Source organism: Lactuca serriola, chromosome 1 (assembly GCF_051521515.1).
Source record: "Lactuca serriola cultivar US96UC23 chromosome 1, Lser_US96UC23_V15, whole genome shotgun sequence".
NCBI classification, from domain to species: Eukaryota; Viridiplantae; Streptophyta; class Magnoliopsida; order Asterales; family Asteraceae; genus Lactuca; species Lactuca serriola.
Window position 1 is genome coordinate 115,342,747 of NC_136408.1, and position 72,089 is coordinate 115,414,835.

Genomic DNA, 72,089 nt, shown 5'->3' on the forward strand with positions numbered 1-72,089 from the left:
ATTCGTTAGTGGAGCGTTTGTGGTTAACCAGCACACTAACTTGGACTAATAACAGTGGCAAAGGGTAGCTCGATGTTTGTCCTAGATCAATGGAGTGTGTGTGGTTAACCGGCACATTGGTTAGGTGATAAATGACATCAAAAGTACCAAGCTAATTTGCATGGTTATTCACACCTTGTTTGTGATCCTCGACATCCCAGTCACAAACTTGAAGGGCACAATCGAGATTTAAACATGTCATTGAAAAGTTCAATGAATCTCAAAGGATCTAGGAATTTCTATTCATTTAAAACTTAATAATCAATTTCATTTTTCATGATGGAAATTGGTAAATCGTCAGCTACCTACCTTCAAATATTTTGCAATTGGATTACATCCCTCTCCGAATTGTAAAATATTTTGTTGGGTCCTAACCTTAATATTTCATGTTGGGTGTTATATTAAGGACTTAAATCGACTAACGTGAATTTCTCCCATTATAGATGTCTAGGTTAGACAATTATGGTCTTCCCGAATCTTATGGGAAAAGCTTTCCTCATAAAGATGATATTCAACAAGACAATCAAGGTGAAAGATTAATCCCTTCTTTCTGCTATAGTGGAACTTCACTTCCTCCACCTTCTCCAATAATTCTCCCTAACCCACAAGTTCAAAGACTTGAAATTTTTCAAGGTCACTCAAGCCCTATTCGCAAGCAAACACCAAGATGGAAGGTCTATATGTGCACATGTCTTGGAGATGAAGTCACACATTGACAGGTTGGGAATGTTAGGAGTCGGTGTCTCAAGGAAGTTGGCTATTGAGTGGGTTCTTCAATCACTTCCTAAGTCGTATAGTATGTTCATTAAGGACTACTATATGACAGATCACGACATGACCCTTAACGATCTTTCCTATTTGCTTGTTGTTGCTGAATCAGCAATGATTTGGCGCACTGGTAAAGTAAAATTGATTGGAAGATCTACTCCCCAAACTTCCATGGACATTGACTATGGAAACATTGGAGGTCCAGAAAAGCTTTCTCTTCCCAATGGAAAGGGATTAGCCATGGTCAAGTCAATTGACCAAATGGTAAAGAGAAAGGCTCAGTCTGAGATAGTACCGTGTACCATTACAAAAGAGTCCATATGTTTCTATTGCCAAGAGAAGGGGCACTGGTTGCGAAGCTGTCATATTTACCTGAAAGATCGCAAAGATGGTAAAGTAAAAAAAATTGACTCTACTTCAGGTAAAATCCATTATCTAACTCAATTAAGTTCCTATTTGGAGATTCTTAATACATGATGTAATGTAATTACATTTTGATGTTTTGTAGAATCAAAAAAATGGAAGGAAACTTGAAGGAAGAGTAAGTTGATTCTGATCGTGGATTTTCAGCTGCTGCTTAAAGTTATGATAGATTGCTTAGGAATAGATAACATTGTTTTCATATTTATTTGCATAATAAGGATAATTTTTCCGCAGTTTTTATAAATAAAGAAATTTTTTGAAATTTATCTTATTTTAAGTTTCCTTACAATGGAATTTATGAAAAGTTGTTGCTTATATGCTTCCATTGACAACAATATTGGAAAATGGATTTGATTTTTCGTATGTGGTAGTGTCAAAATTAACAAAATAAGGAAAGATTCTCATCACCCAAGTTTCACTTGGATATCAACTTGGAATCATGGAATAACTTGTATTGTGTGATGAATGAGAACCTTTGTCTTTGGGAGGACTAATTCCTTATTCACATGTGTATGTGAGTCAAGTGAAGACTAGGGGATCATGTACACTTGGTTGTGCGCTGATCAAGTCAACCACAAAGAACGATAAGACTATTCGTTATGAATTACTAAAGTTTAGTAAATATGGTTATACTTACAAGATTAATTATAATTCTGAGCCATTAGAAAAGTTTCAATGTAAGGTAGAACGAATAAGAAAATTCAAATTAGGCAGAAAGATAAAGTTTCTACAATCTAAAAAGAAAGGAGAGTACTTGAGTATTGTGTTTTATGATTATCTTAGTGATTATGAAACCATATCACAATTGATTCTCTAAGGACATCTTAGTGCATTTTATATGGCTAAGAAGAGGAATCGTGAATTGTTGAAATGGTCAAATCAAAAGGTGAATCATACTTCATTTCAAAATCAAGTCTTAGAGTCATACTCCAGGATTGTAACTTCAGTAAAATAATCTTAAGAATGGTTTATAACACTTATCAAGTGTAGAGTGAAATGTTCTCTACTATTGTTCATTTGAAATTGGTAAGTTGTGATGTTTTGGATAAAACAAAGACCAACTAAGACCAATTGTCAGAAGTTGATAAGAAACTACACTAACTCTTGAATATTTGTTTGTCAAGTAATGTTGCTTGACAAAGAGAATCTTATATGTCAAGAGGTCAGTAGGAGTCTTAAAGATCTTGAAGAGTTTCAAAAACTAATCAGGAGTAAACCTATTGTTATTCACTAGCACACGACTTGAGGTTTGTAACCTATCATTTTGACATATTATTGTTTCGGTGCCCATTCCAGTTAAAGTTGATTATGCATGTGAGTTCTATGAGTTCTTAGTTGTTTGCATAACAACTTGGAGGCAGTGGTAGGCCCTTGTGCTGCCAGGTGGCAAGAAATTAAGATAGAACAAGTTCAGTCCATATGAGTTTGGATTTGTCAGTAACCTTGTCTTGTGATTATGGTTATGACAAATTCACATGGATAGGAACACATATACCATGAAATCTAAGTTTCACAAGGTTTCTCTCAAATTAATGAAAATGATTGTGAGTAAACGCTTTCACCAAGTAGATATTAAACAGTTAGCAATTGTGATGTTTGCATTCCCAATTTCGATTATCATTTCAACATCCCTCTTCATAGTTCGAATTGTGAGAAATGGAAAAAACCTGAATATTTGAGACTTATTGTATTAAGTTCTAAAATTGTTTAGACACATAAGTGAGCTATCTAAGGAAAGGTGTATGAGTTTGAGAAGCCTAGATAAAGTCTTATCGAAGCATCTCGTATCAGAAATTTGAACCTTGGTAAGAAAGTCATTAAGTATTGATTTTCTTGAAGTCCAGCTGATTTCTAAGTACATGTCAAAGCTAGTAGGAGCATAAGTGTTATGGTAATAAGAATGTAAGTATTATGCTAGTGGGAGCACAATGATTTATAGAAAGCAAAAGTTTCAATTTGAAAAGATGCAGGGTTTCAAAGGTTGTTTTGCTATAATTAAGGGAGAGGAATTCATACTTAATTTCAAATCTAAAAGTTTAGATTGATATTTTAATTATATTTAGTCAAGGATATATATGAATGTTATGTTGACAAGATTTGACATAAGGAAATTCTAAATATGGAAATGTTAAAGCAAGAGACTGGTAAAGTATCATGTCTTTATGTAAGGCATTATGTATCCTATCCCATATGCTTCAGGTATAGGATCGATTACATATGCTATAACATTAATCTATTCTAATTTTCCAAATGCCTAGGGCATTAAGAGGGAAAAGGGACTAGAACGGGATATGACTAAAATGGTTAAGCAATTGTCAAGGGCAAGCTTAGGTTTACCAAAGATTGGTTTCTTATGGATAGTTGGAAGTATATTCTGAATTTTTGGAAGGACCATATTGACATACTCTGAAAAGAGTTAACTCTCGTTCAGAACTGATAGTCAAAATGGGAATATGGAAATGTTTCCATAAGTGGAAGTGATTCTTTAAATCTGTGTTAGATTAGGAAACTTAATGCAAGAAGGATGTTCGAAGGAATGCACTTTGAATGTGAGACATCGTTTCCATGGAATTTCCCTCCATTGGAATACTTTTTAGTGTATGTTGCCAAGTCTCTATGACTTTTGTGCATAGTCATTACAAGAGGATCATTCCATTTAAGTTTATAATCTAATAGAACACCGTAAATGACAAGAATTTGGTATTCTTACATTTACGGTAAGGCTTTGGGATTCTGAAACGAGCATCATTGAAATGTTGTCTATTGATCTATTTCACAAAGAGAGGACCGTAGGCAAACGTAGTGTGCATGCTTGGAGCATGGCATAATCATTGTTTTAATTCAAGTATTAAGTTGATTAATCGAAACATTATACAATGAATAATGTGTAATCAATATGGTGATTAAATAAAATGTGTTTTATTTATATTCATAACTTCTGAGACCATATTGGATTCGATTATTCTAGTGTTTCACTTTGCATGTTTTGACTTCCCGAATAACTAGGTTATTCAAACTATCCACAGTCGATCATACTTTGGAAATAGGTATTCAGGCAAGACTATCATCAATCTGACTTGTAGATTTTATGATGTGTTTAGACATAGCATAAGTTTTCTACAACATTCATGAGTACTCATAAGGTCTGAGTATTGGATTAGGCCCATGCTCATCTGAATCACTTCATGGATTTTATTAGGAGTGATTGTGAGATGATAATATCTTATATTCTTGAAACCAAGACATGTGAGTTGTAGTTTACAAGTCGGTTGCACATTGACATATGTAAACACGCCAGTAACTTGTGTTATAAAATATATTATTGTGTGTGATTTGATGAGTAAGTACAAGTAAGCATTTGAATCGAAGTTTATCCATTCCTTTTAGCCTTAGAGGGATAAGAGCGATATATGTGGGCCCCTCGATGATTTACTGATGACAAACCTAAATGCTTGTCCAGATCTGGACTGAATTGATTTTCTCAATTAATCAATCGTCATAAACTGGAAATCAGGAAACAACAGATGGACTAAGAGAATGATTATAATCCATGTCTCAGTCTATATTATATCTTGTACAATGGAGGAATATATGATCCCTTATCTAATAGACGTGTCATTGACTAGGGCAGAGTTCGACATCGACTTTTAAGAGCTACGATTGCTAGTCGGGTTGTGGAGTCGTACTTTCAATAATAGTTATTAGACTTATCCAAGTGGTAGATTGTTGGATTAGGTGTCTAAGCCCATCACTACAATTGGTGTGTACTTGACCTCAGAGTAGTATAGTCCATTTCGGGTTGCATATCACCAGGACAAGTTGTTAGGATGGACTTTTGAGAAAATGTTATTTAAGATTTATTAATATATTATAAGTTCCAATATATTAATATGAAATTATATGATTTAATTAGTATTGATCAAGAATTAATTTGTAATAATCTTAGTGATCAAAAGTGACTAATTAAATCAATGGGGACCAATTGTGTAAATTAGTCATATATATATATATATATATATATATATATATATATATATATATATATATATATAGGGCTGATGATACATGATGGACTAAGTGTTGGGTTTTTATCACTATAACACTCATATGGTGCACATGCAACTCTAAATGCTTTGGATCAATGTTTTCTCTAATTATAATGCATTTTGTTTTCCAAAGCATTCTCTCCATCTAGCATACAATTGAAGCTATATAAGATAAAACTTTGGTTTGGATGCTTACCTCTTGAGTAGCGTAGAGTTCTCGACCTTTAAAGCTTGAGCACCTCAAGTGTGATGCCTCTAATGGTTCATAAACACCAATATGCAAGAGGAGGCTTTAAGTGAATAAGTTACTTGACTCCAAAGAGTGTGTAGCTGATTTTGGATTATGGGTATTTATTTATAATGTGGCAACTGCTAGGGTTACACTTTGTAAACCCTAATGCTCCATGACTTTTTCACATTCTTATGCTCCATTGGTTAACCTCCATGGATTATATTATTGGTTTAGCCCAACTATATAGTCATGGATCATTAGCCCACATTACAAGAATCATTTATTTACATAATTAATCCCCGTATATTTAATTTGTCTCTTTTGATCACAAAATTAATTCCAAAATAATTCTTGATCAATAGTAATTAAATAATATTAATATATTAAACTTGTAATATATTAATAAATCATAAATAACCTTATTCTCAAAAATCCGTCCTATCAAATTGCACTAGTGAAGGCAACCCAAAAGGACCATGCTACTATCGGTTCAAGTACATCCCAGTTATAGTTATGGGCTTAGACACCAAATCCAACAGTCTCCCACCTGGATAAGTCTAATAACTATAGCTGCCAATGTAACCTCAAGATCCGACTTAGCAATCGTAAGCTTTTAAAAGTTGTTCTCAACTCTGACCCAGTCAGTGACGCATCCTTTAGATAAGGGATCATATAATCCTATGTTCTCAAGATATCAGCCAGACAAATACACGGAACAATGTCATACTTATTGTCTAGCAGTTTTTTTTTTCTGATTTTCGAGTCGTCTGACAAAGAACATAACTGAACACATCAATTTAGTTCTTACCGGGCCCGACACATAAGTCAAAACAGAATAATCAAGGGGCCCAAGATATCGCTTTTAATCTTCTTAGGATAAGAGGGAACATATAAACTTCGATATTATATGCTTGTACTAACTACTCAATAAATCATGCAAAACGACATATTTTATAACATCAAGTTACTGATGTTTTTTCGTGCCACCAATGCATAACCAACTTGTAGTAAACTCATATATCTTGGTTTGAAGACTTATATGATATTATCTTATCATGATCACTTGAGATAAATTCAATGAAGTGATTCAAGTGAGCGCGGGTTGATCCAATACTCCAAATCTTATTTTAGAAGTAGCCATGAATTGTGCGGGAAACCTGTTGAAATGCCTAAGTCCTTAGACAAATCTGCAAGCCAAATCATGACATTCTTCTTTCATACCTACTTCCAAAGTATGATTGACTTTGGAAAGTTTCAATAAATCTTATTATTTTGGAAGTCAAAACATGCAAAGTGAAACAATAGTAAAAGATTTACACAAGACAATAATTTTACTTATAAATATAAACCCTTTTATTCATCATGAAATTTCAATTACAATTTAGCTATTCCACGTTTCAGTTTATCTAATCACTAAAACTAATATCATCCTTTAGCCCAATGCCCCTTGCATGTTGCAAGTGCTTAACCCTAGTCAATCTCTTTGCAAGGGGATCTGTTGGGTTGTCCTCTGACGATATCCTCTTCACCACGAGGTGCCCTTCTTCTACTTGATGTCTTATGAAGTGGTACTTTTTGTCGATATTCCTGGATCTTCCATGATCTCTCGGTTCCTTGGTTAAGGCAACCGCCCCTTCATTATAGCAGAAAATATCCACAGGCTCCCTTATGGAAGGAATAACTCCAAGGTCTTCGATGAAGTTTTTCAACCATATCGCCTCCTTCGATGCTTCAGTTCTACTATGTACTCTGATTCACACATTAAATCAGCTACCGTCTCCTGCTTGGAACTTTTCCATGTCATTGCTCCACCATTCAAGGTAAACACTCAGCCCGACGTAGAGCGGAAATTATCTATGTGGGTATCAAAGCTAGCGTCACTATAACATATCACTCTCAAGTTATCACTCCCACCAAGGGTTGGGACCCAGTCCTTAGTCCTCCGCAGGTACTTAAGAATGTTCTTAACCGTAGTCCAATGAGCTTTACCAGGGTTCCCTTGATATCTGTTAACCATGCTCAAAGCAAAGACTACATCAGGGCGAGCACAAGTCATAGCATACACGCTCGAACCAACTGCGAAAGCATATGGTACATGACTCATTTCTATTATCTCAGCCTCTATACTCGGACTCTGAGCCTTACTCAGTTGGTATTGCTTTGGATAGGTAAGTCACCTTTCTTGGAATTCTCCATGCTGAAACATTTCAACACCCTGTCCAAGTACATACTTTGACTAAGTCCTATTAGACTTCTAATTCTATTTCTAAAAATTCTTATCCCTAGGATATAGGCAGCTTCTCTGAGGTACTTCATAGCGAACCACTTCCCAAGCCAGGACTTAACCTCCTTCAAGGTAGGGATGTCATTTCCTATGAGTAGTTTGTCATCTACATACAACACTGGAAAGCTCACTATACTCCCATTAGCTTTGACATATACATAGGACTCATCTTCTCTTCTCAAAATCCGAACTCTTTTACTTTTTGATCAAAACAAAGGTTCCATCTACGAGATGCTTGTTTAAATCCATAAATCTATTTCTCAAGCTTACACACTCTATTAGGGTACTTTGCATTGACAAAACCCTATGGCTGACTAATATAAACATTTTTAACCAACTTTCCATTAAGGAAAGCGGTTTTGATATCCATTTTCCATATTTCATAGTTATAAAATGCAGGAATGGACAACATAACCCTTATAGATTTAATCTTCGCTACTGGTGAGAAGGTCTCATCATTGTCAACTCCCAGAGTTTGAGTAAAGCCCTTTGCAACCAGCCGCGCCTTATATGTGTGTTCATTCCCATCGATGTTAGTCTTCTTCTTGAAGATCCATTTGCACCTGACTGTCTACCGACCCGGTACATTTTCAACCAAGTTCCAAACTTGATTGACATATATGGACTGAATATCGATGTCTATAGCCTCTTTCCGTTTAGCAGACTCATGGCCTGCCATGGCTTCCTTGTAGTTTTTTGGTTCATCCACATTTACCAGTATGCTATCACTGATAATTGTATCACCTTATGCAGTAATATGGAAACCATAAAATTTAGGTGGAACTCTAACTCTACTAGAACACCTCATAGGTATGGACTAGTCAATTGGCTCAACCGGAGTTTCCTCCAAGGGTTGAGTGCTAGTGTTTGAGGTTCCTTCACCCCTTGAATCTTGAAGCTCTTCAAGGGAAATTTCCCTCCCACTGTCCCCTTGACATATGAGTTCTCTCTCACGAAAGATTCTTCTCCTCACGACGTAAACAACATTGTCACTCGGTCTATAGAAGAGATACCCAAGGGACTTTTGCGGGTAGCTGATGAAAATAGATCGCTCACTCCTAGTTTTGATCTTTTCATGAGTCTCGCATCTTATGAAAGCATCACAACCCCAAACCTTGATGTGGTATAATGTGGGAACCTTCCCAGTCCACATCTCATGAGGTGTTTTGGAAACCTTTTTGGTAGGGACTGGATTTTGGATATGGGAGGCAGTCTCTAAGGCATACCCCCAGAATGAGATAGGTAATGAAGCTCAACTCATCATGTAACGAACCATATCTAGGAATGTTCTATTGTGCCTCTTAGACACACCATTAAGCTATGGTGTCCTAGGTAGCATTAATTATGAAACAATTCCTCATTCCTTAAGATAGTCAAGGAGCTCGATACTAATATACTCTCCTCCTCGATCGAATTACAACATCTTTATCTTCCTACCCAATTGATTCTCCACTTCTTGCTTAAATTTTTTGAACTTTTCGAAGGTTTTTGACTTATGCTTGATTAATTAGACATAGCCATATCTACTGTAATCATCAGTAAAAGTCACATAGAAGCGATTAGAATCCCTTGTGGTGGTTTTCAATGTTCCACACACATTACTGTGTATGAGATCCAACAGACCTTCACCCCTTTCACAAGTACCAGTGAATGGTGACTTGGTCATCTTTCCAAGTAAACAAGATTCGCAAGTGTCATCCGACTTAAAGTCGAATGACTCCAAAACTCCATCCTTTTAGAGTTGGGCTATGTGCTTCTTCTTGACATGTCCAAGATGACAATGCCACAAGCATGCTTTATCCAAATTATTGGAAGAATCAATGTGTAACAAACACATTATATCCTAAGTTATCTACAACATTCATAGTTTCATACACACCATTACAAGGTAATGCTTCAAAATAAAATACACCATTGTAATAACCATTAATTGTACCAACTTCATTATTAAACGAAAAAGTAAAACCTTGTTTGTACAAACTATGAAAGGAAATCATATTTCTCTCCATATTGGCCAAGTAACAACAATTATTCAAATCTAAATTTAAACCATTACTAAGCAATAAAGAATAAACTCCAATCTTGGTTACAGGCGACATTTTCCTGTTTCCCATGATTAAGTTTGTACAAACCATTACTATGCACTTCTTGTTGACATGTCCAAGATGATAATGCCACAAGCATGCTTTATGCAAATCATTGGAAGAATCAATTTGTAACACATTATTTCCTAAGTTATCAACAACATTCACAGTTTCTCGCCATATCGGCTGAGTAACAACAATTATTCAGTTCTAAATTTAAACAATTATCCAATCTTGGTTACATGCAACATTTTACTATTTCCCATGATTATGTTTATCTTTCCGTGCTCCACATCCCTACTTCTTTTTAGTCCCAAAAAATTATAACAAATATGAAATCCACAACTTGTATCAAGGACCCAAGAATTAGCATGTGATGATTTTTTAGATTGAATAGTGTAAATACCTACAAAGGAGGGGTTGATCTTCCCATCCTTTATGGCCTGCAAGTACTTTGGGCAGCTTCATTTCCAGTGCCCTTTTTCATGGGAGTGGAAGCACACTACATCCTTCGGATTAGAGGAATCAGCGGAACTAGCTTTGGTCCCACTAGAAGAGGATCCATCAAGAGACTTTCCTTTGCGACTCTTGGAGGGAGCCTTCCTATTCTTTCCCTTTCCATGCCCGATAGCCAGAATAGGGCAAAAGTAGTAGTAGGAGTAGACACAACCGATTTTCCTTTCAGGTTGCTTTCAACAATCCTTAAAAGTCCTTGAAGCTAGCTAAGAGTGACCTCCTCCTTGTTCATATGATAGGTCATACGAAACTAATCATAACAATGAGGTAAAGAGTGTAGAATAATATATATGGCCAACTCTTCATCAAAATTGACATTCAATTTAAGAAAGTGGTCCACAAATCTCTGCATATTTTGGAAGTGGGTCGTGATGGGTTCACCATCCTTTATTTTGGTTGTGATCATGAAGGCAATGATATCATACCTCTCCTACCGAGCACTTTGATGGTATCTTTCCATCACATCACGATACATTTCATAAGGATAGTAGTCCTCATAGGACTTCTGTAGCGCTGCAATCATGGTTGCAATCATAAGACAATATACCTTTGTCGCATCCCTCTTATGAGTAGTGTAAGTCCACAAATCATGATCTAACCAGTGATCAAACACTAGATCAAGCTAAGATCAATAAGCACAAGAAGGAGTAGAAGCAAGAAAGTTCCAAAATCCACACGTTTATATGTGCCCGTAAACGTCAGGTACAAAGGAACACACATATACAACCGAACACCACTCTGACAAGACTGACACCTATTTATAGGAATAGTTGACGGCAAACGGGTTCACGGCCGCAAACATGTGTACGACCACATACACCATGTGAACCGAAAACAACATATTTACGGTTCATCGATATGCAAACACCCCAAATACATAAACACAAAATAAAAAGACTCATATAGATGAATGCCTAGCTCAAACCAATAAAAGATGACCTGACAGTCTCCCCCTTGGTTTGAGGCTAGCATAAATTCAGTCTTTCTCGATGACCAGCACGTCAGATCTTCCCAGTGCACCCAACCACATCTTCTTCTCAATGATCTCCGCAATCATGCTTGTGAACTCCTTAGCAGCAGTCATGCTTGCAATCATAAGGCACGATACCTTTGTCGCATCCCTCTCATGAGTAGTGTAGGTCCACTAATCTGGATACAACCATTGATCAAACACAAGATCAAGCTAAGATTAATAAGCACAAGAAGGAGTAGAAGCAAGAAAGTTCCAAAATGCACACGTTTATATATGGCCGTAAAAGTTCAGGTAAAAAGGAACACACACATACAACCGAACACCACTCTGACAAGACTGGCACGTATATAAAGGAATAGTGGACCCCAAACGGGTTCACGGCCGCAAACATGTGTACGACCGCAAACACCATGTGAACCGAAAACTACATGTTTTCGGTTCATCCAAACGCAAATACCCTAAATATATAAACACAAACTAACTAGACGTATATAGATGGATGCCTAGCTCAAACCAACAAAATATGACCTAACAAGTAGTGTGTTCAGCGATTTGTTCAGGAGTGGTATGAGTTACATCAATCTTCTTAAGCTCCTTATCCAGGAAATATTCTTTGTCCTCATAGAGAATAGCCATTCTGATGTGTCAAATCCAATCATTAAAGTTCGAGCCATCAAAAATGATACTCCCAAATTGGTTCATGGGGGAGAAAGAGCCTGCACGAATTGGTGTAGAAGCATTGTTTGGGATAGACATCTAAAAAGAAGAAGAACAAAGTTTAGATTAGATGATAATCATTAATATTACACTCAATATGACATATTAAGGCTAGGACCCAACACAAAATTCTACAACTACGAAGACGGATGTCGTAATCCAATTGTAAAATATTTGAATGTTGGTAAATGACAATTTACCAATTTCCACCATGAAAAACTAAATAGATTACTAAGTTTTAATTGGTTTGAAATTCCAAGATCTTTAAGATTCATTGAAGTTTTCAAGGGCTTGTTTAAATCTCAGGGTGCCTTTAAGTTTGTGACTGGGACGTCGAGGATCACAAATAAGGTGTGAATAACCATGCAAATTAGCTTGGTGCACCCAATGTTACAGATCACTTAACAAAGGTGTAAATTGCAATTTCATGGATTAGCACCATTTTCACATTTTTCCTAACGTAACTAAGATTGAGAATTTAATAAAAGTTTAGTTAATTTATCATGGATTAGCACCATTTTCACATTTTTCCCAACCTACCCGTTCGGCTAATGAGCCTCCACCAGTCAAGGAAGCGTTGGGTGAGAGTGGACACCTATTAAACCACCATTTTATAGGCAGTAACCTTATACCCCTGTTATAGACCGGCTTCGTGAATGGGGCCTACTAACGGTAATTAAAGTATAAGGGTTGAATTTTAAGTTCTAAAACTCTATGGTTTGGAATTAAAGTTTCATTTAATGATACTTTGCAAATTCCAAAACTTGCGGGCAAGTATTGAAACTTGTCAAAACTCTTCACATTCATAAGCTATGAGTTTAATTTGATTTTAATGAAGAGGCCTTTCATTTTCCATAATTTGAGCACAAGTTATGGAGGACATTAAACATCATTTAAATCATTTTTCAAACAACTAAATTATCACATAATTCATGATCTAACTAAACTCATAATCAAGACAATTTCAAATCAACAGTTTTAAAAGAAACTTTGATTATCATATAAAAGAACAATTATTTTAAAAACTTTGACAATTATCTTGTGGTTGGATGAGTACGAGCACTACCATATCATAAAAAACATTTTCAATGATCCAAAATAATTTGTGGTAGTGTTCCTAATCCAAACCAGGCCAAGAAACTCGAAACTCTGCAAACAGGGTTTTCAACTCGTCGAGTGCATAAACTGACTCGCTGAGTTGCCCTGTTTACTGACACGACTCGCCGAGTCTGTTCATGTACTCGGCGAGTTCACCACTAAGAGGAAAAAAATTCAACTTTTTCATCTTTGAAAAGCAAGTAAGCATCAAATATAATAGAAAACAATCCTAGGCACTGACACCACTGTTGGGCTTTAAGCACTATCACACCTATGGTGCACATGCAACCCTAAATGCTTTGTATCTATGTTTTCTCTAATTATACCTGCATTTTATTTTCCAAATCATTCACCTTATCTATGTAACATCCCGTTATTTTGTACTTGTAAAGTTAACCCTAGGTAACCAAAGTCAAATTTGGGTCAACTAAATCAATATAATGCTTATTCTATGTTAAATGAGTTAGAATAATGTTTTATAAGTGTTTACACCTTGTATTCAAGGTGTTATATGTTTATTAGGTGAAAACAAGAAGTTCGAAAACCATTCTCTCTTTCCCTTCGGACAGCAGCCTCGCGGCCGTGATCAGCATCAGCCGTGAACGAGGGTCGCAAAACCTTTGACCGTGAATGCCTTGCTGGCCGCAATCTGGGATCTCAGCCACCAACACCTTCAGACCGTAAAAGAGGTTCATGGACGTGAACCCTTTCGGACCGTGAACTAGCTTAGGATCATCAAGTGTTCTTCATTCATCAAGAACTCCGGCCATAAACACCTCATTGGGCCGTGAACCCTTCATCTGGGCCGTGAACACTTCAAGTGTTCTTGGACTGTGAACCCATCAAGGGCAGCGAACCTCTCTTGTGTGGTTGTGATCATCTTTCAGCTCTACATTTTCAATTATAACACTTTATTGTAAGTGTTTGCTAGTTCCTAAGGATGTTTCCCTTACATATTAGCTTTTATAGGCCCAAATTTCATACATATATTTGTTAATATATGCTAAATAGGATCTATTTGAGCTCGGGACTTCACTTGGCATACCAACCATCCTATATCAATATTTCATCCCATTCATTCACACTAAGATGAGTCGATATCACCGTATTTTCATAATTTTTACAGTTTTAAAGGGGGGGGGGAATACAAGTCTAACACGTGTTACAAAAAATGGTTTCAAAATATCTCACCAAAATGGATTTCAATTATCATTAATCCAATGGTGTCAAATTGTGTTAAAATGACATCAAGTCATCAAAAGTATGTCAAAATGTTAAACTCTTTAAATAATTTTATAAAATTATATTTTTCCCCAAAATCATATATATATATATATATATATATATATATATATATATATATATATATATATATATATATATATATATATATATATATAAGATTTAAAGGGTTTAGGACTGATAACTCGCTTTATTTTCCTTTCCGTATTTGGATGTTGTCTTAGATTATCGGTTATTTGTCCGACCGTCGTTTAAATTTAGTTATATATATTTTATATATGTATATAAATGTAAAGGTTATTTCATTAAGTTTCATTACCCTTTGTAACATGTTGAGTAAGGGGTTGCATTAATGAACTTTTTGTATCAATTCAGGAAGTACATATAAATTATAATAGGTATAATTTATGATTCATAGAACATTAATTCACGATTCAAGTATACTAGAGTACACTATTTCACAAGAACAAGGGTTTGATTCAAAACTAATCAAGGGTATACATCTTTCAAATACATGTTAAGCATACTAGTTCTGGAATATACTATGCATCATTTATTTCAAAATGATTGGGTTTTCATTTCTATTGTACACGTAACGTCCATATGCTTTATATGATTCAATAGATTCAGGTTGTTTATTCATTTAAACAACATAGTTAAAGTCCTGACATTATAACAAAAATCTCCAGTCGGGGATTGAAACAAGTGTGTATAGATCTATATAGGAATTGACAACCCCGCACTCAGACTACTAGCTACAGTCGTGCATACACGTCTACGAGTGACAGTTGTTATCAAAAGTTTTGACACCTTCAAAGCGTTGTTTTGGGCCATCTAGTCTCGTTATGGTTATAATAACTCATTAATACGGTTAGTGTATAATTAACTAAACATGAGTACCTTTTGAAAGTACTAGTTTACAAGATACAATTTACAATATTACATTAGAGTATACAATAACAGCTGGTAAATCCAGGCACACTCATTTTTACAGATTTTACAAAGGAATACAAACACAAAATCTTGGTTTAGAAACAGAACGGTTTTATGAGATTAAAACTACTTTTCATATACTACAGAAAATATAGCATTTTCGGGAACAATTACATATTGAAAGAATATAAAACATACTTTCAAACATAAATACTTATGCAGTCACTCAACTTTATGTGGATACTCTCTTTTCAAATTACTTTTATTCTCAGGGAATCAGTTGACAGGTACTCCCCGAGCTTTTGAGAAGATGGAGTTGTTTTCAGACATATCTTATATCTCTTGATATAACTAGTTTTAGTGCCAATATACTATGATTGAACACATGTTAAAACGTATACTTATTAATGCAATTGTTTTTCGTACTTTGATTACTATAATGAACGTGTTCTGATACTAAAAATGAAGTCATCCACCCCCAGACGTTTCCGCTGTCTGGTTTGGGGGTGTGACAGATTGGTATCAGAGCATTGTTTATAGTGAACTTAGTATATCAATTCATAAAAGATAGACAAACTATAAATGCATTGGGGATGAGAGCTCTGACTACAAGTATAATTTTAAAATTTAAGTATTTTTACAAGAAGTATACTAACACTCATACATACAAGAACAATATCACAGTCATAGCAACTCAAAATTATTTGAATGTTGGACATTGCAGTCCAACCTGGGCAGTTATGTAAGCATATATGGGATCAATATAGCCTGATCAACTATATTGGTTTGAGATATGACTAACATGTGTTTGGGAGTGATGGTAGTGTTGCAACATGTCTAAAACTTACCAACTATACATATACAGAAGAACTCTATAACATAACATAAAGTTAAAATACTATAGGAGTATTTTAGGCACTATATACCAAGAACAAACATGTGAAAACAAATGAACTATTGTTGGTAGAGCTATAAATATTAAGTGTATATTGAAGTTACATATAATTAAAGTTTTATAGAGTTAGAATATGTGATCTAGCTTTATTTCATGTTCCTTGTTTGGTTGTGGACTTAGAGCAGGATCAGTTAATCGAAGGTCTATTATACCAAGTTATATATAATTAGTGTACACTTTATAGTTATAGAAGTACCCAATACCAGTCATGTCATACATAATTCTTTATCTGTTAACTATAAGTTTCTCTCATAGAAACTTGTATTAGCAATCCATCATTACTAATTATATTCTATATTCCTTATATCCTTATTCTCTCTTAGATAAAAATGGTTTGATTCCATCTATCCGGAGACCCGTACTTTCCCAACCATGGAAATGGAGGATGGCTCGAAGATGAGCCATAATAGAATCCTGAAATTCCCTTATATGACAACTTTGCATAAAATTTTCCGGAAGATACTGATTCATAATCAAAAGCCTATAATCCACCACCGGTTGCCCAAAATCCCAATCCACGACAAAACATCCAAGGCTCGACGCCTCTGTGGGCGGTAAACTTAAAAGGTGGAGTAATGAACCGGGTCAGAACCATCCTTACCAAGGAGACCGAAGCTTCAACAATCTGGACATAGGAGGCTCAACAGGTTGATGCTGCTATTGGGGTCAACATCGTTCGTATTCACAACCTAGAAGACAGTCATAATGCGACAAGGGATCGTACTAATTTAATGATGAGAGAACTGGCAGCATCCCAAGCTGAAGTTAGAGAACTACGAGAACGAAAAATATCACAAGACAAGCATATGTATGAAATAGAACGCTAGTTAGCCAAATCTAGAGTCGGATCCAGTAGGAAGTAGATCATACTCTACTCGATCGCTACTTACTCTTTTGGTTATAGTTAAGTCTACGGATATGTTCTAGCGTTATTTTTCATGTTTTCAGTACGACCACGAAAATCTCATTTCGGTAGGTCGGCGTAATGCCGATGTTTTCCCAGTATTGTGGTGTATTGTAAACCTGTTTAAGGTCATGTTTTCCAGACACTATGTACTTAATATACCAATACAATCGACATGCATTTTCATACTCTTTGAAATATAACCACTCAAATTAATATTATCCAATTGCAAGTTTTACTTGTAGTAGACTTCTATTTCCAATTCCTTAAGAGATTCATTTTTGAATTAAGTGTTTTAGTTCTGAGATATCAAATTTTTGTTGATTGTTGATATTTGACTGTCTTTTCATCTTTTAATTCTTAAAGTGAAAGATGTCTCCATGGAGAAACCTAAGGCGTGTTAATGTTAATGAAGCGCCAACACCACCTCCGCCACCACATCCTCAATTTGACGCTGCCATGTTTCTGGTGGTGGTCACTGCATCCGTTGCAACTGCTATGTCTCATATAACCACCACTGTCGCAAGTGGATAGGGGGTGACGTACACCCTTCCAATCAAGGTGATACTAACGGGCACCATCGAGAGTGTACCTACAAGGACTTTTCAAATGCCAAACCCAGGACCTTTAATGGGATTGAGGGTGTTATGGCGTTAAGGCAATGGATTGAGAAAACAGAGGTAGTCTTCGAGATCTGCTCCTGCTCGGAAGGTAGCAAGGTTAAATACGTTGTTTGTACCTTTGATGATAGAGCAATAACATGGTGGCACGGCCATATTTAGTCACTAAATCTAGTGGTGGCTAACTCTATAAGTTGGGAGAACATGAAGACTATGCTGATGCGGGTGTACTGCCCGCGGGGTGAAACTATGGTTGGTTCTGACATAACAACCTACATGAATAGGTTCTGCGACTTAGCGATTCTATGTCCAGAAATGGTTGCTCTGGAGAGCAAAAAGATTGAAAGGTACATCTGGGGGCTGTCACCCCAGATTCAGGGAAGTGTTATTGCTTCCAGGCCTGTTACTTTTGATAGTGCCAAAGAGTTGGCACAGTCGCTTATTGATCATGGAGCCTGTCAAAACTCGATGGTTGCTGCTCCAGAACAACCCAAGGGAAACAACAACAGTAACAATAAGAAAAACAATAACAACAAGAAGAAGAACGGCTGGAATAAAAGCAAGGGCAAATCTTCTCAAGAACCCTCGGGAAAGTAATAGTTAGCGGCGGTCCATGCTGCTATTGTACCTACTGTTGTTCCTTCTAACCCCGCACCAGTTAAGCCCTATACTGGTAATCCCCCCAAATGTAGCATGTGAAACTTTCATCATAATGGAAATTTCTAGGGAAATGCAGTGTCGTATCAGCAATAGAAAAAGGCTTACTACCCGATTCTGTAAATCACCACCCCAACCGATTAACCAAGTACCTGCTGATGGAGTAGACCAAGCGTGTTATGGATGCGGTGATATGGGGCATTTCAAAAGCAATTGTCCAAAAGCTGGAAATGCCAATGGAGTTGGGAGGATTCTGGCAATGGGTCACGAAGATGCTGTGGCAGACCCTGCGGTGGTCATGGGTACGTTTCTTCTCAACAATATTTATTCAGGCCTTCTATTTGATAGTGGTGCTGAGAAGAGCTTCATGAGCCATAATTTCAAACACCTGCTGAATCAAAAATCCCAACCATTAAATGAAACCTTCACGGTGGAAGTGGCTAACGAGAAATCTGAACAACATGTACATAGGATGTACCCTTACCTTGAATAACTTTTCTTTCCCAATAGACCTTATATCGGTCTCTATCAAAAGTTTTGACGTCATTATTGGTATGGATTGGTTGTGCTCTAACCGTCCCGACATCCTATGTTTCGAAAGAGCCATTCGCCTGAACTTGCCAACTAATGAACCTCTTATCATCTACGACAACAAACCCGGAACGAACCTTCAAATAATTTCTTGCATCAAGGCACAAGAGTACCTTCGCAAGGAGTATTGTGCTTTCTTAGCTCATGTGGTAGACAAAAAAGCAAGAAGTGAAAGACATCGCGAGCATGCCTGAGGTATACAACTTTCCTGACATATTTCTCGATGATCTTCTAGGGGTGCCTCCCGAAGAACAATTCGAATTCAAAATCGACTTAATCCCTGGGGCTACCCTTGTAGCCAAATCCCCCTATCATCTTCCACCTTCTAAAATGCAGGAGTTGTCCATCCAGTTGAACGAAATCCTCGGCAAAGGCTTTATAAGACCAAGCTTTTCACCATGGGGAGCACTGATTTTGTTCGTGAAAAAGAAGGTTGGATCATTCCGTATGTGCATAGACTATCGCGAGATGAATAAAATTTCCCTCAAGAACCGATATCCTCTACATCACATTGACGATCTGTTCGACTAACTTCAAGGTGTGAGCTACTTCTCGAAAATAGACTTAAGATTCGGATATCACTAATTACGAATTCTGGAGGATGATGTTCCCAAAACAGCTTTCAGAACTTTTTATGGTCTTTACAAGTTTGTAGTGATACCTTTCGGATTTACGAATGCACCTGTTGTGTTCATGGACTTAATGAACAGAGTGTGTCGTCCGTTCCTAGACAAATTTTTCATAGTCTTCATTGACGACATCCTTATCTACTCAAGAAGAGATGAAGAGCATGGCCAACAGTTAAGTGTTACAAACTCTGACAACAGAGAAACTTTATGCGAAGTTCTCAAAATGTGAATTTCGGATCAGGAAGGTAGATTTCCTAGGTTACGTGGTCAGTCAAGAGGGAATACACGTAGACCATTCCAAAATCAAGGCAATTGAGAACTTGTCAGCACCTAAAACACCTACAGAAATTCGTTAATTATTTGGTCTTGCTGGCTACTATCATAGATTCATCCAGAATTTCTCCCAAGTTGCTAAACCGCTTACCACCCTGACACAAAAGGGTGTAAATTTTAGTTGGGGAGAGAAACAAGAAACAGCGTTCCAAACGCTGAAGCGAGTCCTATGCAGTGCACCGATTTTGTCTCTACCTGAATAGACAAAAGACTTTGTAGTGTACTACGATGCTTTTAATCAAGGGCTTGGATGTGTTCTTATGCAAAGAGGAAAGGTCATATCCTACACCTCGAGACAGCTAAAGACACATGATGTCAACTATACAACACATGACCTTGAGCTGGGAGCAGTGATATTTGCTCTGAAGATCTGGAGACATTATTTATATGGCACGAAATGCACTATATTCACGAATCATAAAAGTCTTCTACATATCTTCGACCAGAAGGAGCTCGACATGATACAACGACGGTGGGTGGAGCTACTGAACGATTATGAATGTGAGATTCGTTATCACCCTGGTAAATCCAATGTAGTAGCTGACACCCTTAGGAGAAAAGAATACTCGAGACGCCGAGTAAAGTCATTGACCATGACGATCCATTCACATCTGTCCACACAAATCAAAGAGGCTCAACTCGAGGCCTTGAAGCCCGAAAACATGGCATGTGAAACCCTAAGATGAATGGATAAGAACTTTGAAATCAGGGATGATGGATTCTATTGTTTCATGAACCGGATCTGGACACCAAAGTTCGGTGGTTATAAAGATGTGGTTATGAATGAAGCACACAAAACCTGATACTCCACTCATCTAGGTTTAGACAATATGTATATGGACCTCAAGAAACTGTACTGGTGGCCTAACATGAAGGCCGAAATTGCTACCTTTGTGGGCAAGTTCCTTACTTGTGCCAAAGTCAAGGTAAAATATCTGAAACCTTCAGGTCTTTTGCAACAACCTAAAATCCCTAAATGGAAGTGGGAACGCATTACGATGGATTTCAAAGTAAGTTACCCAAGACAACGGGCGGTTATGATACTATTTGGGTAATCATCGATAGATTGACCAAATCCGCACACTTCTTGGGAATAAAGGAAAAAGATAAGATGGTGAAACTAACAAGAACTTACATAAGATAAATATATAGATTGCATTGTATGATAATATCTATTATTTCTGAACGAGATAGTAGATTCACCTCTCGTTTCTGGCAGTCCTTACAAAACTCTCTGGGAACTAGGATGTACATGAGTACAGCCTACCATCCACAAACTGACAGGCAACATGAGAGGAAAATTCAAACTCTAGAAGATATGTTGAGAGCTTGCATGATAGACTTTGCAAAGGCATGTGATACTCATTTACCCCATGTCGAATTCTCTTACAATAATAGTTATCACACTAGCATAAAGGCTGCTCCATTCGAAGCCCTCTATGGCCACAAGTGCAGATCGCCTTTGTGTTGTGCTGAAGTGGGTGACACGCAACTAGCTAGAGGTCAAGTTGCAGAAAATACTCTCATTGGTCCGGAAATCATTCGTGAAACTACAGAGAAAATCGTATGAATTTGGGAGCGACTTAAAGCTTCCAGAGATAGACAGAAAAGCTACGCTGACAAAAGGAGAAAACCTTTGGAATTCTAGGTTGGTGATCGACTCTTGTTGAAGGTCTCACCTTGGAAGGGCATGATATGCTTTGGAAAGCGTGGCAAGCTGAATCCAAGTTACATAGGACCATTTGATATTCTTGCTTGAATCGGTCCAGTAGCTTACAAACTTAGACTACCTTAAGAACTAAGTAACATATATCCTACCTTCCATGCCTCAAACTCGAAAAAGTGTTTATCCGACGAGACTCTTGTTATCACACTCGATGAGATCAAGGTAAACAAGAGCCTCAAATTTGTGGAAGAGCCCGTAGAAATCCTAGACATGAAAGTCAAGAGAACCAAACAAATTTGTATCCCTATAGTGAAGGTTTGCCGGAATGCAATGCGGGGACCTGAATTCACTTGGGACCGAGAGGATCAAATGCAACAGAAATATCCACATCTTTTTACCTAGTCTTTTTGTAATGCTTTAATCCAAGTTTCAGTACGAAATTTTCTCTAATGGGGGGATAATGTAACATCCCGTTATGCCTTGTATTCAACTAAATCTATTTAATTCTCGTTCTATCGTAAATGGTTAGAATAATGTTTTATTGGTGTTTACGCCTTGTATTCAAGGTGTTATATGTTTATGAGGTGAAAACAAGAAATCCAAAAACCATTCTCCCTCTCCCTTTGAACAGCAGCCTCGCAGCCATGATCAGCTTCAGTTGTGAACGAGGGCCGCAAACCCTTGGAGAGTGAATGCCTTTGCTGGCCACAATCTCGCTTCTCGGCCGCCACTACCTTCGGACCGCAAACGAGGTTCAAAACCGTGAACCCATCGGACCATGAACCCTCGCCTATACATATGAGAGTTAGCCATTTTCTCCTCATTTCTCACATTCCAATCGTAAACTTCCCCATTCTCTCTTAAGTATCATTAGCCAAGAACAACTTCTCTCCTTAAGAACATGATAAAATCATCCTTTCTCATCATATTCAAGTGATAATCACAAGTGCTTCCTAATATCTAACAGGTATCATTTCTTGATCTTGATATCATTTCAAATCCATCCTTCAAATCTTCTTATACTAGGCTGAAATCCATGAATTTCACTAGTTTTCATGAAGAACACTCATCTAAAAAACATTGAATCTTTTTAGGAACTTTCTTAGGATCATCAAGTGTTCTTCGCTCATCAAGAACTCAGGGTCGTGAACACCTCATTGGGCCGTGAACCCTTCATCTGGGCCGTAAACACTTCATGTAGTCTTGGACCGTGAACCCATCAAGGTCTGTGAAACCCTCTTGTGTGGTCGTGATCATCTTTCAGGTCTACATTTTCGGTTCTAACACTTTATTGTAAGTGTTTCCTAGTTCATAAGGATTTTCCTTTACGTATTAGCTATTATAGGCCCTAATTTCATACATATATATATATATATATATATATATATATATATATATATATATATATATATATTAATATATGCTAAATAGGATATATTTGAGCTTGGGACATCACTTGGCATACCAAGCATCCTATATCAGTCTTTCATCGAATTCACTCACACTAAGGTAAGTTCATACCCCCGTATTTTCATAATTTTTACAGTTTTAGGGGGGAGGGGGGGGAGGAATACAAGTCTAACACAAGGATTTATGTTACAAAAAAATGGTTTCAGAATATCTCACCAAAATGGATTTCAATTATCATCAAATCCAATGGTTTCAAATTCTATTAGAATGACATCAAATCAACAAAAGTATTTTAAAATGTTAAACTCTTTAAATAATTTTATAAACTTATATTTTCCCCAAAAATCATATATATATATATATATATATATATATATATATATATATGTGTGTGTGTGTGTGTGTAAATAAGATTTAAAGGGCTTAGGACTGTTAATTCGCTTTTTTTTTCTTTTCCTTGTTTGGATGTGGGTTTAGAGTATCGGTTATTTGTCTGACTGTCTTTTACATTTTAGTTATATATATTTTATATATGTATATAAATATAAATGTTATTCCATTCAGTTTCATTACCCTTTGTAACGTGTTGAGCAAGGGGTTGCATTCATGAACTTTTAGTATCAATTCAGGAAGTACATATAAATTATAATAGGTATAATTTATTATTCATAGAACACTAATTCACGATTCAAGTATACTAGAGTACACTATTTTACAAGAACAAGGGTTTGATTCAAAACTAATCAAGGGTATACATCTTTCAAATACACGTTAAGAATAGTAATTCAGGAATATACTATCAATCATCTAATTCAGAATGATTGGGTTTTCTCTTCTATTGTAACGTAACGTCTATATGCTTTTTATGATTCAATAAATTCAGGTTGTTTTTTCAATTAAACAACATAGTTAAAGTACTGGCATTATAAAAAGAATCTCCAGTCGTCGATCGAAACAAGTGTGTATAGATCTATATTGGGATTGACAACCCCACATGCAGACTTCTAGCTACAGCCGGGCATACACGTCTACAAGTGACAGTTGTTATCAACAGTTTTGACGCCTTCAAAGCGTTGTTTCAGGCCATCTAGTGTCATTATGGTTATAATAACTCATTAAAAAGATATTAACAATACTGTTAGCGTATAATTAACTAAACATGAGTACCTTTTCAAATTACTAGTTTACAAGATACAACTTACAATATTACATTACAGTATACAATAACAGCTGGTAAAGCCAGGCACACTCACTTTTATAGGTTTTACAAAGGAATACAAACACATAATCTTGGTTTAGAGACAGAACGATTTTATGAGATTAAAAATTCTTTTCATATACAATAGAAAATATACGATTTTCTAGAACAACTTACATATTCAAAAAACAGAAAGCATACTTTCAAACATAAATACTTATACAATCACTCAACTTAATGTTGATACTCTCTTTTCAAATTACTTGTATTCTTAGGGAATTAGTAGACAGGTACTCCCCGAGCTTTTGAGAAGATGGAGGTGTTTTGAGACATATCTTCTATCTTTTGATATAACTATTTTTGGTGCCAATATACTATGATTGAACACATGTAAAAACTTATACCTATTAATGCAATGGTTGTTTGTACTTTGATTACTATAATGCATGTGTTGTGATACTTCAAATGAAGTCATCCACTCCCGGATGTTTCCGCCGTCTAGTTTGGGGGTGTGACAATCTAGCATACAATTGAAGCTATATGGTATAAAACTTTGGTCCAGATGCTTACCTCTTGTGTAGGGTAGAGTTCTTGAGCTTTAAAAGCTTGAGCATCTCAAGTGTGATACCTCTAATGGTTCAAAAACACCAATATACAAGAGGAGGCTTTAAGAGAATAAGTTACTTGACTCCAAAGAATGTGTAGCCGATTTTGGGTTATGCGGTCTCTATTTATAATGTGGCAAATGCTAGGGTTACACTTTGTAAACCTTGATGCTCCATGACTTTTCACATTCTTATGCTCCATGGGTTAACCTCCACGGACTATCCATGCAATATCTTATGGGTTTATCCCAAATATATAGTCATGGATCATTAGCTCACATTACAAGAATCATTTATTTACATAATCAATCCCCGTATATTTAATTAGTCTCTTTTGATCACAATATTAATTCCGAATTAATTCTTGATCAATACTAAATAAATAATATTAATATATTAAACTTTTAATATATTAATAAATCACAAATAACCTTATTCTCAAAAATCCATCCTATCAAATTGCACTAGTGAAGGAAACCCAAAAGGACCATGGTACTATTTGGTCAAGTACATCTCAGTCATAGTTATGGGCTTAGACACCAAATCGAACACTAAGTTTATGGAAGAATCCATAAAGAGTTAGCCCACTTGATTCATGGCTCATGGATAATAGGCCCAAGGGTATGGATTAGGGTTTACCATGAATCCTACAACTATATATATAATGTCCCATGACTTAAAATCGACCTCTACATGTTCTAAGGGTTCATAGAGCGGATTTCTAGTGCAAGAATACTCTCTCTGAAGTCTTCCTTTGTCCAAGGGTGTGTTGTGAACCGTTTGAGGTAACTTTATTACTCATTTTTATGTTGATTACGTCAATAGTATGCTAGTTATAGGATTAATGCTTTGGAAACAATATTGCATGTATAATTGGAGAAAACATATATCCAAAGTATTTAGGGTTGTATGTGAACCATAGGATGTTGTAGTATACAAAACCCAACAGCACATACACCATAAAATCTAAGTGTGATAAGGATTCTATCCAATTCATAAAAATGATTGTGAGGAAACACTTGCACTAAGTAGATTTTGAGGAGATAGTAGTTGTGTTAATTGCATTCTCAAATTCGATTATGATTATGACATCCCTCTCCATAGTTCGAATTGTGAAAAATGGAAAATAGTTTGAACTTTCAGAACTTATTAATATAAGTTCTAAAAGAGTTTAGACACACATGTGAGCTATCTAAGGAAAAGGTGTATGTGCTTGAGAAGCTAAGATAAAGTCTTATTGAATCATTTTGTATCAGAAATCTAAACTTTGCTAAGAAAGTCAACAAGTATGGATTTCTACAAATCCAGCTGATTTCTGAATACATGTCAAAGCTAGTGGGAGCATAAGTGTTATGCTTGTAAGAATATAATTATCATGATAGTGGGAGCATGATTATTATGTTAAGTGTTGCTGGTTAGCAATAATGGTTATAGGAAACAAAGGTTAAGAATTTTCGCAAAGTTGCAGAATTTGAAAAAAATTGTTTCGCTATAGTAACGGAGAGGATACTTATGCTTTATTTCGGATCTAAAAGTTTAGATTATTAAAACTTAGTCATTGATATATATGAATACCATGTTGAAATACTTCAACATTGGAAATTCTGTATATATGGAAATATTATAGCAAAAGACTGGTCGAGTATCATGTCTTTTTGTGAGACATTATGAATCGTATCCCATATCCTTCGGGTATAGGATCGATTGAATGTGCTATAATATTCACTTGTTCTAATTTTCCAAATGCCTAGGGCATTAAAAGGGAAAAAGGACTAGAACCGGATATGACTAAAGTAGTTAAACAACTGTCAAGGACAATCTAAGGTTCGCCAAGGATTCGTCGCTTATGGGCATTTGGAAGTATAGTAATGAATGGACCATATTGACATTATTATGAATAGACAGGATTCAAGTAATAATGAGTTATCAGATGGAAAATATGTGAATGTTTCCATAATGGGAGTTGGATATTAAGAATTGATGAGAAAGTTAGAAACTTTTATACAAGAAGGATGTTCAAAGGAATGTACTTTGAATGTGAGACATCATTTTCAGGGAATTGACTTGTAACAATCTCCAATGGAATACTTTGTAATATCGTTGGCAATGTCTATGTGACTTTGGTACCTCGACATTACAAAAGGTACATTGCATGATAGTTAAGAATCTAACACATTCTACTAGTGATAAGAATTGGTATTCTTACACTAGTAATAAGAATTTGGAATTGTGAAATGAGTTTCATTGGAAATGTCTTCTATTGATCTATCTCACAAACTAAGGACCATTGATAAATATAGTGTGCATGCTTGGAGTATGGGATAACTAATGTTTTAATTCAAGTATTAAGTTGATAAATCGAAATATTATACAATGAATAACATGTAATCAATATGGTGATTAATTAAAAGGTGTTCTATTTATATTCAAAAGTTTTTAGACCATATTGGATTCGATTATTCTTGTGTTTCACTTTGCATGTTTTGACTTCCCGAATATTAAATTATTCAAACTATCCACAATCGATCATACTTTGGAAGTAGGTATTGAAGCTACATTGTCATGAATGGATCTTTAGATTGTCTAAAGGTGTTCAGACATAGCACAAGTTTGTTGTAGTATTCATGAGTACTCCTGTAATAAGATTTGAGTATTGGACTAAACCCACGCTCATTTGAATCACTTCATGGATTTTATCACGAGTGATCATGAGACTATAATATCTTATATTCTTGAAACAGAGAGATATGAGTTGTAGTTTACAAGTCGGTTACACATTGATGATATGTAAATGCACCAGTAAGTTGGTGTTATAAAACATATTCTTGTGTGTGGTTTGATGAGTACATAGAGAAAGCATATGAGTCAAAGTTTATCCGTTCCGTTTACCCTAAGAGGGATAAAAGCGATATATGTGTGCCCCTCGATGATTTAGTGATGACAACCTTAAGTGCTTGGCCAAGCCTAGAATGATTTGATTTGTTCAATTAGCCAGTCATCATAAATTGGAAATCAAGAAACAACACTTGGATAGAAAGAATGATTATAATCCATGTTTCATGTCCATACGATATCTAGAATAGAGTAATATATGATCCCTTATCTTATGGACACCATACTAATAAGATCAGAGTTCGACAACGGTATTTTTGAGAGCTACGATTGCTAATCGGATTTTGAAGTCGTACTTGCAATAATTGTTATTAGACTTATCCAAGTGGGAGACTATTGGATAGGGTGTCTAAGTCCATAACTATGATTGGTGTGTACTTGACCCGATATAAGCATGGTTCATTTGGGTTGCAACTCTCTGGAGCAATTTGATAGGATGGATATTTGAGAAAGAGGTTAACTATGATTTATTAATATATTATAAGTATAATATATTGAGAAATCATATTATTTAATTAGTATTAACCAAAAATTAATTGGAATTAATTTAGTGATCAAAAGAGACTAATTAAATTAACGGGGACTGATTATGAAAATCAGTGACACATATGGTTTGGGCTATTGATCCATGATGAACTAAGCTTATGTGAAAGTCCATGAAATATTAGTCCATATGAATTATGGATCATAAGCCTAAGTGTAAGAATTAGGGTTTGCTTATGACTCTTGGAATTGTACACTATGTATGTATTCCTCTAAATCCAAAAATCATGTATTATGCGTTCCTGGAAGCCCTAGATGATTTTTGTGTCTCGAAACCTCTCACTCAAGTTCCTCCTCTTATTCTTGGTTTGTTGTAAGACATTTGAGGCATCACACTTGAGGTTCTAGGATCTTGAAAGACCAATATCTACAAGCTACAATTAAGAGGTATTCTTCTAACTTACTTCTATGATTCATATGAAAAATTGTATGCTAGTTGTAGGCTTCATGCTTTGGAAATTTTTGATGCATTTATAACTAGAGAAAACTTAGATCCAAAAGCTATTAGCTTTGAATGTGCACCATAGGAGTGTTATAGTACCTAAAACCCAACACTTTTATATGTTTATTTGTATGGCTTATAGAGTTTGCATATGTGTACTATTAAATTATTATGTGTTATGTTGGTACGACATTTGTATGGAAGACCTTGGGGGTTCTCGTGGTAGTAGTTAAGACCATGTGGGGGTTCCCATGGCAGGTGGTTGAGACCATATGGGGGTTCCCATGGCAGTGGGCTAAGACCACATGGGGGTTCCAGTGGCACCCGGAGTCAGAACTTGGAGGGTTTCCAAGGCTTCCTTATATGTTTATATGCATCACTTGTGTAGTGATATGATTTATGTGATTTTGTGTATAGGACCTTGGAGGGTTTCCATGGCTCCCTTATATGATTGTTATGGCCTATGTGATTGATATGGTTTATGCGGTTATGTGGATTAGGTGGATTATGTGGGGTATGCTCTGGGGAACTTAGTAAGCTTCATGGTTAAAGTTTTGTTTATGGTTTCATGTATCATTGTTTTGGAAAGGAAAGGCTCATCTTGATCACAGCGCACACACCCGTGTTTTCTGCATAATGTGATTTTGGGATGAACTATGATAAATGTTTTCAATTAATCCTGTTTTTGGATTGTATGGAGTTAGAAGATATCTGTGTTTTGACTGTATTGAAAAATGAAATTTTTACCCTTGGTTTTGTTGTTGTTACAAAGAAGTCAACTATTAACTCAATATGAGAAGAGTAAAGTAGCTCAATGACTTATGTGAATATTAGTCTAATTGGGAAGAAATATTCGTAGTGAAAGCTTCATTAAGGCTTCAACATAGAGTCTCAGAGGCTTTGGTCAACATGCAACAACATGCTTCTAGGGACGCTCTGCTAGTACATGGAATCGGAGTTATATACCTGCCCCATTATTCCGAATTGAGATGACAAAATAGTGCCTAAAAACAAATTTTAAAAGTAACACACAAGTAAACAAAATATTTTTGGAGTTTTTTGATTTTTTGAAAAGATAAAACATAAACAAGAAAGAAAATACTTTTGTGTTTTGAATTTTCTTTAAAAATAAATAAAAACAGAAAATAAAATATTTTTGTGTTTTAAGATTTTTCTGAAAAAAAAAGAAATAAAATAATTACCAAAACTACATAATGTACAAAGGAAACATGATGTTTCGATTTCCAGATGAACAATAGACTTTGTGCCGTTGCGAGCACTTGGACCTATTTGGAGTGTGAGCAGTGTCTTGTGAGTACTTCCGAGGGTTCAGACTAGTTCGGAACTTAAGAGATGCATTCTGATTACGAAGTTGGTTTTGGAACAAATTATGCTTCTATCATTCCTAAGCCTTGTAGAATTCGATTGAAGGTTGTTTTAGGTAAGGCTTTCATGAAGATAGCAGCAAGTTGATCAAATGATCTTGTGAAATATACTTCGACGTTCCCATCTTCTACATGATCCTTTATAAAGTGATACCTCAGTGCGATATGTTTCGTCTTTGAGTGTTGTACTGGGTTGTGACAAATCAGGATAGCACTTTCTGAGTCACAATAGAGTGGAATCCTTTTCATGTTAATGTCATAGTCTCGAAGTTGGCTTTGTATCCAGATGACTTGCAAAGTACATTATGTAGCCGTGATGTATTCAGCGTCTATAGTAGATAGGGATACATAAGTCTGTTGCTTTGATTACCAACTTACTAGTTTTCCATCTAGAAACTGACATCCCCTTGAAGTACTTTTACGATCAAGACCGCATCCTCCGAGATCTGCATCCAAAAATGCTTGCACAATGAAACTGGAATTTCAAGGATACCTATTCCGAGAGAAGAAAATCTTTTAAGATATCTCAAAATATTCTTCACGGCCGTCATGTATGGTTCACGAGGATTTGCCTGAAACCTAGCACAATAACAAACAACAAACATTATATATGTTTGATTGGATGTTAGATACATTAAAGATCCAATTATTTTTTGATAGAGAGTAATATCCGCTGCAGGCTTTTCTAAGGACGGTGTTAGCCTCGTTTTGAATGCCATCGGTACCTTGACTCGTGAATCCCCTACCATTTCGAATTTCATAAGTAACAACTTGGTGTAGGCTTCTTGATTGGTGAATATGCCATCTGAACTCTATCAATATTCAATCCAAGGAAAAAGTTAATGGGACCCATTGCACTCATTTCAAATTTAGTCTCCATCAATTTTCGGAATTCGTCAGTTAATTGAGGATTAGTAAATCTGAAATGATATCATCAACATACATCTGAATGATCATAAAGTGGTCACCATCTTTCTTGCGAAAGAAGATTGGGTCGACCGATCCTTGTTTAACCTTAGATTGATTTAAAAACGAGTTAAAGTTTCATACCATGCTCGAGGAGCTTGTTTCAAACCGTATGCTGCTTTATCCAAGATGTAGCAATGGTTTGGATATTTCTCGTTCACGAAACATGGAGGTTGTTCTACGTAGACCGTTTCCTATAAATCACCATTCGGAAAAACACATTTTACATCCATCTGATAGACTTCAAAGTTCTTGTGAGTTGTGTAGGCAAGAAAAATGCAAACAAATTCAAGCCTTGCAACTGGTGTGAATGTCTCTTTGTAGTATATGCCTTCTTTCTGGGAGTAGCCTTTCACAACCAACCGAACTTTGTTCCATATAACATTCCCTTGCTTATCAAGCTAGTTCCGAAACACCCATTTTAAACCGACCACAGAAGCAACCTTCGGAATTGGAATCAATCTCCATACTTTGTTGCGTTCGGACTCATTAAGATCTTCCTGTATAGCTTGCACAAAATCAAAGTGATCAAGAGTAACCTTTACAATCTTGGGCTCAATTTTGGAGATAAACATATTCAACATTCAAAATTCCATCTTTGAATATAGTGTACTTTGATTCGCTTTTTGTTCAGCTCTCGTGAGAACTCCTGAAGATGGTGCTCCGATGACTTGAGTTTTTGGGATGTTCTTTGGTCCATTTGATTAAAGATGGATAGTTTGGATCATAGGTACAGTCCAATTCGACATTGAATCTTTGAATTCTGCTTGAACATCGTCGGAGTTGTTATTTCCACTGTCGTCCCCCCTGGGAGTATGAATGTGACTCAATGTTCGGAATTGGATTCTCCAATTGATTCGGAATATCAGTATCGAATTCGGTGTTTGAATTCTCCCCCTCAACAGATGTATCAAATGTGTAGGTTGAAGTCAAACTCTCCGCCTGGAATGTAGTAGATGTAGGTTGTGTTTGTGGTGGTACTTCAGATGTTTTTGGAATATCAGTGTGAACTTCTGGATCCTTTGGATTTTGTGGTTTAGATTCGAGATCTTTCGCAGCATCGTCGATGATATTCTTTAACTCATGTGCTTGATTATCTTTAGCATTCGATTCACAGGGAACAGCTTTCTAAGACTCATCAAAAAAATTCATGAATTCCTCATACAGTTTCATAAGAGGAATCGTTTGAAAGAGTGTTTTTGGAAAATATCTTTGCAATGACTGTTAGACATCTGATACTTCTTGAGATAGTTGTCGTCAAGAGTGACATAGTAGGTTTCTTCAATTATTTTGGACTTCTTGTTTAGAACCCTATATGCCTTCGAAGTAAGAGAATATCCTAAAAAGATTCATTCGTCTGCTTTCACGTAAAATTTGTTCCTTTGCTCGTTGGAGTTGAAAATGAATCACCTGGAACCAAAAACATGAAAGAACTTAACGTCAGGTTTTCGTTTATTAAGAATCTCGTAAGGAGTGATTGAGAATATTTTATTAATGAAGGAGTGATTCTGAGAAAAGTAGGCGGTTCCCATCGCATCAGCCAAAAAATAGAGTGGTAAGTTTGCAAATGAAAGCATGCTCCTCGTAGCTTCGCAAAGAGATCGATTTCGTCTTTCAACGACTCCGTTCTACTGAGGAGTGTAAGGAGTAGAGGAGTTGTTGGCAACTCCCTTTTCAGTTAAGAATTCTTCAAACACTTGGTTTTTTAATTTAGAACTGATATCACTACGAACGTTTCGAACTGGCTTTCGCAACTGAAGTTCCATTAGCTTTATAAAATCCTTTAGCCTCGAGTTTGCTTCTGATTTCTGTTCAAGAAATTAAACCCAGGTAAATCGAGAAATCATCTAAAATAACATAAATATACTTGTTTCCACCAACACACTCAATGGAAGATGGGCCAGAAAGATCAATGTGTAAGAGTTTAAGTGGCTCGATAATTTTCATATTGATAATTGTGGAGTGACTCTTCCAAATTTGTTTTCCAGGTGCACAAGCTACACACATATGATCTTTGTCGTACTTTAGAAGTGGGAGTCCTCACACAAGGTCGCTAAGTCCGAGTTTGTTGATGCCCTTGAAATTTAAATGCGAGAACCTTCGGTGCCAAATTCAACTATCATCCGAAGATGCTTTCGAAAGAAGGCAAATGGATGGCTTCCCAACTATTGATTTAATGTTCAAATAAAACATCTCTCCCTTTCTTTTGGATTTTAATAGAACAACTTTTTTTCTTCTCAATTATTTTAGAACATCGTCAAAACAAACCTTCAATCCTATACCTACAACCAATTCAGAAACACTTATTAGGTTGTGTTGTAGGCCTTCCATATAGGCTACCTTCGGAATAAAGAATTCGCCATTTGTGATCATGCTATTTCCTTTGATCTCTCTTGTGGCGTTATTTCCATACTTCACTTTGCCACCACCCTTTAACGTTCGAAATTCCCTGAGCTCTTCCCTCTTCCCTGTCATGTGACATGAACAACCACTATCGATCTAACGTTTAGAGTCGTACTGTTCGTCACGAATTACCTACAAAAATCAGAGAGATTTAGGAACCCAAAGTTGCTTGGGTCCTTGTGAGGTTTTCTTAAGAATAGGAAATGTTATTGACTCATCTACTAAATAACATCTCTTTATTAACATAGAATTCGCTCCTTTCATTATATTGAAAACAATAATCCTTTCATCATTGAGATTTTCTTTAAAAGGAATTAATTTGTTTGTTTTAAGGCTATTTGTCACTTAACAACCTTTTTGGCAATTTTCTTTTCCACCTTTTTCAACTGAGCATCGGAATCTTTGGAAGAGACTTCAGGTTCCGAAACTAGTTTGCCTTTGCCTTTAACATCTTGAAAGATATTGGCTATTTTTGAAATTTTTGATTTATGAGAAAAAGTTGTTTTGGCCTTTACAAATGGTTTCCAAATTTGAAGTTTTACAAAAAAGTCTATTTTCGCAACAGGTTTTGTAACCGAAGGTTTCGGAAAAGAATTTGGTTTCAAACTCTGAACATGAGTAGATTTTACATTTCGAACCGGAGATCTTACTGAATGAAAAAAATTATAATTAGAATTATGAATTTTCCAGAATTGTTCCTAGCTTGTTGATTTTTCTTATATCTACTGTTCATTTGCTTTTTTTAGCTATCATTTCTTCAGCAGACAAATGAACGTTAGCTCTAGGATTTTCTTTTCAGATCATAGGACAAGACGGCTCAGAAGAGGTTTCGCATGGGACGTCTTTTGTGCCACTAGGACTTGACTGATTGCTACAGGGATTAGCGGAATTAATGGGATTTTAGACATATCTGACTTTCATCTTCCAAGAGGTCAATTTGGACAGACCTCTGTCTTATCTGCATTGTCTATGGGACTATCCCAGAAAAATTCAGGACAACCATCAGCATTATCATCATTCATGATGGTTGTGAGATCTGCAGTATCTTTTGTATCTATTCTGGTCGTTATGAACCATTGGTTTGGAACTACTTTGACATTCGGGAAAATGGCAACCTTTTCTTTTAGAACACCTAAACCTTTATTTTCAACAGTCTGAACATATTCAATAGATTTTTTAGAAATTAACTTATTATTGGATTCAGATTCTTTTTGAATAAAAACAGAACAATCAACCTCGTCCTCTACAGAAATTTCACTTATGTCACTCTCATCAAATTCAGAAACATTGCTAGCATCAAAAGTGTTTTCTGAACTCAACTTTTTGTGCATAACGAGTCAAATTTTTGCACATTATCATATTTAATTTTTGTTTATTTTTTTCATCCAAAACTAGTTTTAACATGTTCTTATGGTCTTTGGACTGAATGTAGGCTTCAATTTTGTCAAGTCCAACTCCGTATGCATCTAAAACCTCTTCGGAAGATACTATGGACTCGCACTTGTAGCAATTTGAATCGATTTCATCCTCTTTCTATTCGAGGAAGGGCAAAATCATTTTGTGTATCTTTTTTCCTTTTTCACAATCAACATGCAGTTGGGTAATTTTAAAGTATAATCGTTTTGCAATCAATCAAAAAATATTTTGTTGTTTTAAAAGCTCTAAATTGCCTCATTTCGAATAAATGACATCATCCCTAGACCTAGTCAACTCTGACTCCTGCTTCTCTATCCAAATTCGTCTCTATTCACTTTTACTTGCCATCCTATAGATTTGATCAGTTAGGTTAGAATTGTTTAGATGAGTTATCTATAAAATATAACTTAAACTAGAGAAAGTATAATTCAAATCATCTAATTCAGATTCATAACATGTAGCAGGAATATTAAGAGATTGAAGTATGGAGTGTACCTTGTTGATGACGTTTTCGCACTCCTACAACTTTTCTAAAACATGCCTCGCTGCGAAACAACTTTCAGTAGGATGACCTGCATCAGTTGTGAATTCATTTTGCTCCAAGACTTCGCTTTTCACCATCAGACATTTCCCAACATACGTTTGTTTATCATCCTTCACAACTAAGCATTCACCATGTGTCGGATTTTGGACCTCTTCATCCTCTGAATCATTTGACCATACCTCAGCTCTTCCAAACTCATCCCAATCATCCTGAACAACCAAGGCAGATTTCTCATTCTTTGCATTCTTTCTCTTTCTTAGCTCTTCTATCTTCTGAAGATAGTTAGCTTCATTCATTTCTTCTTCCTTTTTCTCATTCATCTTTCTTAGCGTGTATTCTTTGGAAAAATGGTTTTTGCCATGGAAATAGTTACAATCGTAACCCAAATCACCAAGCGACTTTGTCTCTTGGTTTTCCTCATCCTTTTGCGAACCTTTGAAGCTCTCATCTCTAGATTTCTAAGAATTGAAGTTTCTTGTCCTATTTTTGCCCTTTAGTTGACTGAAGTTCTATTTAATGAACTTTCTGGGATTAGAAACCATCATTGCATATTCTTCTTTGGTTGGTTCATAATCCGAGAAGTCGGATTCTGACTCTTTTTCTGAAATCAGTTTTCCCTTGGCAACCAAGGCCAACGAACCCATACTAGATACAAGTTTCACATCTTTTTTTAGTTCATCTTCATAAGATCTAATAATACCTACTAGCTTCGCCAATGTATAGCTCTTAAACTGTTCATGAGCTTTCACAATTGAAACCACTGCTTTCCGTTCGGACCTCAAGCCATTCATGAAAGTGACTTTTTGCTCTATAGTTTCACGCTTTATCTTGTGATTCAATATTCTGCTCAAAAGATGGTTAAAGCGATTGAAGGTTTGATTTAGTTTCTTTTCTGGCTTTTGAACGAAAGCACCAAACTCCGACCGAAGTAATAGTTGAACAGAATGTGCAAGATCTGCATCGCTTGAATAGAGTTCTTTCAACCTGTCCCATATTTCCTTCACGATTTCACAAGAACTTACCAAAAGAAACAAGTATGGAGGCAAGGCAAACCTGATTATCCTCATAGATTTTATGTTGCTCAGTAGCTTTTCTTTTCCATCTTGTGCAACATCATTAACAGTAAGAAGAAATTTGTTGTATTCAGCTTGAGTCTTAATGGTTTTTCTTCTATCAGAATGCATGAAAGTCTGCACCGTCATTGCCTCCCATATTAGGGTTCCATTATCCTCAAGACCAAGGACATAGTCTTCAAAGTGTAGAGCCCAAACTTCATAGTCTTGTGGGAATAGGATTGGGATCCTGGTTGTTGATCCATTGCTGCTAGAGAGATTGAAAAATAGAGTATGTGGATCATCTGGATTCATCTTTGACAAGATTATCAATATTGTAATGAATCAGTTGCGTAAAATACTAATCGAGATTAGAGTAAAACAAAGACCCAGATCTAACATCTACAATTGATGATAACAATAGAGACGGCTGGAACAGATCTGATTAAAACTCAAAACCCTGGTAAACTCAACAGGAGATATGCGTATGTATTACACAATCACCTTCTCTGATACCAATTGTAGCAACAATAAAATAATGATCGATAGATTCAAAATAGTTTATATGAATCAAACTACAAGAAAAAAGATAGAATATGATTGAAAGGGCGGCGAGTGCTTTATTAGCAATATCTTAGAAGAGTTTGAGTAGAACTTCTCTATAAAGATACGTAGGGAAATCAAAACATTAACCCTAAAACAATACATGCACGATATATTTATAGGTTAACCCTAGCACCATAATGACAGATGGATAGGCCCAATCTGTTAATAATACAGACTAAATACATGAATAGCAAAATTGACACAACACAATAAATATCCCAATAATAAATGACTTAAGGATTTGGTGTTGTATCATGGGAAGCAATTGGGGTTATCAGACTTGTTGAGATTTCAGGGAGTGTTCATCTGGATTTCAAGAGTTGTGTGATCATCAAGATTGGCTAATAATGGAACGCTAGTATAGGTAAGCATAGGTCATCGGCAGTTTAATTTATAAGGAGGTAAGATGGGTTGGGAATCCATCAAATTTTATGGGTTGGCAGAGCTTCAATGAATCTAAGTGGGGGGAAATGGTTTAGATTTTCAGGAGTTGAATCAGGTGTGAAACTAGGGTGAGTTTCACATCCCAGTCGGCAGGGAAGACACGTTAAGTGTTTATATGGCTTGAAGTTGTGTAAGTTAGGAGTTCAGGAAACTTCCAACAGCTAGTTGGCGTTTTCTTTGTGGTATAGCAGGCATGTGGATGGATCTAGGTGTGGGTTGTGTTTGAGCCTCGCTGCCGGTTCTGGATTGATGAAGGCTTTGGGGTTCGAAGCATGACCCGAACACCTTATTAGATCTCAGATAGATGCGGATTCGACTCAGGATGATTGGGGTTAATGTGGTAGAGGTATGGTAAGGCCATAGGCGATAACAGTGGCAGGATAGGCATGTCGTAAGACTACTAGGTGGCCGTAGCATTCATTGGATTGGAAGATAGTATGGGAGTGCTATAAGTCTACGATGGGATCTTAGCATTCGGTAATTTAAGATAGACCATCGTTTGTGCGTTATTGTTATAAAGAAGGATTAGTTCGTGCCTTGGGAAAGGCGGACGGGATTGTCGGAGAGTGTTTCGCTATTATAGGAGCAGGATCGTTGGGTCCTAGGCGGGGTAGCACCTTTGTAGCTATCAATGGGGTGAGACCTATGGGCATCGCCCGTTCATTGGTATAGACTGGGTGAGACTTGTGCTCGAGGCCCGTGTGATTATGCCAATACAGGTGGGACCTGGTAGAGACCAATTGGGTCAAGGTATTAGATCGTGATTATAGTAGGGATGATTATGTGGTCAGTGAGTGGAAAAGGGTGATGCATAGGCTAGGGTAACCTTATCAGTTGAAATCTCAAGAACCTGGTGGCTGGACCAGATGTGAGACTGGTAGTCTCAGACTCTCAGCGGTGGGGATCTTTATATCCCATTTTAGTGAATGGTGGTCGTGAACCAGAAGATTTCGGGTGAAATGCAAGTGTAAATCCTTGGAACTCCGGTTACGAATTATGTACCGTGTTGGCTTTTTGTTGAAACTTGCGTTGGGAATTATGAGTGTATATGTACAAGGTCTTTATTTAAGCAAGATATAAATTAAGGAAACTATATGCCAAGGGCATCAGCTAAATAGTATAGGGAAAATAGGGATGTTTCGAGTTATGATAGTAGAAAAGGCATTTATGATCATGCTTTGGAATGATTCTACATGTGCATAGGTCTGAAAAGTTATGGGACTACAGAATTATAGCAGTAGCATATCGGTTCGGTAGTTAAGAAATCAGTGACTTGTTCAACACTAGAAGGTTAACTCCCAAATTGTCCCTTGTTGTACATTATATTCATGGATTTGTTAACTTCAGAATGAGTCTTTTACTCAAAGGATTATCTAGTCCCTTTTTGTCAAGTGAAAACTTTCTGGCAGCAGCAAATGGTCAGTGATTCTGCTTTCCAGTGGAAACATCAAGTAATTAGATGTTGGGTAGTCATTCTGGAATTCAATGTGGAATTGAGTTAGTGGTTGTTCGCTATGGGTTGTTTGTTGGGGGGTCATACAAGTTTAACATTTCAAATGTCGAGTAGAGTAGAAATGGTTATTCTTCATGGGTTCGGTTGTAGAATTGGTTCCTAACGAGGGGGGGGGGGGGTAGATTTTGCCAACCTTGAGAGACAAGCTTCTTGTGTTGGTGAAAGTCTAGTGGCAGCATCTCAAGATTTTTTATTGGACGTGGGAGCTAGAAGATGAGTTGAGGGAGCACTATCTGGAGTTATTTGGAACAACAGATTTGGACAATGAAGTTTGATTCAATTGGGGGGAGATTTGTCTCACTCGATTCTATGTATGAAATTATTTTTGATTGTTTATAATATTTTCTTTTGAATTCCATGACGTGGTGAAGCCTCACCACGGCATGGTGATAAGCTTTTGAGTTGTGGGAATTTAATGACCTACCACGGCATGGTGTTTTTTGCCATGACGTGGTGGCGGCTGTTGGAGAAAATCTTAAAGTTTAATGGTTGAGCCCTATTTAAACTCCCTAACCTCTCATATCCCCTCCCATCAGCCTCCATCTCTCTAAATCGTCCCTTGCAAAGCCTAGACCCCTTGTGTGAGTTTTTGGCCTCAAACTATGTATGCTTGGTGCTTGTAAAGGAAGAAGGTGGCAGAAAATCTTATTGGGAGTCCAAAGTAACGTAGGTCCAGGAGTTTATCTTCCTCAAGCATCTCAAGAAGGTATAAATTCTTCATCTTGATGAGTTAGTTGATAGATCTGTGGATTTTTCCCACTTTTCTCTATGCCTTGTTGTTTTGGAAGGTTGAATCTCATAAAGCTTGCAACTTTATGAATCTCCAGGCCATTTGGAGCTTTTGGCTCTTTAGACCTAACTTAGAATTAAGTTTTGAGGCCATGCACGCAATCTTGGCCCTTTTGACCAAATTTGACCTAATATGAGTTCAAGACATGCATTGGTCATGCATGTATGAAAAGCATTCATTTTTATGATGTGTTGAGTGTTAGAAACTCTTCTAGAGCCTTTGGGTAAGAAACTTTAAGCGCTGAATGAATATCGCTTAAGCTATGTAGTATTTTTGTCCTTAAAGCTGAGATACATACACTTTGTAGGGTTCTATTGGATAAAGTTAGAAATTTTATCCATTTAGACCGTATTATGGACCAGATCTGAGATGGTGTCACACCCCCAAACCTAAACAGTGAAAACGTTCGGGGGTGTAGGACGTCATATTCAATATCATAACAATTGAATAGTAAAGAAAGTACACACCACCATATCATATATTTAGTAAAGTTTACATGATTGTATCTATTACATATTCAAAAGTTAAATACAAAGTCATGTTCCAAAAGAAGTTATTAACACCGGAGCGTTAATCCCAAAAAGTTGTCGCAAACCTGGCTTAGCGGTTTCCTGATAATACAAGTTATTTCAAAGAAAAAGTGTCAACAATTAAGTTGGTCAGGTCATAAGTAGTGTTTTGAGAAAATTAATGTCATTCGAAAGTTCATGTATGTTTTCCAGAAAATCCGATATTTTTTAACAAATGTATGAAATGAGTATGAAAGATCGTTGTATAAGCTGTATGTATTTGAACTAGGAAAATCCTTTATTTTCCTAAAAGTGAAAGGAAGTCCTATTATAAAACAAAACTATAATAAGATTATGTTTGAATCTGTAAAGAACTGTAACAGTTACTTTTCCCGTGAAAACATAATACCATAATAATTGTCTATCCAGTGAGTTTTTATAACCGTACTATCATAATTTGCTTGTAGCGACGTTCTTTAGGCGAAATGAGATGACACTTATCACCCCGGGGACTGTAGCTAACAGTCAGGACGTGGTTTCATTAGTCTCGTATAGATCGATACACACATGTCACGTTCTCTGGACGGGAGATTCTGGTTATAAACAGGACTTCCAGCGGTACCTTAATAGGTATATTGAAGATGAACGACTCACGAATTCTCAATTAAGTCTCGTATTAAAATGAATGCATTTGTTTCTGAAATGATTATCCTTTTCAATGATATTAACAAAGACATAATAGAGATTTATATGTTCTTGTGAATACACAATGTTGTAGTTGAAATGTTTACTCTATAATATGCAACCTTATAAACAAAACATATTTCAATTATAAAGCATGTTGTTTTCCCAAGAGAGTGAAGTTGTGCTATGAGATATATTGCATGATGATAACTTCATAAGATAGTTAAAAAAAACAGTATGAAAAGTATATCCAAGATTGACGTTTCACACGATTTTAGACCTGTGTTTACTTGTATCCCCTCCCCCCTGAAAGCATTTAAAAAGGTATTTAAAAACATAGTGATAGGGGTATGAACTCACTTAGTTGAAGTGGTAGCTTGAAGAAGTTGAGACAACAATCGAGTAGAACTTCGACTGGAAAAAGTTGATTTCTCGGGAATCTCGGGAATCTCGGGAGCGTCGAGACTTGCGTTGTGTGCTAGGGATAATACCGGGGCTTCTAGGTAATCTTAGAGGGACTCGAGAGGTGTTCGGTGGAGGAAATGGTGATAGAATAACAACCAAACCCGGAGCCCTAGCCTCCCTTTTATAGTGTCGGGGACACACACAAACTTAGGGCGTTCCATATAGGAACACAGGGCGTTCTCCTGAGTCTTCATGGCTTACGTACTCTTGACTCGATAGATGGATGGGACTGGCTCTGTGCCCCGAGCGTAGGGCGTTCCCTCAGACCTGCCTAAGGTTTTGTGCCTTGATCTTGTAAAACGCATAACTTTCGCGTACGAGCTCCATTTTCGACGTTCTTTATATACACGTGAAGGTGAGAATATACTCTACAACTCTCGTTTAGACTTCATCGGCTAATTTTGATGTTGTTTTTAATAATATATTTTTAACAAGTCGGGACTGGAAAAGTCCGTTAAAAATCCATAACTTCTTCATCCGATGTCCGTTTTCATCTGTCTTTTTACCGTTTTACTACTATTGACGAGTTCTTCGATTCTCGTTTAGGTCGTGTCGGCTAGAAATCGCTTGATCTCTATTTTGAGTTTTTAGCTGTCTACCGCTATATCTGAAACTTCGAAAAATCATAACTTCCTAATACGAAGCAGATTTGGACGGTTTTTTTATGTATATTTTCGATTTAATGATATCTACAACTTTCATTTAGATACTTAAGGCTAAAAAGTATTTATTGGAATTTCATATTTTATGCTTAATAGTGTTTTACTGGTTTTGTTGCAGATCTTCGATCGGTCATAACTTTATCGTTATAACTCAGATTTTAGTGTTCTTTATTTTTCTGAAAACCTTGTTACGATATATACAACTTGGTACATCCCAATTATGGTTGCTGAACAAATTATTTTTGACCTAATTTTTGTTGGTGTTACAGTTGGAGACCCTTTAGAATCGAATAAAATGGTTGAATGCATTAAGCTTCTGAAAACCCTGTTACCACGACGTGATGGCGGCGTTTTTCGTTACTATTTTTTCATTTTCGACACCACGTCGTGGTAAAGGGCTACCACAATGTGACGGTCAACTTAGTTGTCTTTTCTTGACTTTTGAACCAATTGATCCAGTTTAACCTAATGGGTATTTTGGGTATTTAGGATTATGTTTGAGAATTGGTCTTTTGTTGGTTAGGCGTTGGTTAGAGCTGAGATTCGGAGTCGGGACCTCATCAACTATTGTTCAGATTCAGAGGTGAGTGTTCCTCACCATGGTTAAAGGGCTGACGGCACCAATGTCGACCCATGGTTTATTATGTTAGGGTTCTACATGTATCCATGACTCTTGCAAGTGTATGTGTTTGTATGCTTAGTGGGCAGGGCCCAACAGGTAACATGTCACACCCCAAAACCAAGAACGGCGGAAACGTTCTGGGGCGGAGGACGTCATGTAAGGTAATCACAACACAGTAAATGTAAATAAGCAAACAACATCATCCATTGCATTAAATATATAAACTTAATACATGCGAGTTCTGTACAGTTTTAGACACCAAAAATATAACGTAAATCAAAATAATAAAATGATGAGTCTTGAGTGCGCTCCATCATCTCAAAAGCTGGTATCGGTACCTGTCTACTGATGACCTGAGAATACAAGTTATTTTGAAAGAGTTTATCAGCATTAAGCTGGTGAGTTCATAAGTATTTTAGTGTCAATGTTTGTAGTAAAAAACGTTTGAACCTGTCTCAATGTATAAGTTTGTAAAAGTTTGAATCTCTCAGAAAATCCTATATTTTCTATAAAAGTAACCTTCTACCAAGGCTAAACTGTTTTGTAAACTCGTCTGTTGTAAAAGTGTGTAATTACCCAAGTATAACTATCATTTGTTAAAATATAGTTTGTACATTAATGCTTAAGTGAGATTATCACTAAAATATGTATTGGGTAAATCATTGTAGCACTGTAGCTTGGTATAATAAGACTACTACCTTAAACCGGATTTATATTAAGGTATAATGTCATAAATTGCACCATGCTATCGACTGGTAACAACGACATAAAGAACGGTCGTAATAACGGAATGACGTTTGGCACCCGCAGACCTGCAGGTCCGGCTGTAGCTAGCAGCAAGGTGTAGGATAGTCAATCCAGTATAGATCTATACGCAAACTCAACGCTCTCCCTCCAAGAGAATTCTGGCTACAACTCGGGCCATGACATTTAAGGCATGCTCCGATACAGTGGATCACATTTGTTATCGTGTTCTTGCATAAGTGATGAAATGTTTATCGTTCTAGTATATTTGTATATATTCTCATAGTATAGTTGTATATATTCTCTCGCATTCTATTTATAGGAAGGCTGAACCGCCTCCGTACGCGGGGCGTATGCTCGTACGCAGCGCGTACGCGTACGTCATGCATGACCGAAGCCTCGACTGCCTCGGCTTCGGATGGGACGGGTTGCTGGGTACGCGGGTCGGATGGGACGGCGGGTCGGATGGGACAGCGGGTCGGACGGGTCAGACGCTTCGGACGGGTCGGACACCTCGGATAGGGCGACGTGGACGATCCGAGGCCCTTGATCTCAGTACGCAGGGCGTACTTCGGTCCTATCCGATGACTCCCCTTCGGATAATACCGGAAGTTTATAATTAAATTTATATTTATTTTAAATAAACTTCAAAAATTCATATCTCCCTCATACGAACTCCGCTTTTGACGTTCTTTATATCCACGCGAAGGTGAGACCAAGATCTACAACTTTCGTTTAGATTCCTTTGGCAAATTCCGAAATTATTTTTATTATTTATTTATTAAAATGACGTGATTAAGGAATTTCTTCAAAAATTCATAACTTCCTCATCCGAAGTCAGATTTGGACGTTCTTTTTATGTACGAAAACCTTGAAATGATTCCTACTACTTTATTTAACCCAAATAGGATTTTAGGAAAGTTAAATTTTGACCTAAATTTGACTTGCGTCCCAACATATCGTCTTGAAATATCGGGTTGTCACATCATCCCCCGTTAGAGGGAATTTCGTCCCGAAATTAGAGTTTAAGCAGAATTGATACTACGCTACAGATAGAAGTTTTATTTGATCTTTTGTATTCCTAAGTGAATTTAGATCCTCGCATGGCCTTCCAGCGAACCTTTCACTATAGGGGAACGACTTTGTTTCTTTTGTTGGCCTCACCGGTGTGATAACTCCTCTTGGTCGAACGTATGTTGAATGTTTTTGTGGACTGTGATGATAGTACATCTTGTATCCTACAAGCAGTGCCTCCAGATCTTCCATACAATTATCGCTGTCCCTGACTCAAGATTATGTGCTGTATAGTTAACTTCCTGCGTCTTAAGCTGTCTCGAGGTATAGGCAGTGACCTTTCCTCTTGTATAAGAACAAAACCAATTCATACTGATTATGAAATCAGAACCTTGTGGTTGATTAGATGACGAGAAGGTCTAAAATAAAGTATGATTACTCATGACTTAAGGAAAAAGGGTAGGTACTTTTGTTCTATCTGACTTTCTTGTCCCAATCGACAGAAAGGGCACGTGTTGGCTTCTAAGTTTATTCGCATGGCAGTATGATCACTCGTAGTCTTAAGTAGTCTCCATCTTGAAGTTCATCTTAGAACTCATACCTGGTTCATCAATTTCAGTTTCGCGTATACGAGTAGTATATAATTAAGATTGAAAAGGTAGTCGAATAAATCATTCTTCTTTAAGCTCACATCCCAACGAGGAAAAGAAGTTAGAGTGGAATCATCAATTCTAAACCTGTAGAACCTTGATTATATACTACCCCTATGTATACATTCTTCAATAATAGATCAACCGTATGGGTCTTTGGATTGAACTTGATGTATTGAACAAGTGGTACTTCGGGCGGTTTGCTAAATTTCTCTTTGGAGAGGATGAGAAACATGAGGTGCTCTATGAACGAGTGCTTTGTTGTTCCGGAATAACGGTTTTGCTAGAAAGACGATTTTGGAGGAATAGATGTACGTATGAAACTGTTTTTGTGAGGATAGAATTGAATCAAGTAGTATGATAATGTCGTAATCATAAGGAAACTTAAAGACATTAGATTTGAACAAAAGATGTTTACAAACAAAACAACCGTGCAACCATCAACATAGTTTCGGTACTTTAGATTTACCACAAGACTATTGCTGCGAATATGATATACTACAAAAGGCAAGTATACGCAGGACGAGAATTCCTATACAGACAGGATCTCGCAAAAGGTAAGACTCTAGTTGCACTAGTTCTAGATAGTTTATAAAAACATACATATTACTGACGGTTGGAAGTGAACCTATACTATAGTAGGGTCCTTCGTTGACTCTTTCCATTATGAGGTCAAACTCCTCCGGATTCACCATCATTCTCCTCTGTTGGACAGTCCCTCTTGAAGTGTCCCATCACGCCACATAGATGGCATATTCGAGAGATTTCGACATTGGTGGTTGAAGTAATGTGTTGGATCCGACTCTTGCAGTAACGGACGGTGTGTCCCTTTTTATTGCAGGTTAAGCACTGCATTTTCCGACAAAATCCATGATGGTGATATTTGCATTTGTTACACTTTGGGAGATTGCCAGCATACTGTCTGGCCGGGTTAGGGATGGTAGTATGAGGTACAGAAGTCGTGGCTGCGAAGGTTGCCACATGTTGTTGTCTTTTGCTCGTCCCTTGGGGTGATTTGCCTTTAGTCTTAGCCCAGAACTTTCGTTTGTTATTCATGGGCTTGGGATTCGGGGTGTCATGGTAGTTTGTTTCTCGTTGAGGTACTTGACTGTTACTTGGATTGGGATTATTGTTAACGATCCCGCTAACATTCGCGTTGTTAGCGTTAAGGAGGGTCAGAACAGCTGACACGGCAGCCGAGACTGCAGCTTGAAAGGTGGCTGCATCAATCTGAAGAGTTGGTGTTTGGTAGATGGGTTGATCGTTTTTCTTCGGCGACATGATTCTGTTATATGAAAAGAAAAATGAATTTATGAGCGAGTATGGTTGAACCTAGACGTACTTCGATCGTTCATGTAAATAATAGAAGTATGTTCTTGAAGGATTGACCTACATCCCTATGATGCAGTCCTAGTACTGGATGAAAGTGTGTGTATAAAGGGTTGACCCTGATGTACTTAGATTGTTCATGTAAAGAGTACGACGATGTTCTCGAAGGTTTGACCTACATCCCTATGATGCAGTCCTAGTAATGAATAGAGGTAAGTTCGTAGAATGGTCTCAAGACGTTTGTTGTACAAGTTGAGGTATCGTGGATTGGTGAATAACAAAATCCAACCACTGAAAGAGACTTGGAAATGTCTCCGTATCTAACTTTCTATGGTCCAATGACTTAACTAAAGCAGGTTTCAGATAGACTCCAATGAGAGTATGATAAGAGTACTTGAATGAAGGAAATGACACAAAAGTTAGCCGGCTGTCAATATCTTGGATATTTACGGCGTAAAGGTTCAGGAAAATGACCTTGTAAAGGTCTTACATCATATCCACAGGAGATACTTCCTGACAGCATAAAGACCTAAATAAGGTACTTACGGTACCAGATAATTTTATAGAAAATGCCACATCAGGCATAGACAGAAAAATACGATTCCTCTTTTATAAGGGAAATAAAGTAAAGCGTCTACTACTGGCGACAGTCATTCCTCTGTTGAACTCTTAGTTCAACCAATTGACGTTCCATGTCAAGTAGGTGTCTCGAGTACACCCTCTGGCGTACTTGGAGCTCTATGACTTTGGCTTGGGTTTTCAGCTAGTGTTTGCAGCAGGATCTCATGGTTTCTTTCTGATCTCTTGTGAGCATCTTTTAGATGAGTGGTGTGGAGGGTATGCATTCTCGCATCGGTGACAACTTCGGTAATCTGATGTTGGGCTGTCCTGCCTTGAATCTCGTTTTGGGCCACTCTGCGGACCATAATTGGCAAGGTTCTACCTGCTGAGCCCCCATTGCTCAGGTCGTAAAAGTTTCGGTCGCCAATAAATGGCATGGGCTGATCTTGTTCTTGGCTCCATGTTTCCAAGCATTCCACCGACTCAGGTGTCGGGTCTTGAAAAGGAAGGCGAGGGTTAGGAATTGGAAAGGGAGTTGCTCGGGGTAGGTTCTCAACCTCTGGTTCGGAATTAGCATCGGCTGAAAGGTTTTTATCATGGTGATCATCCAAAGGGATAGGATGATCATTCTATGGTTCTTCTCCAAACCAACCAGCTATGACTTCGTTCAGAAGATATTGGTTGCCGAGGGGATGGAGTCCAACTATGATTTCTATGCGAGAATTTAGGGTAAGTGGATAATTATTAGACGAACTATCTAGATAATTATTTAGAAAAACCCTTATTAGTTACATCGCTATTTGTGAAGTGCATACCCGCTATGTGTAATCTAAACAGGATAGACCTTCGAATAAGTGACCTTATTTCCAAATTCACACAGAATAGGGGTAAGGCAAAATTTTCACTGATTCTAAGTCTATGACATCCTAATTACATGTAGCCTTAGTGTATCCACTTAGCAACTATCAACTTAGTAATGAGGATCCCATTTTAATTCTCAAGTATAAAGTACTTATAGTAACACCAAATACTCCTATAGTATTTTAATTTTAATGTTATGTTCTATTGTTCTCATTGTGGTAGGGTTGGTAAGATTTTAGCATTGTTGCGACTACACACTTAAACTTAGGCACATGCTAGTCAACCCTCGGATAATATAGGCGATCAGGCTATATCTTCCCAGTTTTGACCATATGTCTCTAAGCCCACTTGTGTTGCCCAACAATCGTAATTCTTTTGTATTGTCCTAGTGACACTGATTTTAGTATGAATGCAGGCACGTATACTTACTTAAATATTTTATTATTTAAAGTATAAACTCTAAATCAGAGTATTTTTAATCCCTTTGTATTTATAGTTAGTATATCTTTTATGGGTTGATATACTCAGTTCACTATAAACAATGCTCTGATACCAATCTGTCACACCCCAAAACCAAGAACGACGGAAACGTTCTGGGGCGGAGGACGTCATGTAAGGTAATCACAACACAGTAAATGTAAATAAGCAAACAACATCATCCATTGCATTAAATATATAAATTTAATACATGCGAGTTCTGTACAGTTTTAGACACCAAAAATATAACGTAAATCAAAATAATAAAATGATGAGTCTTGAGTGCGCTCCATCATCTCAAAAGCTGGTATCGGTACCTGTCTACTGATGACCTGAGAATACAAGTTATTTTGAAAGAGTTTATCAGCATTAAGCTGGTGAGTTCATAAGTATTTTAGTGTCAATGTTTGTAGTCAAAAACGTTTGAACCTGTCTCAATGTATAAGTTTGTAAAAGTTTGAATCTCTCAGAAAATCCTATATTTTCTATAAAAGTAACCTTCTACCAAGGCTAAACTGTTTTGTAAACTCGTCTGTTGTAAAAGTGTGTAATTACCCAAGTATAACTATCATTTGTTAAAATATAGTTTGTACATTAATGCTTAAGTGAGATTATCACTAAAATATGTATTGGGTAAATCATTGTAGCACTGTAGCTTGGTATAATAAGACTACTGCTGTCCTAAATACTACTACCTTAAACCGGATTTATATTAAGGTATAATGTCATAAATTGCACCATGCTATCGACTGGTAACAACGACATAAAGAACGGTCGTAATAACGGAATGACGTTTGGCACCCGCAGACCTGCAGGTCCGGCTGTAGCTAGCAGCAAGGTGTAGGATAGTCAATCCAGTATAGATCTATACGCAAACTCAACGCTCTCCCTCCAAGAGAATTCTGGCTACAACTCGGGCCATGACATTTAAGGCATGCTCCGATACAGTGGATCACATTTGTTATCGTGTTCTTGCATAAGTGATGAAATGTTTCTCGTTCTAGTATATTTGTATATATTCTCATAGTATAGTTGTATATATTCTCTTCCTAGTATAGACTCATGAATGAACTGACTCATTGACCTAGCAGTTGTAATAGTATGATTATGTGTTACCCCGATGGTAACTTGCTAACGGTGCGTCTAGTATGTATGATTATGGAAGCACTTTTATGTCTATATATGTATATTTGATATATAATTAATATGGAAACGACCTTCGGATGGTCATCCGAAATCCCACCAGACCAGATCCAAATCGAGGAAAAGGAAATAGGGTGGGTGGCCTTCCTAAGCCCTTTAAACATTATTTATACATTTGTACATATATGGGCATGCAATTTATAATATAAAAGCATAAATAAGTTTTTATAAGTCATTTGAAACATAAGTATTATTTTTAAAGAAAGATCGACTTGATGTCAATCTATAGAACAAATTGAAGGCGTAGGGTTGGTTAAAACAGTTTAAGTATAAGGAACATTTGTTTAAATCACAGTTGTAATATAATTTGAAAAGTAAATGGGTTTGTAAAACATTTTGAAGTAAAAACGGTTTGATAGACAGTTTGAACAGTGATAAAATCATTGGTTTTCCCTAGTTATTAATCACATGTAATTAATGCAATCACATGTGATCGAAGCAATAACTATAAGTATTTTGCTTGTATCCCCCCCCCCCCTTGAAAACATATAAAAGCATTTAGAATATATAAAAAGGTTGATTAAGGGGTATGAAACTCACATGATTGATTGAAGAAAGCGAGATGGAAAACCGGGCAGAGTTTCGTCTCGGAAAAACGGATTTTTCTCGGGATTCTCGGGAATCTCAGGAGTAAAATCGACACTCGGGATTTGAGCAAAAAGACCAGAGCTTCGGGTTTGAACGGGCACGGAAAACGAGGCAAGATTGTGAGAGAGAAGAGAGAAGTGAGCAAAATTTTCGGAAAGCCTCGCATTCTATTTATAGGAAGGCTGAACCGCCTCCGTACGCGGGGCGTACGCTCGTACGCAGCGCGTATGCGTACGTCATGCATGACCGAAGCCTCGACTGCCTCGGCTTCGGATGGGACGGGTTGCTGGGTACGCGGGTCGGATGGGACGGCGGGTCGGATGGGACAGCGGGTCGGACGGGTCGGACGCTTCGGACGGGTCGGACACCTCGGATAGGGCGACGTGGATGATCCGAGGCCCTTGATCTCAGTACGCGGGGCGTACGAAGGTACGCAGGGCGTACTTCGGTCCTATCCGATGACTCCCCTTCGGATAATACTGGAAGTTTATAATTAAATTTATATTTATTTTAAATAAACTTCAAAAATTCATATCTCCCTCATACGAACTCCGTTTTTGACGTTCTTTATATCCACGCGAAGGTGAGACCAAGATCTACAACTTTCGTTTAGATTCCTTTGGCAAATTCCGAAATTATTTTTATTATTTATTTATTAAATTGACGTGATTAAGGAATTTCTTCAAAAATTCATAACTTCCTCATCCGAAGTCAGATTTGGACGTTCTTTTTATGTACGAAAACCTTGAAATGATTTCTACTACTTTATTTAACCCAAATAAGATTTTAGGAAAGTTAAATTTTGACCTAAATTTGACTTGCGTCCCAACATATCGTCTTGAAATATCGGGTTGTCACATAACATGTATGTTATTGTTTGTCATACTTGTATGTTTGTATGTTGGGTGGGACCCATTATGTGATTTAGGGTAAGGCCCATTATACTCAGTGGATGGGGCCCTTTATGCGAGTTAGGGTGAGGCCTGTTATACTCAATGGAAGGGGCCCGTTATGCGAGTTAGGGTAGGGCCTATTACACTCATCGGGCGAGGCCCATTATATGTTGATATGTGTGGTATCTGGTATTTGGGGAAAACTCACTAAGCTTCATGCTTACAGTTTTCAGTTTATGTTTCAAATACTTTTGGTGCAATAGGGAAGAGCTCGAGGTGATTGCAGTGCACGCACAATATTGTACCGCATTTTCATGATAACTCTAATATTTTATGACGTATTGATACATTTGTTCCACATAGGATTTATGATGATGTTTTGGGATACTGTTTTATTAATTTAAAAATGAAACTTTTGGGTCTTATTTTTTTGGGATGTTACATAAAGAGTTCATTTGTTTCTACTATCAATTGAAGGGACATTGGAAATGAAGCTGCCCAAAATACATGAAAGATCTTAGAGATAGCAAAGCTAAGTCATGTGACTCTGCTCCAAGTACATCCATTATCTGACTCCATTATTTTATAAGTTCCCATTCATAGACTCTTAATACATGATGTGATGATCATATTTCAATGGTATTAAAGGAGCTAAGAGAAAGAAGGAAGCTTAAGGAAGGTGAGCTAAGTCTGATCATGAGAAATGGACATTGGTCATGTGGTTTGAAGATCATAATTTGGAGCTACTACTGAGGAGTTGGGATAATTTAATAAATTGCTATTACTCTTTGGAGATATATAGAAACATGGTTTTCATTTTATGCATTATAAGGACAAGTTCCAAATTTAATTTTTTTCAATAAAGTCAAATTTTGGTTTATCTGGTTGCGTTATTTTATATTTCCTTGCAATGACATTTATAAAAGTGTAGGTTACATTTCTAAAATTAGCAATATTAATTATAGATTTGATTCTTATAATATCGCTTATGGTATTGTCATAATTAACCAATTAAAAAGAAATCTCATCACCAACTAGACAGATAGTTGGTGTTGTACAACTCACATTGTATATGAGAATCTTGTTCATATAAAAATTACTACTAATTCATTGATCACATATTTATGTGAGTCAAATGAAGGACTATTGGATCTAGTACATGTTCATATGAACTCTTCAAATCCACCATAAATGATGATAGCTCTATTCGTCGTGATTTACTAATGCTTCTGTAAATATGGTTGTGTTTTTAGAATAATCATAGTTTTGATATTTTGAAAGAATTCAAAGAGTAGCCGAACGAATCTGATCAATCTATTAGGCACAAATATAAATATTCTCCAATCTGAGAAGAAAGAAGAATGTTTTAGTACCATGTTTTATGATCATCTTAGTGATTGTGGATGTATATCATAATTGATCCTCAAAAAAATATCATAGTGCAATGGTATAATTAAGACGAGGAATCAGATATTGTTGTAAATAGTTTGATCAAGAGACGAGTCATACTTTATTCCAAATCAAGTTGTAAATCCATGCTCTAGTAACTATGAATCAACTCTTGAAACTTATTTCAAACTAACAAGGTTGAAAACACCTCCAAATATGTGGAGTAAAATGTTTTATTACTCTAGCACATATAGAATTGGAGTTGTGATGTTTTCATTAATCAAGAAACAAAAGATAAACTAAGACCTATTCTATGAAGTTTTATATTGTCAAGAATCCACATGAACTTTTGAATATTTGTTTTAGGTCGGTAAGAAATGTTCCTTGAAAGAAAACTCATATGTCAAGAAGTTAGTGTGATTCTTATTGATCTTGAGAGTATCAAATGTCAACCAACAATAAACCTTTTAGTTATGACAAGCATGCAACTTGAGGTTGACCCATCATGTTTGATTGACACATTCTTATTTCTCTGCACGTGTAGTTGAGTTGGCAATGCTTATGAGTTTTATGTTTTCATTTAATTACAAAATTAAAAGCATGTTGCTCAGTGAAAGTACGTTGATCAATATAGGTGAGTTGCTAAAAACATGGAAGCATTGGTAGGCCCTTGTGCTACCAAAGGGCAATAAATTTCGAATTTCGAAGTTCAAACCATGAAAAAAAGCTAAATTTGAATTTGGTTTTTTCCTAAGCCTTGTCTTATGATTGTAGGTTGGAAATGATAGATTCACATGGATGGAAATGTATGCACCATAGGATCTAGATGTCAAAGGTTCCTCTCTAATTCATGGAAATGGTTATGAGGAAACACTTTCACTAGTTTATTTAACAATCTGATAAAGATCGAGATAGATATTGGTAATATTGATTGCATTCTTAAATTCACAATATGATTACATCATCCCTATTCATATTTCGGATTATGAGAAGTAGTCATAGATTATTTATACTTTCAGGAGATATGTTTATCATGTTCTGAAAGAATTTAAACACATACTCTATCTAGATAAGGTGCATAAGCTTAAGAAGCCTAATTAAAGGTTTGATGAAGCATCGTGAAATAGGAATCCATGCTACCATTAGAAATTCAAAAAGGTATGATTTCTAGAAGTCCACTTGATTTCCGAGTACGTGTCAAAGCTAGTGGGAGCATAATTGTTATGCTAGTATTGCATGTTGAAAACATTGTTCGAAGGGAACAATGTTTCCAATTTGAAAATTTCAAAGTTTTTTAATTGATTTGCTATAGTAGACTTAAGGGAGAGGGCACTAATTATTCTTTTCGAATCTAAATGTTTAGATGGTATACTTTAATAGAACTTAGTCATAGACATATATGAATATCATGTTGAAATGGTTTAACATAGGAAATTCAATAGATGGAAATATTATATCAAGAGATTAAACATACATTAAATCCTTATAAAAGATATAAAGAATAGAGTCTCACATGCTTCAAATATAGGATCGATTATATATGTTATAATATTCACTTATGCTAATTTTTCAAATCCCCAGACCATTGTGAGAAAAAGGACTAGAATTTTGTGTGACTAAACTTGTTAAACAACTGTCAAGAACAGTCTAAGGTAATACCAAAATAGTGGTTGTTTAAGGATAGTTAGAAGTATGATATTAATTTGGACGGACCATACTAACAACATTATGGATTAAGATGGCTCTTGATCAGAATTTATGGTCATATGGAAATACGAATCTGTTCCCATAAAGGGAGATACTTGAAAAGTCTACATGTGAGTTGGAAACTTTAATGCAAGAGAAGTATTTAAGGAGTGTACATTGAAATTGAACCTTCATTACCATGGAATGTTTCTAGTAACAAAGTTTTCAATGGGATATTCTGTAATATCAAAGACTCTATCTTTGAGACTTTGGAATCTAATATCACAAGAGATTAATGCATGTTAGGTTGGAATCCATCACACCTTCGATAGAGATAATAATTTGGAATTTTGAAATGAACTTCATTGGAATAATATCCAATTGACATGTTCATAAAGGAAGGACCATAGAGAGGCACAATATGCTTGTTTATAACATGACACGACTGATGTTTATATCAAGTGGTTAGTTAATTACTTGAAACATTATATAATGAATAAATTCGTAATTATTATGGTGATTAAATAATATAGATTATTTATATTCAATACTTTTGAGACCATAGTTAATTAGTTTATTATTGGGTTTTGGCACACCCCGATCAATGGCGGAAAACGCCGGGGTTGCGACGTAAATAATTCGATCACAGTCAACCACATATATTGAACATTTAATTTATTTAAATTAAGTTATTATAGACATTTGATTTCAGAAATGAAATTACATCACCGTAATTTAAACAAACAATATTAATAATAAAGTAAGTCAAGTTTGTCCCAAAAGAAAGGAAATATAATATTCTTGGAACCGATGTTTTACCTCCGGCTTCTTAGTTACCTGAGAATACACATTATAAAATACGTAAAAGAAAAATTGTTGGTGAGTTCCACAGGTTTTGACTCCGTGAGTTTTATAAACTGAAGTCGTTATAAAATGTGAAATATTTAAACGAAATAGTTTGTGTAGAAATATAATCAACAAATTTTATTGATATATTTCGTGTGAGATCCAATACCTGAAATCTGATACACGTATTAATATATTTATATTGAATAAGTATGATTAACATATTTTGTGTAGAAAAATATTAAGTGTTTATTTTATATAAATAAACACTAACAATTTGTTTATCGATGTACACAAGAAACTTTATAATACAAACGATCTTATTATAGTTCGTGTTAGTATTTTGCATCTGGGATTCTTGTGAAACAATAACCGAGCTATATTACTTGATCCTGCCTCCGTGAATCACAATAAAAGGTTGGTGTTTGTTGTCCTAACGACGGTTCGTCAACGTCGTGAATAAAAGTAAAAATAAAACAAGAAGTTGTCATCCGTTTTGTTTCATCAAACGAGGGTTGTAGCTAACAAAAATCCAGAGTTTCGCTCATAAAGGATTAACAGTTATTAGAGAGGACTTTACTATGTTGCAATTCTTAGTTAGATGAATGAGAAATTTTCACAAAAATCCAGAGTTTTAGTTATAGTTCAACAATTGTCTTTGTTTGGAAACTTCTTTAAAAAAACCGAAACTATTTCCTACAAGAATCTTGACAGTACCCCGACTGTAAGTGATTTTGACCCAAACTAGTTGTGTTCATAAAAAACACTGAGACATTGTGAGAACCTTTGTACAACACATACTATTCGATATAATGACACTTTTATGTCTCAAATGAAAAATGAATAATATCATAAATTATATCTTTTTCTCTATTCTTAGTTTTTATGTATGTATTCGGTTACATTGAAAATTTATGAATTCTTACGAAGCGTTTTGTTTTAGGTTGAGAATATTTCAAGACATATTTAGTGATTTTTCATGCAACCACAATATGTAAGGGTATTATTCGAATTAAAAGTTGCATGCAAAACTTAAGTTGTTCTTAATGTAAAAATGCCATCAAATATTCATATATAAACATTAATAGCTTAAGTTGTGAGTTTAACAACAAAAGTAAAAGAATAGTGGATTTCAGTCGATGAATGAAAGCTAAATTTGAATTTAGTTTTGTCCTAAATGTTGTCTTGTGATTGTAGGATGGATATGATAGATTCACATGAATGGGAATGTATGCATCATATGATCTAGGTGGCAAAGGTTTCTCTCTAATTCATGGAAATGGTTATAAGGAAAAACTTTCACTAGTAGATTTAACAATCTGATAAAGATCAGGATGGATATTGGTTATATTGATTACATTCTTAAATTCATAATATGATTACATCATCCCTATTCATATTTCGAATTATGAGGAATGGTCATAGATTAACTATACTTTCCGGAGATATGTTTATCACCTCCAGAAAGAATTTAAACACATACTCTATCTAGATAAAGTGCATAAGCTTAAGAAGGCGAACTAAAGGCTTGATGAAGCATTATGAAATAGGAATCTACGCTACCATTAGAAAGTCAAAAGGTATTGATTTCTAAAAGTCCACTTGATTTTCGAGTACATGTCAAAGCTAGTGGGAGTATAATTTTTTTGCTAGTATTGCATATAGACAACACTGTTCGAAGGGAACAATGTTTCCAATTTGAAAATTTCAAAGTTTTTGAATTGTTTTGCTATAGTGGACATAAGGGAGAGGACACTCATACTTATTTTCAAATCTAAATGTTTAGATGGTATACTTTAATAGAACTTAGTCATAAACATATATAAATATCGTGTTGAGATGGTTCAACAAAGGAAATTCAATCTATGGAAATATTATAGAAAGAGATTGACCATACACTAAATCCTTATATAAGATATAAAGAGTCGAGTCTCATATGCTTCAGATATAGTATCGATTATATATTTTATAATATTCGTTTGTGCTAATTTTTCAAATGCTCAGACCATTGTGAGAAAAAGGACTAGAATTTTGTGTGACTAAATTTGTTAAAAAACTATCAAGAACATTCTAAGGTTATACCAAAAGAGTTGTTGCTTATTGACAGTTAGAAGTATAATATCAATTTGGACGGACCATGGTGACATCATTATGGATTAAAATGGTTCTTGATCTCTATTGATGGTCATATGGAAATATGGATATGTTTCCATAATGGGAGATACTTGAAAAGTCTACATCTGAGTCAGAAACTTTAATGCAAGAAAAGTATTTGAGGAGTGTACCTTGAATTTCGGCCTTCATTACCATGGAATTGTTTCTAGCAACAAATTTCCAATGGGATATTCTATAATATCAAAGACTCAATCTTGGACACTTTGGAATCTTGATATCGCAAGAGATTAATACATGTTAGACTGGAATTCCATCACATCTTGGATAGAGATAAGAATTTGGAAATTTGAAATGAACATCATTGGAATATCGTCGAATTGATCCGTTCACAATGGAGGGACCATAGAGAGGCACAGTATGCATGTTTATAACATGACATGACTGATTTTAATTCAAGTGATTAGTTAATTACTCGAAACATTATAGAATGAATAAAGTCATAATTATTATGGTGATTAAATAATAGAGATTATTTATATTCAATGGTTTTGAGGCCATAGTTAATTAGTTTATTATTGTGTTTTGGCATACCCCGACCAACGGCAGAAAAAGTCAGGGTTACGACGTTAACAATTGGATCACAGTCAACCGCATATATTAACCATTTAACTTATTTAAATTAATATATTATAGACGTTTAATTCAGAAAAGAAATTACATTATCGTAATTTCAACACACAATATTAATAATAACGCAGGTTAAGTTTGTTGCAAAAAGAAAGGAAATATAATCTCCTTGGAACAGATGTTTTACCTTCGGCTTCTTAGTTAACTGAGAAAACACATTTTAAAATACGTCAACGAAAAGTTGTTGGTGAGTTCTACAGGTTTTGACTCCGTAAGTTTTAAAAGAAGTGGTTATAAAACTTGAAATATTTAAACGAAATATTTTATGTAGAAATATAATCAACAAATTTTATTGATATATTTGGTGTGAAAACCAATACTTGAAATCCGATACAAGTATTAATATACTTATAATGAATAAGTATGATTTACATATTTACTGTAGAAACATATTATGTGTTTATTTTATATGAATAAACACTAACAATTTGTTTAGCTATTTACACAAGAAACATTATACCACATATAATCTTATTATAGTTCGTATTAGTATTTTGTATCCGGGATTTTTGTGAAACATTAACTGAGCTATATGATTTGATCCTGCCTTCGTGAAGCACAATAAAAGATTGGTGCTTGTTGTCCTAACGACGATTAATCAACAGTGAGTTTTTTCACAGCAAAACAGTGAGTTCTTGATAGCAAACTGGTGAGTTTTTGGATCACTTTTGGTCACATGAAAACAGCTTTGTTTAGGGCTCATTTGTTCTCATTTTTTTACAGCAAAACATAAGGTTTTTGACAGCAAAACAATGGGTTCCTAGATGTTAAAAGCCACTAAAAAAACATTTTTGACGTTCTTTAAATCCACGTATAGGTATTTTTGAGTACTACAAACTTTCTTTTAGATTCCAATAGCTAATCTTTCATGGCACACCCATGGAGGAACCATTGGTGGAATCTTTTAATTAGAGGTCCTTATGTCATAGCAGCGGTTACGGACTCATTGTAGCACAATTTTAGAAGCATTACACTTTTTCGATATACAAGAATGAATGTTAAGTAGCTCCTTATTTCAATGTTTTGGGTCTCAAAAATTTAGCAAGAACAAAATAAAAAGAAGAGAGGCATGTTAACGGGTAACTTTGGAATAAAAATAGGGTGAAAACAGGTGCTAAACGGCTGTGACAGAAAGTTAAGAACGAGGAGACAACAGCTTCATTTCTTTTTCTATTTTTGATGGGTTTCGTGGAGAGGGGAGGAGTTGTAAGGAGATTGATTTTCTGATATCATATTGAGGGTATTCCCAAATTTGTTTGCTGTGAATTTGAAGTAAGGAAGGTGAGACGAGGGTGGAATCGAATTTATAGGAAAGGAAAGAAGTAGGAAATTGTCATCAAATCTCTTCAAGATTTTACATCATTAGTTAGATTTTTCTGAGTCTTATCTAGTTGATGCTTAACTAATTAAGTGAGGATTTAGTTGGAGGAAACAGAGGGTTATGAGAGAGGGAGGGGAACGAAATGGAGGGTGAAAGGTCTAACTATGCATATGCATGAAATGAGTATATAGGTAGTAGATATTTGAAGTTAAATTTTTGTAGCTACATGCCTAGGAATGTTTTTAAGTTGTATTGATAGCTTATCTTTTATTTGATATGTGACCTTATATTCCATGTAGACTTTCATCTTGTAAAGTCCTCCATGCTTGTCATTTCTCCTTTTCTATTTACATATTATATATATAAGGTAATTGTATAAAATAGCAATATAGATTATAAATGTGGAATACATGTATTTGTCTTTTTAATGTTTATACTTGTATGTATAATCCATGAATGCTAAAATATGTTTAGTAGTTTTTTATATAAATTTCATTTTCTTTTATATTTTTACACAATGAATAAAAGTTTGATTGTCCATGGTGTAATTTGACATATTTATCATTTGATAAAATTATTACTTCTTTTTCGTCGTCTTCATTCCTAAACGACTAAGTTTGATTTTTAACTAATGGTATGAAATTTCATTGATGGTATCAAACGTAACCATTCTAAAAATGTTCCATTACCCGGAGCCGTGTAATTCTAATATTTTTGAACACACGGGTTTTCATTCAATCATTTTCACGAAACTGGTTCTAGTTTAGATTATAAAATAACATTGTTTTAAGACAATGCCTTCAATCATGAAATTTCCTCAAATTATTATATAAATCCAAGAAAATTATCTCAGAAATTTTAGATAATATAATATTCGTTAGTTATTATTTATATAGTTTATCGTAAAAAATTATATATTTTCGTCAATTGCTACATATTTTACTTTGCATGTTTTACTTCTTGAATGATTTGATTATTTTAAATTCCACGGTCATTCATACTTTTAGAAGTAAGTAGTGAATTAAGGTTGTCATGAATTGAATTGTAGATTGTCTATGGAGATTAGACATAGCAATGGTTGCTACAATATTCATGAGTACTTAGAAAATGGAGATTTAAAGTATTACATAAACCCATGCATAGAGAATTACTTCTGGGATTCTATCACAAGTAATGTTAGACGATAATATCTTTTATTCTTAAATTGGAGATATATGAGTTGTAATTTACAAATCGGTTGTCCATTGGTATGGTGAAAACACATCAGTAATGTGGTGTATTAAAATGTAGTGTCATGAATGATTTGGTGAGTAACATATACAAGCATATACGTCGAAATTTATTCGTTCCTTTTGAACTAACGGGAAAAGTAATATCTTTGGGCCCCTCGGTGATTTGTGTCAACATCTAAAGTACTTGGTAGAGCCTAGACTAAATTGGTGTGTTTAATTAGTAGTCTGAATTTAGTCTTCATAAATTAGGAAATTGAGAAACAAAATCTTGGATTATAGGGATTTATTTTAATCCATTTCTCATATCCATATGATATCTCGATGAACGAAGAAATATTTGATCACTTATCTTAGGGCCAACGTCTGATTAAATCAAAGTTCGGCAGTGGCTTTCGAAAGCACTCTTGTTGTTTGGTTATAGTTACAATTGTAGTTATAGACTTATCCAAGTGGGAGACTGTTCGATTAAGTTATCTAAGCTCATGACTAAATTGGTATAAACTTGAAAAATAGAATCAAAGTCCTTTTTTGTTGCCCTCATAACCAGTAGTATCTAGAAATGATATTAGGAGAGAGAAATGTTTTGTTAATATGTATTAATTGGGAATAGATAATTCATATGTTAATTTTTTATATGATTAATAAATTAACTTGAGATCAATAGATAAATAATTGATTGTTAATTTATATGTTTAATAAATTAATAAGAAATCAATTAGAATTAATTAATTATTAATCAGAATTAATCGGGAATTAATATTTGATTAATTTGAATTAATTAAAGGTGCAATGCGTAGATTGTAATTCTTTAATAGTTGAACAAAAGAATTAATTACAGAATCATTCAAGGGGTAAACGAAATTAGGAGTCTTTCTAGGGTTTCTGGAAGCCTTCTGGTTGCAAAAAAAGAAATGATTTGAATTTGGATTAAATCTATGATTTAATCAATTCAAATTCTGTTTTGCTTGCAAGTTACCTAAACTATAAATAGGACCCAAGGCCATCAATTTTCGTTCCTGAAATTCCTAAGAGTATTAGGAAAAATTTACATCTCCTCCCTGTCTCTCCTCTTCATTCTAAGGTTTTGGGTGGGAGCCATCAGAGGCACGAGATTTCAAGTGCTTACTTTCTAGAGCTTGTTTAAGAAGGATTTTATTGATTATTTACATAAATAATCAAAAGGTATGTAAACACTAATCCCTTTGTGAATTTCGATAATGCTAGGGTATTCCAATGTCCAAGGGTTCTAGATGTTCAATTCTTTATTGCAATCAATAGAGAAAACTTAGATCCAACTGGTTGCATGTAAACTTATGGTTAAGTTTTTCCGCCACAATGTTTTTGTAACCTATAAAACCCATTGAAGAGTAGATAAGCGAGATTTAAATTTAGTGTTACCATATAAGTATGTAATGCGATATGTATCAATCAGGGTTTGATTTATGTAATGGGTACTGACAAATCTAGTTTTAAAGTCTTTCTTAAAATCACCAATGTTATAAATGGTTTGATTCATTTCAATCTTTTTGAAAAAGGAAACAAAACCTTCAATATCACCACCAAGGATTTTATCAAACTGATCAGGAATTTGATCATTAATAATTTGTTGTAACATTATATTGAAAAAAATCCCAGTTGTTTATAATCAAATGAATGTTTTTCGCATGATCGACGACTTTTTCCTTTTCAACGTAACGAAAATCATTGGTCAGTGAGAGACAAAAATTTTCCTTATTCAAGAGAGAATGGGCATTCTCAACAGAAAAGAGTTTTTCTTTAAGATTTTTCAATTCAATTTTAAGAGAGGATTTTTCTTTGTTAGAGTTAAAGAGATCAAGACGTAAATAATCAAACATGTCAGCTTTTTCAACAGAGGAGTAGTTGACAAATTTTTTACCTGATACATTGAGGCTGAGTCCTAGTCCTGAGACTTTGAGTCCTTTGTAGCTTGAGAAAGATCAACGTCAAAACTACTAATGATGACCCTTGATACTTCAGTTGGAGGATCACCGATTTAAGCCATGACACACTTACCTTTTGTACCATTATCATTAGAAATCCCTTCTCTATCGAAAGCGGTTGATAAGGTATTCATCATCTCTTGTGCAGTTGTGCAACTTTAAACAAATCGATAGACGTAATATGGAACGAAATTCCGTATAACAATCCTTGCCTTTACATCAAGGTTTAGAACTCTTTTTTTATAGACTTTCTGCTTTAGTCCATTGGAAGATGCATTGTCAAAAGGATATTGATGCATGAAGATGATAGGACCCTTGTTAATGACATCAAGCATGTCATATTCCTTGATCTCGATGACATCCATAGCCTTAGATTTCCATGAAGAAAAGTTATCTTCATCGTGATGGGTTTTGGCCATATGAACATTCCTATGTGCACATGCAAACCCTAATGCTTGGATCTAGGTTTCTCTAATTAAACATGCTCTGAATCCAAGACTTCTAATGACTAATTAGGTATAAGAACAATACAAAATCAGATCTAGAGGTTTACCTTTGAATCTCTTATTTTGATCTTGTTGTCTTGGAGCTCTAGAGTCACAATTGTCACTCCTCTAATGGCTTACAAACACCAACTAGCAAGGAGGAGGATTTGAGAGAGAGGAGAGGGATTAGAAATCAGCCAGGGTTTCTTTGCTTTAGCAGAGGTGCCGATTTCCCTTTCCCTAGGGGTCTATTTATACTTGTAAGGCTCCTAGGGTTTCACACTTAAACCCTAGTTGGATAATCTTTCCTTAAAGCAATCCAAATCCTTTCCAAAGATAAGCCTTGGACGAATTTGAGGCTATCCCAATCCCTAGAATTCGTCCAACCCTTATCCCTTCAGGATTTACAGCCCAAAGTGCAACTATCAAACAATTGACAGTTTATAACCTCTTATTTAATTAATCCCTTTAAGTCACCAAATTAATACTAATTAGTTCATGACTTATATTAATCAAACAACAATATTATTATTCATTATATTACTCTCATAATATATCAATAATATTTATTCTCTCATAATAAATCATCCTGTCAAGTTGCTATGGTGAAGGCAACCCAAAAGGACCATGCATAATCGGGTCAAATACTCGCCTAATATAGTTGCAACCTTAGACACTATTCCAATAGTCTCCCACTTGGATAAGTCTAGTAAATATATGCACAAGTACAATCCGATTTGCAATCGTAGCTCTCAAAGAGGCTGTCAAACTCTGATCTAATCAATCTTGTCCTTTAGATAAGGGATCGTACAGTCCTCTATTAGATATCATGCTGACAATTCTATGGAATGATTAGTCAAGCATTTAGGTTTCTCGATCTCTGATTTATGCGACATAGAACTTAATCGAACACATCAATTCAGTTCTGACTGGGCCCGACACAGAAGTCAAATCAAATCATCGAGCGGCCGAGATATCGCTTGTACCTTCTTAGGATAAAAGTTACAGATGAACTTCGACTTATTGCATTCACTTATTCATTAATCAACTATACACAACAATGCGTTTTATAACATCAAGTTACCAATGCGTTTTCACATTATCAATGTACAATCAATTAACAAATAACCCTTTTTATCTAGGTTTTCAGACTATATGATATTATCGTCTTGCGATCACCCTTTTTATCGTATTCCATAAGGTGATTCCAGCAAGCATGGGTTTGTTCCATTGCTCAAAACTAGTTCATAAGCACTCATGAACGTCGCAGCAATATTTTCCCATGTCTAATACCATTCAGACAATCTACGCACCAATTCACGACAATCTTCATTCATATCTACTTCTAACATATGAACGATTGTGGAAAATTTGAATAATTCGATTATTCTTAATAAACTCAATTATTCCGGAAGTCAAAACATGCAAAATGAAACAATAGTTAAACAATTAACATAAGATAGTAACATTACTCATAAATAATACTCCTTTATTTAATCATCAAACGTTAATTACATTTATCTATTACACGTTTCTAATACTATCTAATCTATGCTAATATCATCCTTCAGCCCAATACTCCTAGCATGCTGCAAGTGCTTAACCGTACTCAGTCCCTTCGTAAGCGGATCTGCTGGGTTATCTTCCGATGATATCCTCTTCACTACGAGTTGTCCTTCTTCTACACGATGTCTAATAAAGTGATATTTTTTGTCGATATGTCGAGATCTACCATGATCCCTTGGTTCCTTGGTCAAGGCAACCGCTCCTTCATTATCACATAAAATCTCCATGGGCTCCTTTATGGCGGGTACAACTCCAAGATCACCGATGAAGTTCTTCAACCATATTGCCTCCTTTGACGCCTCGCTCGCTGCAATGTACTCTGATTCGCACATTGAATCAACTACGGTTTCCTGCTTGGAAGTTTTCCAAGTCACTACTCCTCCATTCAGGGTAAAGACCCAACCCGACTGCGAACGGTAGTTGTCCCTGTTGGTCTGAAAGCTGGCGTCACTATACCCTCGCACCTTCAAGTCATCACTCCCTCCGAGAACTAAGAACCATTTCTTCGTCCTCCGAAGGTACTTAAGGATATTTTTCACCGCAATCCAATGGGCTCTGCCAGGGTTCCCTTGATATCTACTAACCATGCTAAAAGCAAAGCCTACATCAGGTCAAGTACAAGTCATAGCGTACATGATTGAGCCAACTGCGGAAGCGTGTGGTACTCGGCTCATTTCTGCTATTTCTGCTTCGGTACTCGGACTTTGAGTCTTACTCAACTTGGCATTACTTTGTATCGGTAATTCTCCCTTCTTTGAGTATTCCATACTAAAACGTTTCAGTACCTTCTCTAAGTAAGTGTTCTGACTAAGTCTTGTTAGTCTCTTACTTCTCTCTCTTACTATCCTTATTCCCAAAATATAGGAAGCCTCTCCGAGGTCCTTCATAGCGAAGCACTTCCCGAGCCAGGACTTAACCTCCTGCAGATTCGGGATGTCGTTTCCTATGAGTAATATGTCATCGACATATAGAATGGGGAAGCTTACTATACTCCCACTGGATTTGACATATACACACGATTCATCTTCGCTTCGTATAAATCCAAACTCTTTGACTTTCTCATCGAAGAAAAGATTCCATCTGCGAGATGCTTGCTTAAGTCCATAAATGGACTTCTCAAGCTTACACACTCTATTCGGATGCTTTGGATCCACAAACCCCTCTGGCTGAGCCATGTAAACATCCTCAGCCAACTTTCCGTTAAGGAAAGCGTTCTTGACATCCATTTGCCAAATCTCATAATCATGAAATGTGGAAATCGCTAGCATCACTCTAATAGATTTTATCTTCGAACCTGGTGAGAAGGTCTCGTTATAGTCAACTCCGGGAGTTTGAGTAAAGCCCTTCGCGACCAATCGCGCTTTGTATGTGTGTACGTTTCCATCCACGTCGGTCTTCTTCTTGAAGATCCATTTGCACCCAACGGTCTTACGTCCGGGCACATTATCAACCAAATTCCAAACTTGGTTATCATACATGGATTGGATCTCGCTATCCATTGCCTCTTTCCATTTAGCAGACTCCGGGCCTCCCATGGCTTCCTTATAGCTATTAGGTTCATCAAGGTTTATTAGTGTACCATCACTAATATACGTGTCCCCTTCGGTAGTAATATGAAAACCATAAAACTGGGGTTGAGCTCTAACTCTTTCGGAACGTCTAAGAGGTAAGGACTCGTCAATCGGTTCAACCGGAGTTTCCTCCTCGGGTTGAGTGCCAGCGGTAGAGGTTCCTTCATCTATCGACTCTTGAATCTCTTCAAGCTCGATTTGCCTCCCACTGTCTCCTTGGCCTATGAGTTCTCGCTCTCGGAAAACTCCTCTCCTCGCAACGAAGACAACATTGTCCTTCCGTCTATAGAAGAGATATCCAAAGGATTTCTGCGGGTAGCCGATGAAAATACATCGCTCACTACGAGGTTCGAGCTTGTCGTGAGTATCTCATTTTATGAAAGCCTCGCAACCCCAAACCTTTATATGTGCCAACGAGGGAGCTTTCCCTGTCCACATCTCATGAGGTGTTTTGGCAACCTTCTTAGTAGGGACTCGGTTAAGGATATGGGCGGCAGTCTCTAAGGCATACCCCCAAAAAGAGATTGGTAGTGAAGCACGACTCATCATAGAGCAAACCATGTCCAACAAAGTTCGATTACGCCTTTCTGCCACACCATTCAATTGTGGTGTCCTAGGTGGCGTCAATTGTGAAACTATTCCACACTCCTTGAGATAATCGTGGAATTCAAGACTTAGGTACTCTCCTCCTCGATCGGATCGAAGCATCTTGATTTTCCTGCCCAGTTGATTCTCCACTTCATTCTTGAAATTTTTGAACTTTTCAAAAGTTTCTGACTTTTGCTTGATTAAATAGATATACCCATATCTACTATAGTCATCGGTGAAAGTCACGTAGAAGCGGTTCCCATCCTTCGTGGTTGATCTAAACGGTCCACATACATCGGTATGTATTAGGTCCAATAGACCCTCGCACCTTTCACACGTACTTGTGAAGGGTGACTTGGTCATCTTTCCAAGTAAAGAAGATTCGCATGTGTCATCTTCCCTAAGGTCGAATGACTCCAACACTCCATCCTTTTGGAGTTGGTCTATGCGTTTCTTGTTGACATGTCCAAGACGACAATGCCACAAGGATGCTCTATCCATACTATTGGAAGAATCTATGTACAAAACATCTAAAACCTTGTCTAAACAAACCATGAAATGAAATGATGTTTCTAGCCATTTCTGGCGAATAGCAACAATTGTTCAAATCTAAACTTAAACCATTCCTAAGAACAAAAGAATACACTCCAATCTTGGTCACAGGCGACGATCTTCTGTTCCCCATGATTAGATTAATTCTTCCAGCCTCCACATCCCTATTTCTTCTTAGTCCCTACACATTAGAACAAATGTGATAACCATAACCGGTATCAAGAACCCAAGAAATAGCATGAGATGAATCGTTAGATTTAATTGTGTATATATCTCTAAAAGACGGCTTGATCTTTCCTTCCTTGATGGCTTGCAGGTACTCTGGGCAGCTTCTCTTCCAATGTCCTATCTTGTGGCAGTAGTGGCACTCTGCCTCCTTTGGGTTAGGGCAGGGCTTAGCAGGATCAACTTTGGTCCCACTAGAAGAGGCACCATCTCGGGCTTTAACCTTGTGATAGTTCTTAGACGATGCCTTCCTCTTCTTTCCCTTTCCTTGTCGAATAGTCAAGACAGGAGCAGCAGGTGGATTGGGAGTTGGTGCAACAGACTTGTCCTTGAAGTTGCTCTCAGCGACCCTCAAGAGACCTTGGAGTTTGCTTAGGGTGACCTCCTCTTTGTTCATGTGGTAGGTTAACCTAAATTGATTGTAGCTTGGAGGCAAAGAGTGAAGCACCATGTCGATCGCCAAGTCTTCCCCAAAGTCAACATTCAACTTGCGAAGACGGTCGACATACCTTTTCATCTTTTGCAGGTGCACGGTAAGAGACTCTCCATGACCCATCTTAGCGGAAATCATGTTAGTGAAAATCTCATAACGCTCTTGTCTCGCGTTTTGCTGGTATCTCTCCAATAAGTCTTGATGCATCTCGTACGGGTACATGTCCTCATAGGACTTTTGGAATTCGGAGTTCATAGTGGCTATCATGATGCAATGAACCTTCGTTGCATCACGCTCGTGAGTTTCAAATGCGGTCATTTCAGCCGGAGTAGCAATTTCAGGGTTGATTTTCTCAAGCTTCTCATCGAGGACATACTCCTTATCCTCATAGCGAGCAATAGTGCGAATGTATCTTATCCATTCGATAAAGTTCGTTCCATCGAAGGTGACCTTTTGACAAAGGCTCATCAATGTGAATGAACTAGCAGCAGCGTTGTTTGCGTTCGACATCTACAATTAGAAAGGACAAAGATAGATTAGTATATGAATCCCTAATTATCACCCAATAAGAAAAAATTAGGGCTAGGATCCAACAACAATATTTACATATTAGAAAAGTGATGTCGTAATCTAACATGCAAACAATTTGAAGGTAAGTGAATTACGATTCACTAATTCTCCACCATGAAAACCTAACTTTAAGTTTCTAAATGAATTTGAGAATTCCTAGGTTTAGATGAGATTCATTGAAACATTTCAATGGCATGTTTAAATCTCGATATGCCCCTCTTGTTTGTGACTGGGATACCGAGGATCATAAAGCGGGTGTGAATTACCATGCAAATTCACATGGTGCCTTCATTGTAACGATCACCTATTCGATGTGCCGGTAAACCACACACGCTCCATCGAACTATGATAAACAATGAATCACCCTTTGCCACCTTTGCTTAGAACCAATTAGCGTGCTGGTAAACCACACACGCTCCACTAACTTCTTAGCAAGGGTGCAAAGTGTAACTTCATGTGATTGCATCAATTCACTTTTCTTAAAGTAACTAAGATTGGGAAATATTCGAAAAACATGTAGTTACTTTGTATTTCATATTATACTTTTAATGAGAGGATGAGGTTGCCCTTTCCTACCCGTTCGGCTAACGACCCTCCACCGATCAAGCAAGCGGTGGGTGTGAGTGTACACCCATTAAGCGCCATTTTATAGGCCGCAACCTTATACCCACCTTATAGATCGGCGTCGTGAATGAGGCCTACTAACGGTAAGACTAGCATTTTAGTTATACATATATATATATATATATATATATATATATATATATATATATATATATATATTAATCTTGTAATATTATATTGTATTTTAAACTTGTAAAATTCTAGGGTTTGAAATTAAAATTGTCTAAATTAAACTATTTATCACAAAACATAAATTTCAAAACTTGAGGACAAGTTTTAAACATTTAAAACATGGAGGATCAAATAACAAATAATCTTAATTAACAATTAATTCCATAATTATCCATATTTGATTTATTTAAGATTTCTTGCATAATAATTTACCAATTCCATCAAAATAATTAATTAATTATCACATAAGGAAATTAAATATTTTATTAATTGATAAATATCTTTAATTAGATCAAGATTATAGTCATATATATCAAAATATCGGATTAGGGTTGATCTAATATGATAAAGGCAAATTTCCATAAGATAAATATCAAAAAATCCAGAAATATGGCCCTTCCTGACGCTCGGACTCGCCGAGTGCCCAACTGGACTCGCCAAGTCCACTATGGGAGTCGCCGAGTCCATGACTCAGAAACACAAATTTCGAATTTTGCAGGTAAGATTCAAACAAACAAGCAACAATTTAATAGAAACCAATCTAGGCTCTGATACCACTGATGGGTTTTGGCCATATGAACATTCCTATGTGCACATGCAAACCCTAATGCTTGGATCTAGGTTTCTCTAATTAAACATGCTTTAAATCCAATACTTCTAATGACTAATTAGGTATAAGAACAATACAAAATCAGATCTAGAGGTTTACCTTTGAATCTCTTGTTTTGATCTTGTTGTCTTGGAGCTCTAGAGTCACAATTCTCACTCCTCTAATGGCTTACAAACACCAACTAGCAAGGAGGATGATTTGAGAGAGAGGAGAGGGATTAGAAATCGGCCAGGGTTTCTTTGCTTTAGCAGAGGTGCCGATTTCCCTTTCCCTAGGGGTCTATTTATACTTGTAAGGCTCTTAGGGTTTCACCCTTAAACCCTAGTTGGATAATCTTTCCTTAAAGCAATCCAAATCCTTTCAAAAGATAAGTCTTGGATGAATTTGAGGCTATCCCAAGTCCTAGAATTCGTCCAACCCTTATCCCTTAAGGATTTATAGCCCAAATTGCAACTATCAAACAATTGACAGTTTATACCCTCTTATTTAATTAATCTCTTTAAGTCACCAAATTAATACTAATTAATTCATGACTTATATTAATCAAACAACAATATTATTATTCATTATATTACTCTCATAATATATCAATAATATGTATTCTATCATAATAAATCATCCTGTCAAGTTGCTATGGTGAAGGCAACCCAAAAGGACCATGCATAATCGGGTCAAATACTCGCCTAATATAGTTGCAGCCTTAGACACTATTCCAACACATCGAAAGAAGGATCTTGGAAGCAACAAAGAATCTAGGATTAAGTGAGGAAGAAATGATAACCAAAATGTATCGTAAACCCGTTCTGATACCAATTGAAGGTTTGTATCGATAGAATACACTCCAGTATGAATAATGATGAACAAACAACAAAAACAATGAGTAAACAAAAATAGAAGAACAAGGATCATCATAATGATGTTTTCACTAAAAAAGGTTCTCACCTAGAGAATAGTTGCACAAAGCAAGTCACAAAAATCTATTAGGGTTTAACCCTAATAGTACAGTATATATGATTGTAGAAACGGACATCCCACTATTTTAGTGTAACACTCCAAATCAGGTATTACCTTGAAGCCCTTGAAGATTTTAAAATATTGCATAATAAGTCCCTTAAGTACGCTAGGCGTACTCATGGGTACGCTTAGCGTACTTTGCAAGAATGATCACGAAGGGACAAAACGTACGCTGGGCGTAGGTGGTGGATGTCCAAACCCTAATTTTCGGATTTGAGACTTATATAAGCATCCTTATCTCATCCGAGCCTCACCCTAATCAGCCTCTTTCACCTTCAAACGTCTCTGAAAACCATAATATCATTTGAAAGTGTGTTTTGAGCTTAAGGAGTGCATTTGTAGCCATTTTAGTGTCCATTCAAGAAGAAGAAGTTGTCAAGCAAGCTTGGAGTGGCATTGGGCTTCAACAATCTGCATCTAGTTCATCTTGGGGAGCTTCTGGAGGTATAAAGCTTTGATCTTGCCATCTTATTCATTAGATCTAGCTAGGGTTTTCTTTTTTTTACCTTTTGTTGGTTTTGGATCTCCTCTTGTGAGTTGAGCAACTCCAAAGGATGGAAAGGTTAGATCGGAGGTCCTTTGGTCCATTCATAGCATAAAAATGAAGTCTTGAGGGGTGTTTTGACCTCATGCATGGATTAAGACCCTTGGAAAGGTCTTAATGGCTTGTTGGGAACATATAAGACATGTAAAGGCATAAAGATGCCAACTTTATGCCCTAGTTCATCTTAATGAGCTTTGACCTAGCTATTAGATGTGAGAAAATCGAGTATTAAGCACTTAATGGAAGAAAGTGTTTAATCTGTTAGTATGTTGGTCATAACTTAGCGTACATAATGCGTATGGCCCATGGACTCAGTACGATGCGCGTACCATGGTGGTACGCTAAGCGTACGCACAACAGATGCACTTGGACTTGTTTTGGGCCTTTAAGCTTTTAGGTCTCAATTAGTCATTGGGTGTGGTCATGTTTTGGGTTTAGTGGGCCAGGTTATCTGTTTTGGACAATGGATGTCATGATTGGGCTTTATTAGGCCATGAGGCCCATTAATGATATGGACTTTAGGCACATTAACTAAGGAATACCTTTTGGGCCATTAAAAGTAAGATATATTGGGCTATGATTATGTTTGGGCTTTAGCGTAAGACCTATTAGATAGGTTGGGCCAATTTAGCAAATTGGGCCACTAGTGGGCTTTGGAAGTCCACCTAGTATTGGGCCTTTCATGTTATGGTTTTGGGCCTTGGGTTTGGACCAAATT